Here is a 72,089-nt window from a genome sequence, read left to right on the forward strand (position 1 = left end):
ACTGATTGAATCCCACTACACCAGCTCTGATGCTCGTTGGATGTGGAAGGGCTTGCAAATGATCATGGAATACAAAGGGAAACCCAGTCATGAGCTGCCCAGTGACGCGAGCCTACCAGACGAGGTACATTTATTTTCTGCTCGCTTCGAGGCAAGCAACACTGAACCATGCATGACAGCACCAACTGTTCGGAACAACTATGTGATCACACTCTCTGTAGCTGATGTGATTAAGACATTTAAACAGGTTAACATTCACAAGGTGCAGGGCCAGACAAATTACTATGACGAGTACTCAGAATATGCACGGACTAGCAGGCAGGTGTCTTCACTGACATTTTTAACATCTCCCTGACCCTAGTCTGTAATGCCTACATGTTTCAAGCAGACCACCATAGTCCCTGTGCCCAAGAACACCAAGGTAACCTGTCTAAATGACTATCACCCCGTAGCACTCACAGCCATGAAATGCTTTGAAAGGCTGTCCATGGCTCACATCAACACCATCATCCCAGACACCCTGGACCAACTCCACTCTATTGCACTCCACACTTCCCTTTCCCACCTGGACAAAAAGAACATCTATGTGAAAATGCTGTTCAAAGACTACAATTTAGCATTCAACACCATACTGCTCTCCAAGCTCATCACTAAGCTAAGGACCCTGGGACTGAACACCTCCCTCTGCAACTGGATCCTGGACTTCCTGAGGGACTGCCTCCTGGTGGTGAGAGTAGGCAACAACCCATCTACTACGCTGACCCTCGACACACGGGTCCCTCAGGGGTGCATGTTTAGACCCCTCCTGTACTCCCTTTTCACCCACGACTGAGTGGCCGTGCACTAATCCAACACCATCATTAAGTTTGCAGATGACACGACGGTGGTAGGCTTGATCACCGACGAGGATGACACAGCCTATAGGGAAGAGGTCAGAGAACTGGCAGTGTGGTGCCTGGACAACAACCTCTCCCTCAATGTCAGCAATAAAAAGGAGCTGATCATGGACTACAGGAAATGGAGGACCGAGCATGCCCCCATTCACATCGACGGCGCTGTAGTGGAGCAGATCGAGAGCTTTGAGTTCCTCATGGTCCACACATCAACACAGTTGTGAAGAGGGCACAACAATGTCTCTTCCCCCCCAGGAGGCTGAAAAGATTTGGCATGGGCCCTCAGATCCTCAAAAAGTTCTACAGCTGCACCATTGAGAGCATCTTGACAGGCTACATCATCGCTTGGTATAGCAACTGCTTGGCATCCGACCACAAGTCGCTACAGAGAGTAGTGCGTACTGCCCAATACATACATCAATTGTTTTATTTTTTCCAAGCTCATTTCCTACAATTCTATGTATTTTGACATGGCTTAGGCCCATGACCAGGACGGACTTAAAAAAATAAATAATAATCACAGGTATTCAGGATGCTTTGAACATTGAATGAACACAAAAAAATTGAGGACTTTGTTACTTTGAGATTTTGGGGGATTGAAATGTAAAGAAGCTTATGCAAATATGTTTTTATTCATATTTTAGAGGTTTGCTTTGACACTTTATTTAGACAGTAAGGAAAGAAGATGGGGAGACAGGCAAATGGAGTTGTATGTGACACGGCCGGGGAGTGTTACCGCTACACCACGGTTCTGCACAGTGGGTAACCAAAATATAGATTGCCAACATGCTCTCACAGTTTCATGTCAGAATTAGTCGTTCATCCATGTTTCTCAAACGTCAAACTAATTTCAAAGCAAGGACAATGTGTGTGTCACAAACACATGCACATTTTTAATTTGGGCACAATATCTCTTTAAAATAGAGCCGAAGACAATCCTGTATGCTCTCCTGGAGGGTTGACCACCCCTGATCTATGTTTCCAAAGTGCTGGATGGTTTGAAAATGTTCTTGTTATAACAATTAATTTATCCGAATCACCATAATGAATATCAATATTCAGGTGGTTGCGACCTACGAGTTTAAGATCCTTGTCATCATTTTACTCTACATAGACAAGGTATGCCTAGCATGTGCACAATACTAACATGTAAAAAAACATATTATATTTGAGGCCTGGAGCATTTAATATACAATGCTTATTTGCATGACTTGCAGTCCATGAATGGCTGCAAAAATACATAGCCTCTTATAATTCATTTTCAAAGACACAAGTAGGCATATTCAAATACAATAAGTGTACAAAACATTAGGAACACCTGCTCTTTCCATTACATACACTGACCAGGTGAATCCAGGTGAAAGCTATGATCCCTTATTGATTTCACTTGTTAAATTAACTTCAATAACTGTAAATGAAGGGCAGGAGACAGGTTAAAGAAGTATTTTTAAGTCTTGAGACAATTGAGACATGTATTGTGTATGTATGCTAGGATATGGTCCATAGCAGCACCCACCCGTAGAACGCGCTCCAGCAGGTATATTTCACTGGTCACCCCCAAAGCCAATTCCTCCTTTGGCCGCCTTTCCTTCCAGTTCTCTGCTGCCAATGATTGGAACAAATTGCAAAAATCACTGAAGCTGGAGACTCATATCTTCCTCACTAACTTTAAGCATCACCTGTCATAGCAGCTCACAGATCACTGCACCTGTACATAGCCCATCTGTATATAGCCCATCCAACTACCTCATCCCCATACTGTTATTTTTTTTCTTCTTCTCCTTTGCACCCTAGTATCTCTACTTGCACATTCGTCTTCTGCACATCTATCACTCCAGTGTTAAATTGCTAAATTGTAATTATTTCACCACTATGGCCTATTTATTGCCTTACCTCCCTTATCTTACTTAATTTGCACACACTGTATATGTACTTTTTTTTCTATTGTGTTATTGACTGTATGTTTGTTTATTCCACGTGTAACTCTGTGTTGTTGTTTGTGTCGCACTCCTTTGCTTCATCTTGGCCAGGTCGCAGTTGTATATGAGAACTTGTTCTCAACAAGCCTACCTGGTTAAATAAAGGTGAAATAAATAAAAATAAATAAATGTGGTAGTAGGTGCCAAGCACAACGGTTTGAATGTGTCAAGAACTGCATTCACACTCAACAATTTCTGGTGTGTATCAAGAATTGTCCACCACCACCCAAAGGACATCCCGCCAACTTGACAGAACTCTGGGAAGAATTGGAGTCATCATGAGCCAGCATCCCTTGGAATGCTTTCGACACCTTGTAGAGTCCATGCCCCAACGAATTGAGGGTTGTTCTGGGGGCAAAAGGGGGTGCAACACAATATTAGGAAGGTGTTCCTAATGTTTTGTACCATTCAGTGTATGTAATTACACTGGCAAATTGGGAAGAAGTGGAATAATAAAATAAATATGGGGAATAACACTCATTTTCTTCCTGACAAGCACACAAATTCCCCCATATTTTAGCCCATTGTTAAGAATGAGAATTGTTCTACTCATCAGATCAAATAAACTAAATAGATAATAAAATCTCCTGAAGACAAAATTACATAAATCTGCCCCTACACCCTAACCAAATAATTGTTATATTTATTGTCCCCCTTCTCGAATCAAACTTACATGTTTGGGTTCATATGTTTGAAAAAACTATTTTCATATTTACAAATCAGGTCTCCTTACGAAACTTCCCTGCTGAACATAGGTCTGCTGCATGTTCGTTGTCACAGCCCCCTGGATTAATAACACAAGGGCAGAATACATCGACTTCAGTAGGCTACATGTTGTCAAAAGGCAGAATTCCCGCAATAGGGAAGGGAGTAACAGGAACCTAATTTGTTGATAACATTGAATAAGAAAACAGTTTTTACAGTTTTATAAGTTCAGCAGAAAAATAACTTTCTCTCTTTCCATTCAGCTGCGCCTGCTCCACTCTAATCTTGAGGGCAGCTTTTTTCTTTAACGCGCATCCAGTCCCCTTGATCCCTTACATAACTAGACCAATCATATGCTTCAATGTGCCACGGTTCAAAGTGCTGTGGCAGGACAGACAATAAGTTCAAATTTTCAATTGGAGGTCCAATTTCAAAACTATTTGGAGGCACAATTGAAAAGTTAATAAACTGACTATACAATGGACTAATTAGAAAAATAAAAACAGTACTTTTCAATGTGTAAGATACACAGTGTATTCGGAAATAGCCTTATTCTAAACAGGATTAAATACAAACATTTCCTCATCAATCTACACACAATACCCCATAATGACAAAGTGGGAAACAAGTTTTTAGAATTTTTTGCAAATTTATAAAAGTTAAATAAAAAGGCCCACACATAAGTATTCAGACCCTTTGCTATGAGACTCGAAATTGAGCTCAGGTGCACCCTGTTTAGATTGATCAACCTTGAAATGTTTCTACAACTTAATTGGACTCCACCTGTGGTAAATTTAATTGATTGGACATGATTTAGAAAGGCACACACCTGTCTACATGAGTTCCCACAGTTGACAGTGCATGTCAGAGCAAAGCCCAAGGCAGGAGGTCGAAGAAATTGTCCGTAGAGCACCGATGCAGAATTGTGTCGAGGCACAGACCTGGGGAAGATTATCAAAACATTTCTGCAGCATTGAAAATCCCCAAGAACACAATGGCCTCCATAATTCTTAAATGGGAGAAGTTTGGAACCACCAAGACTCTTCCTAGAGCTAGTTGCTTGGCCAAATTGAGCAATCGGGAGAGAAGGGCCTTGGTCAGGGAGGTGACCAAGAACCTGATGGTCACTCTGACAGAGCTTTAGAGTTCCTCTGTGGATATGGAAGAACCTTCCAGAAGGACAACCATCTCTGCAGCACTCCACCAATTAGGCCTTTATGGTAGAGTGGCCAGATGAAAGCCACTCCTCAGTAAAAGGCACATGACAGCCTGCTTGGAGTTTGCCAAAAGGCACCTAAAGGACACTCAGACCATGAGAAACAAGAGTCTCTAGTCTGATGAAATCAAGATTTATCTCATGTCTGGAGGAAACCTGGCACCATCCTTACGGTGAAGCATGTTAGTGGCAGCATCATGCTGTGGGGATGTTTTTCAGTGGCAGGGACTGGGAGACTAGTCAGGAATGAGGAAAATATGAATTAAGCAAAGTACAGAGAGATCCTTGATGAAAACCTGCTCCAGAGTGCTCAGGACCTCAGACTGTAGTGAAGGTTCACCTTCCAACAGGACAATGACCCTAAGCACACAGTCAAGATAATGCAGGAGTGGCTTCGGGACAACTCTTTGAATGTCCTTGAGTGGCCCAGCCAGAGCCTGGACTTGAATCCGATCTAACATCTCTAGAGAGACCTGAAAATTGCAGCGACGCTCCCCATCCAACCACTTCTTTATTTAATATATACCAACGACCTTCCCTATGCCTTAGCTGAAACTCAAGCTACTATATTTGCAGATGATACTACAATTTATGCAGCAAGACAATCAGTTCAACAGGTACCGCAAGCTTTACAAGGAGATTTGGAGAATATCAGGGAGTGGGTTTTCCAAGACAAACATACCAAGAAAACCAAAGTTATGTTGGTCTGTTCCACTAGGAAAAGGCCAAAAAGGCATGGGATACAATTAAGTATGGGAGGAGTACAAATTGAAGAAGTAGCAGAAACCAAACTATTGGGAGTGCAGCTAGACAACTGCTTATCATGGTCGTCTCAAATAACTAATCTATGTATAAAAAAAAATACCTGAGCTGACCAGAAACCTTTCAATATATACATTTAAACATTATTTTAAAATGATTTAAATATAATACATAGAAATGTTGTGCTAGTAGATGAAGAATCAATATTTTTTAGATTGAGTATTTATTGGGTCATTATGTTAGTATATTATGTATGTTTGTAATAGTGTGTTATATGTGGAAATGTGTTCGTATTATAAATTGTATTTTAATATTTAAGGACTCTTGGAAGATTAGTCCAAATGGGGACTGAAAGAGATCCAAATCAAATCAAATCAATCCAACCAGACAGAGCTTGAGAGGATCTGCAGAGAAGAATGGGAGAAACTCCCCAAATACAGGTGTGCCAAGCTTGTAGCGTCATACCCAAGAAGACTCGAGGGTGTAATCGCTGCCAAAGGTGTTTTAACAAAGTACTGAGTACTTTGAATACTTATATATGTGTAATGTAATATTTCAGTTTTTTATTTCAGTTTTAATTTTGAAAATATGCAAACATTTCTACAAACCTGTTTTGCGTTGTCATTATGGGGAATTGTGTGTAGACTGTTGAGAGAAAAACCTAATTAATACATTTTGGAATGTAACGTAACAAAATGTGTAAAAAGTCAAGGGGTCTAAAGTATTTCCGAATGCTCTGTAGCTATAGATAGTACACTGCATAATGAAACAATCCCTAGTAAGCTAGTGTTTTGAGGGTGGACTGACTGTATTATTGGCATTAATAGACTGGTTTTATGCACAACAACTTTCTATCCAAGCTGGGAGAGAGCGCAAAGACGGCTCATGTCATGCAGGTTCAGGTAGACTATACATGACCGTTGTACATTCAACAAAATCAATGGGTAGCCGATTAGTATGCTGTTGCATTGAAAATTCATAAAGCAAAGCTCAGGTAGCCTAGTGGTTAGAGCAAAAGGTTGCTGGATCAAATCCCCGAGCTGACAAGGTAAAAATCTGTCGTTCTACCCCTGAACAAGGTAGTTGCTTTCATTGTAAGAAAGAATTTGTTCTTAACTGACTTGGCTAGTTAAATAAAGGTAAAGCTATTCATTCCCTGGCACAACAGAAAGCCTATCATCGATTCTGTAGGAACGCAGCCGCATAGACATGTCGCAATTTCAGCACCATGGACAGCGATCGGTAGTCTATACCTTGTGAGTGGCTGTCTGGCTGACACATTTGATTTGTTGTTTTTGAGGGGGGAGCCCAACTCCGACCTTGCGGGGGTCCAGAGAAACTGCATTATGCTAGTGCTCTTCCTCTCTGTGGAGAGCGTATCTGACGCAGCTGCAGGGAACAGCGGGACTTTTTCTCAACACATTGCAGAGTTAAGATTGGCTTTTGTAGATGGCTTTGGCTAGGTAACTGCAGTTTGACGTGACATAAAAATAGAGTTTTAATCCCGATGTTGAGCTACTGCGTAGCAGGCAGCTAATTATTGTATGAAATATTTTTGTAGAATGTTATTTCCCCATTTAATGAGGTGATTGAAGTTATAGCAAGGTGATAATGGCTGGAGCAAATTTTGCTTGTTTATCTGTTCTCCAAATTGCATTTCAGATTTTAAATTGTGTAGAAATGCAGTAAATGAGCTTAATTTTTTTGGTTGTTATTTTCCTAGGTTTAGCTGAAATGATGCCCCTGCTCTGTGGTCTGGGCGTGTTTTAATTACTTCACTTCTTTCATGTAAGTTATATACTCTGTAGCTGAACAGTGAACACATCTACAATAAGAGAGTACTGAATACGTGTGTGTATGTGTCTGTTAGAGTTTCAGATGCTTTCAAACAGACCTTGTGCCGGTGCCTCAGGGTGGCACCAACTGGTCATATGCCTCCACAGTATGTTGTGAGACGGAGAGCAGTAGGACTATAGCAGCCTGTTCTTATACATGCGGGAAACCTCAACCCTTGCTGTCTCTTTATCAACTTTCTTCTGATTTTGATCCGTTGTCGACCAGGTGTCAAAATCAAAAGAGACACTGACAATGAGGAATCACAAACAGAAGATCAGAAACTGTCAGTCTCGTTTGATTTTAAAACTTGGTTAACCAACTGCCGGTGTTGTTTGATTGTGAAGGTTGACCAACTGACAGCCCAGCTCCAGACCCAGGGGCAGGACAGGATAACAATGTTTCCAGGTGTCAGATTAAATTGATTAGTGCTCTTGCATGTCCTCGCCTTACCACGGTAACACGTTCACTCCAATTAGATTGATTTGTGCTCAAGTAACCTGAAATCTCCCATCCTCTACATGGTAGACTCTTTGATTGCACAGAAAGAATGAAACGAGAAACTATATAGTCTACAGTCACACGTTCAGAAACATTTCTTGTGATGATGGCTTTGATCCGCTTGCTACCGCATCCCATCGCTTGTCCTCAATTCAGAAGAAAAAAAAGATTGATTGTAATTTTCCTCAATCATGAAAGCACAGAAGCGAATAAAAACGCAGAGCTGACAGCTCTCAAGCATTGGGCATGAGACACGCATATGACCCTCTTCTCATGCTCACACCACTCCACACCACGTACAGTGCATTTGGAAAGTATTCAGACCCCTTGGCTTTTTCCAGATTTTGTTACGTTACAGCCTTATTTTAAAATGGATTAAAATTGGTTCTCCCATTTCCACAGAGGCTATCTGGAGCTCTGTCAGAGTGACCATCGACCAAGTTCCTTCTCCCCCAATTGCTCAGTTTGGTCGGGCGGCCAGCTCTAGGAAGAGTCTTGGTGGTCCCAAACAATTTAAGAATGATGAAGGCCACTGTGTTCTTGGGGACCTTCAATGCAGCAGAAATGTTTTGATACCCAACCCCAGATTTGTGCCTCGACACAATCCTGTCTCTGAGCTCTACGGACAATTCATTAGACCTCATGGCTTGGTTTTTGCTCTGACATGCACTGTCAACTGTTGGACCTTATATAGACAGGTGTGTGCCTTTCCAAATCATGTCCAATAAATGTAATTTACCACAGGTGGACATGTAGTAACATCTCAAGGATGATCAATGGAAACAGGATGCACCTGAGCTCAATGTCGAGTCTCTTAGCAAAGGGTCTTAAAACTCATGTAAATAAGATATTTCCAGTTTTTTTGCAAACATTTCTGAAAACATGTTTTTGCTTTGTCATTATGGGGTATTGTGTGTAGATTGATGAGGAAAATGTTTTATTTCATCCATTTTAGAATAAGGCTGTAGGCTACCGATTTTTTGGGGGGAAAAAGTCAAGAGGTCTGAATACTTTCCAAATTCAAATCAAATCAAATTAAATGTTATTAGCCACATGCGCAAAATACAACAGGTACAACCTTACAACAATACAACAATACAACCTTACAGTGAAATGCTTACTTATGAGCCCCTAACCAACAATGCAGTTGAGGTAATATGTACATGTAGGCAGAGTTATTAAAGTGACTATGCTTAGATGATAACAACAGAGAGTAGCAGCGGTATAAAAAAGGGAGGGAGTGGGGGCAATGCAAATAGTCTGTGTAGCCATTTGATTAGGTGTCCAGGAGTCTTATGGCTTAGGGGTAGAAGCTGTTTAGAAGCCTCTTGGACCTAGACTTAGCGCTCCGGTACCGCTTGCCATGTGGTAGCAGAGAGAACAGTCTATGACTAGGGTGGCTGGAGTCTGACAATTTTTATGGCCTTCCTCTGACACCGCCTGGTATAGAGGTCCTGTATGGCAGGAAGCTTGGCCCCAGTGATGTACTGGGCCGTTCGCACTACCCTCTGTAGTGCCTTGCAGTCGGAGGCCGAGCAGTTGCCATACCAGGCAGTGATGCAACCAGTCAGAATGCTCTCGATGATGCAGCTGTAGAACCTTTTGAGGATCTGAGGACCCATGCCAAATCTTTTCAGTCTCCTGAGGGGGAATAGGTTTTGTTGTGCCCTCTTCACGACTGTCTTGGTGTGCTTGGACCATGTTAGTTTGTTGGTGATGTGGACCCCAAGGAACTTGAAGCTCTCAACCTGCTCCACTACAGCCTCGTTGATGAGAATGGGGGCGTGCTCGGTCCTCTAAATTGTGGAAGCAAGAGGTTTCACTCTCGCCAAAATCTGTCCAAAATAAGCCCAATACGTTTCTATGGGTTTAATTTGGACCTAAGCTTGTCGCCTGCCTTCCCGCCTTCGGGAACACACCTCTCATTATTAGTGCAGAGACATGAGCATCTCGTCATTATATACAGATCTCTACTCTCCATGAAGCCATCCAGTTGTACAAACAGCCTTCCCTCCCACTCCCAGGCGACCTCATGGTCCTAAAGTCAGCCAGGAATGTCGCTAAACTGCATTTGCCTTTTAATAGCTTATTTTAAATTGTTGGTGTTGAGCTAGGGTATGACGACTACCATACCCAATTGACGACCCCTGCCACAGAGACCAGAATGGTGAAGGAGAATCCCCTCACTGCATCACTGCCTCCAGCTCACACTGTGAAGGGCAACCAACTGTTGAGCTTGGATGACACAGACATAATTGAGATGCCTCATATCACTCAGGGACATCTGTGGCTCTATACACACTAGAATACATAACAGTTAGCCTATACTATGGGTCATGGCTCAACCTCTGAAACCCAATGCATTTTTTACTTTTATCCAGTAGGGCTCATGAGAAAATATGAGAGAAAGAGAATGAATATAAAGACTACAAGATGGTTGTGCTGAAAGGGGGCAACACTGGACAGATCCACTGGTACTACTGTGCTGTTAGTGTCTCCTCCTTGCCCCACATCCAAGCCTTGTCCCAGAGGAAAGAGGAGAGAGCTTGGACTTCTCAGATGATAGGCACTCCATTCACCCTGCGGAGCCTTTACTCTCCTCTCAAACTGTCCATAATGCCTCTATCTATTCCCTCAGTGCCATTAGGATTATGTGGCCTTTCCAACCTGCTTCTCATCAGTATGATTTTCCAGATGGCTTCCCTGCCATTAAAGATTATCCATAATTTAGTTTTAGTTTTTTTCCTCTTTCTTCTCACACCTGGGATATTTTTTTCATAGATTTTGTCTGACAGCAGCTTCGTTACAGGCCAGTTAGACTGATATAAGACAATTTGCCTCTTTCTTTTTCATTTATATTTTTGGGGAACAATGAAAAAGTGTCTGTTATTGTTCATTTTAGCAAGTCAGCAATGGTAGGGTGGTTGTTGCGTAACCTCTGAGTCTTGACCTGGGAAGGAAAGTTGTGAAAGGCTTTCCACATTTGACAGATGGACATGACGCTAGGGTTAGTGTTGTGTTTAGGATTAGGGTTAGGGCTGTGTTTAGGATTAGGGTTAGGGTTGAGAGTACATAAAATCAAATCAAATTTTATTGGTCACATACACGTGATTAGCAGATGTTATTGCGGGTGTAGCGAAATGCTTGTGCTTCTAGTTCCGACAGTGCGGCAATATTTAACAAGTAATATCTAACAAATTACACAACACATACCCAATACACACAAATCTAAGTAAGAATGAATTAAGACTATATACATATGGACGAGTGATGTCAGAGCGGAATGGACTAAGATACAGTAGAATAGTATAGAAAAACAGTGGTTGTGGTCCAAACACTTAAAAGACACACCCTATCCCCTCAGCCCTCAAATTAAGTGGACACTTCTGATGACGTATCATGACGTCTGACGAGTATACACTTGCAGGGCAAGGGGCGAGGGAGGAAGGAATGAGTTTTAAAGGGACCACTCTTGGCTGGAAATTTGTCACTCGTTCATCCCGCGATGGTTGTGTTTTCAGCCACCGGTGGCTTGTGGGTGCTTTATATGTGCTACATTCAATTATGAGTGCATGTCTACTTATATTAAATATATAATTATTAATATATGCCTACTGTATGATAGCTAGCAAATTAATTAGCTAACTAACGTTAGCCTGCATAGCTGGAACTTCTGAAGGGAAATGTTTTATTTCTACAATTTCCAAAGATAACCAAACAAAAACATATTTACTTTTTAAGTAGTAGCAAAATGTATAAGTTATTTGCATTCGTTTTTACTTACACTTGTATGTTGACTTCTCCATTGATGTTGTTTTTAAGTTTTCGTGGACTTTTCTTAGCGGATGTACAATCGTCGCAAATTGAATTATGGGGAGTTTCGGGCCGCAGTGAACATAATTGTACACTCACAAAGCCGACTAAAAACGAGGGCTGAGGGTCTCACATTGCAAACTTCCCTTGCTTGGCTAATCATTTGGAACACCCTCCAAGATGGCGACGGGGATTCCCCCAAGAGCATAAGGCGAGGGTAAGTGAACGAGGGTGTGTCTTTGTGTTTGGAACACAGCCTGTATATACATATGAGATGAGTAATGCAAGATATGTAAGCATTATTAAATGAATGAGATACTGTAGAATAGTATAGAAAACACAAGTATATACAAATGAGATGAGTAGTGCCAAATGTAAACATTAAGTGACTAAGATACTGTAGAATAGTATAGAATACAGTATATACATATTACATATGTAATGCCAGACATGTAAATATTATTAAAGTTACTAGTGTTCCATTCCTTAAAGTGGCCAGGGATTCCTAATCTATGCCTATAGGCAGCAGCCTCTAATGTGCTAGTGACAGCTGATGGCCTTGAGATAGAAGCTGTTTTTCAGTCTCTCGGTCCCAGCTTTGATGCACCTGTACTGACCTCGTATTCTGGATGATAGCGGGGGGGACATCCTGTGATGTCCTTCCTGTGACATCAGGTGCTGTAGGTGTCCTGGAGGGTGGGTAGTGTGCCCCCGGTAATGCATTGGGCAGACCGCACCACCCTCTGGAGAGCCTTGCGGTTGCGAGTGGTGCAGTTGCCGTACCAGCCGGTAATACAGCCGGACAAGATGTTTTCAATTGTGCATCTGGGTTTTAGGAGATAAGCCAAATTTCTTTAGCCTCCTGAGATTGAAGAGGCTCTGTTGCGCCTTCTTCACCACACTGTCTGTGTGGGTGGTCCATTTCAGTTTGTCAGTGATGTGTACGCCAAGGAACTTGAAGCTTTCCACCTTCTCCACTGTGGTCCCGTCGATGTAGATAGGGGGGTGCACCCTATGCTGTTGCTTGAAGTCCACGATCATCTCCTTTGTTTTGTTGATGTTGAGTGAGAGGTTGTTTTCCAGGCATCACACTACCAGAGCCCTCATCTCCTCCCTGTAGGCTGTCTCTTCATTGTTGATAATCAAGCACACTACTGTTGGGTTGTCTGCAGACTTGATGATTGAGTTGGAGGCGTGTTTGGCCACGCAGTCATGAGTGAAGAGGGAGTACAGGAGGGGGCTGAGCAGGCACCCTTGTGGGGGATGTGTTGAGGATCAGCGAAGTGGAGGTGATGTTTCCTACCTTCACCACCTGGGGGCGGCCCGTAAGGAAGTCCAGGACCCAGTTGCACAGGGCGGGGTTCAGACCCAGGGCCTCGAGCTTAATGATGAGCTTGGAGGGTACTATGGTGTTGAATGCTGAGCTATAGTCAATAAACAGCATTCTTACATAGGTATTCCTATGAATCTAGGGTTAGGGTTAAGTGTTCAAATGTTATTTCCTGGTCTGGGACAGAACATTTCACAGTTGTGATGTCGATTAGGGAGTTTAGCCAGTGTGCAAACCCAGTGTCTTCCTCCCTGTTGATTGTGTTTATGATAGCCGTAAGATATTCAGGTACCTGCAGGTACACCCAAGACACAACCCTCATACTGAATCATTGCATCACCATGGAGACTCAAACGTTCTCATATCAATTATTCAAAATCAAAACTTCTTCACCCTGTGTAAGAAAATATAAAAATATACAACTTTCCTTGTTAGGGAAGTTCGTTTCCTGGCTAAATTTTCATCCAAAATGTGTCTTTTGTTATGACTTTCAGTTTGGACACAAACTTGTTGTTGATTTATCCGAACTAAAAGTTACAGCCTGGCTACAGTGTTTCCCCAAATAAAATGTTTAGTTTGGACTTAACGACAACAACCCTAGTAACACAATGTATTGATTTAGCTACGTGTTGAATGTAAACGTACTGTAACAAATAATTAAATACAACATAAAATGTTTCTCTATGTACTGTAATCTCTGGCTCATTCTGCCTCTGCAGCAAGATGCATGTCTCATGCTCCCCCATTCTACCAGGTAGCCTAATGGTTAAGAGTGGTGGGCCAGTAACAAGAATGTTGTTGGTTTGAATCCCAGAGCCAACTAGATAAAAAATCTGTCTATGTACCCTTGAGCAAGACTGCTAAATGACTAAAATATTAACATGTAGAACCATTAGTTCTCAACATTAGAGACCTGCTATATAAACAGGAAGTCAAATGATAAAACCTGAAGCTAAATCCATTCCAATCCACTGAAAATTGATAGCTAAGTACTAATAAACAAGACAAGATAAATAGTCAAAAAAAACTCCATGAACCACACACAGATTGTTCTGAAGTAAATATAGCTTTTCTGTTGTTTAAAATACACTGGAGAGGGCATATTTAATTAACTTCACAGTGAAATAACACAACCTGATTGCCTGAAGGTGTGAGGTGTAGATTCAATCAGATCAAACGGTAACCGGCGATAACTGACACCCGCATAGCTAATGCTTTGGCATGTGGGAGGTGTAAATGCATTGGAGCTGTCAAATGGGTGAGCAGCTGCATCAAGTGACATCTGTCCCACTCTGTAGAACTGTACAAGAACATTAGCCATAATTCTCTCTCCCGAAAGCAGCCTTTATTGTCGCCGGTGATTTTAAAGCACATTTAAAACAAATTTTTCCAAAATATCACCAACATGTATCCTGCCCCAAGAGAGAAAACAATGTGCTGGACCATGTACATCACTCTCATATTCACAAAACCGCTGGCCCAGATGACATACCAGGCTTCGTCTCACAGTGTGTGCTGACCAGCTGGTTGGGCGTCTTCACAGACATCTTCAACCTGTCCCAGGCTGTAATCCCCACTTGCTTCAAGGAGACCACCATTGTCCGAGTGCCCAAGATAAACAAGGTGACATTCCCAAATGACTATCGCCCCATCGCACTCACCCCGGTCATCATGAAGTGCGCTCAGTTGCGCAATATAAGATGAAAGGGAGTTCCACACACTCATGGCTCTGTATAACACAGTAGGTTTCCTTGAATTTGTTCTGGACCTGGGGACTGTGAAAAGACCCCTGGTGGCATGTCTGGTGGGGTATGTGTGTGTGTCAGTGCTGTGTGTAAGTTGACTAACGTTTCTTATGAAAACAATCTTGCCAGTCACACTGGACCCACTCCAATTTGCCTACTGATTACATTTCCAGCTCTATTCACACGGTCGTAACACATCTGGACAAGAGGAACTATGTGATAATTCTGTTCATTGACTATGGTTCAGCATTCAACGTTATTGTTCCCTCCAAGCTAGACACGAAGATCAGAGCCCTGAGTCTGGAAAACCACCCTCTGCAACTGGGACTTCCTTACCACAGGCTGTGAGGATTTGCACTGGGGCCACCCAGGGTGTGTACTCAGCTTGTTCACCTATGACTGTGTGGCTTTGAATGACACTAACTCCATCATCAAGTTTGCCCCCTTTCTGATTTTCTAAATTCTTGCATATTTTTGATTCTGAATGTCTCAATGTATCATTCAACCTCAAATATGCAAAAGTAGAGAACATTTGAAAGGGCGCAAATACTTTTCACAGCATTGTAGGTCTGATAACCAACAACGACGAGTCAGCAAATAGGGAGGAGGTAAGTGAACTGGCATTGTGGTGCCAGGACAACAACCTCTCCCTCAATGTCAGCGAACAAAGGAGTTGATTGTTGACTTCAGAAAGCAGAGAAGGGTACATGCACCGATCCACATCAACGGGACTGCAGTAGAAAGAGTCAGTAGCACCAAGTTCCTCGTGTCCACATCATCGAGGACTTGACATTGACCAACAACACCACCCCTCTTGTCAAGAGGGCACAACAGCATCTCTACTTCCTAAGGCAGCTGAAGAAAGTTGGCATGCCACCCCGGGTCCTCTCCAAATACTACCGCTGCACCATTGAGAGGTTCATGACCGGTTTCATCATGGTATGGGAATTGCAAGGGTGGTAAAGCGGGTGGTAAAGACGGCCCAGTACATCACTGGGACCATGCTCCCACCCATCAAGGACATCCAGGACATTCCATCCAGGATATCTACTTGAAACGGTGGCTGAGGAAAACATGCAGCAAAATCAAGGACCCCACACACCCCAGACACGAGCTGTTGATGTCTGATACCAGCTGGCTCAGAGACAGTTTCTATCTACAAGCAATCAGACTGCTGAACAATTGAACTGGACTGACCACCTGCGCTGACTCTCCGCACCTTAGCACACATGCACTCACTCACACACACAGATATGCACTCATCCACACACATACACACACATATACTTATACTGTATACATTCATGCTACACACACATCAATCACTTTTTATCGCTAATGTTTACAGGACCTCATAGTCATGGCAGATAATATTAACATTTTTGGTAACTTCAGTATTCACAAGTAGAGGTCCACAGACCCACTTCAAAAGGCTTTCGGAACAATGTTTTTTTCCAACATGTCTCAGGACCTACGCATTGCCACAATCATACTCTGGATGTTGTTTTCTCCCGTGGAATAGATATTGTGGATCTAAATGTTTTTCCTCATAATCCTAGACTATCGGACCACCATTTTATTACGTTTGCAATCGCAAAAGCTAATAATTTGCTCAGACCCAAACCAAGGATTATCAACAGCATGGCATATAAAGATTCCTAGATGCCCGTCCAGACTCCCTCCACCTACCCAAGGACGTCAGAGTACAAAAATCAGTTAACCACCTAACCGAAGATCTAAACTTAACTTCACATAATACCCTAGATGCAGTCGCAGAGCTAAAAACTAAAAACATTTTTCACAAGAAAGTAGCTTCCTGGTATACAGAAAATACGAAAATCCAGAGAATTGGAAGTCTTCTGACTAGCTTGGAAAGACAATACCATGCAATAACAAAAAGCCCTTATTTGCTGCTTGATCAGCCTACTTTTCCAACCTGATTGAGGATAATAAGGCACTGCATCTCAGTGCTTAAGGCGTCACTACAGACACCCTGGTTCGATTCCAGCCCAACCTGCCATGATTGGGAGTCCCATAGGGCGGCGCATAATTGGCCCAGCGTCGTCCGGTTTTGGCCGGTGCAGGCTGTCATTGCAAATAAGAATTTGTTCTTAACTGACTTGCCTAGTTAAATACAGGTTAAATTAAATGTATTTTTGATACTGCTGCAAAGCAGCATTCTCTAAGTGAGGATGGCCTTCACTTCAGCAGATTAATTCATGAACTTCTTTGACAAGAAGATCATGATTCTTTGAAAGCAAATTAGAGACTCAGTTGTCCTGAGTCTGCAGAGAACTGCCAGGACTTCAGATCAATGGAGACACTAAAATGTTCTAATCCTGTATCTCTCTCTCAATTTTTTTTATCATTCATGAAAATAGTCATGGCCTCTAAACTTTCTGGAAATCCTGGAACCTGCCTGGGTTTTCTTTCTCAATGCTCCCTTATTTTTGAGCTGCAGCCATCTTCGTTCCCTTCGGACCGGTCGAAGATAGCGTATAGGGCAGTTTAGGGGCAACAATCCGCCATTTGTTGTCATCTGGAGGATTTCATGGCAGAGGTGTGGAAGGTATTCGATTCTCCGGTATCCGGGAGAGAGGCGGCCAGTAAACTTCTTGAATCAAAACTCCCGTAGTGTGGCAGACAACGTGGTTGATTTTCGTACGTTGGCCGCCGAGAGTGCCTGGAATCCGGAGCCTCTTTTTGATACCTTTGTTCAAGGATTATCTGAGGTGGTAAAAGATGAGCTAGCTGCTCGGGAATTACCGGTGGACCTCGACTCCCTCATTGCCCTTACCTTTAGAATTGATGGGAATGCAGGAGTGAGAGGAGGTCTGGTATCGGGCACACTCATTCATCCACTATGGCTTGCTCACCTTCGAAGGAATCTGGAAGTTCCCGAAGGTAGTTTTTCCGAGAGGATCCGAAGCCCCCCGAGCTCCCTCGTGAATCATCAACGACGGGTGAGTTGGATACTCCTGAGCCTATGCAATTGGGAAAAGCTAGGTTATCGGTTAGGGAACACTCACGTAGGCTGAGTTCAAACTGTTGTCTGTACTGTGGAGGGGCAGGACATTATATATCTACCTGCCCTGTTAGGAAACCCTTGTCTCTGGTGGGTACAAGTACTCTGGTACTTTGCTGTCTCTGCCAGGCCGGTTCCCCTCTCTCCACTGGGATTCTCTGCCTCTAACCCTGTTACAGGGGCTGAGTCACTGGCTTGCTGGTGCTCTTTCATGCCGTCCCTAGGAGGGGTGCGTCACTTGAGTGGGTTGAGTTACTGACGTGATCTTCCTGTCTGGGTTGGCGCCCCCCCTTGGTTTGTGCTGTGGTGGAGACCTTTGTGGGCTATACTCGGCCTTGTCTCAGGATTGTAAGTTGGTGGTTGAGGATTTCCCTCTAGTGGGCGGGGCTGTGCTTTGCAAAGTGGGTGGGTATATCCTTCCTGTTTGGCCCTGTCCGGGGGTTTTTCGGATGGGGCCACAGTGTCTCCTGACCGCTCCTGTCTCAGCCTCCAGTATTTATGCTGCAGTAGTTTATTTGTCGGGGGCTAGGGCAGTTGGTTACCTGGAGTATTCTCCTGTCTTATCCAGTGTCCTGTGTGAATTTAAATATGCTCTCTCTAATTCTCTCGTCTCTCTCTTCTCTCTGAGAACTGAGCCCTAGGACCATACTCAGACTACCGGGCATGATGACACCTTGCTGTCCCCAGTCCGCCTGGCCTTGCTGCTATTCCAGTTTCAATGTTCTGCCTGCGGTTACGGAACCCCTACCTGTCCCAGACCTGCTGTTTTCAACTCTTAATGATCGGCTATGAAAAGCAACTGAGATTTATTCCTGATTATTATTTGACCTGCTGTCATTTATGAACATTTTGAAAATCTTGGCTCTCTAATTTCTTCCTTCTCTCTTCTTTCTCTCGGAGGACCTGAGCCCTAGGACCATACGTCGGACTACCGGCCGTGGTGACTCCTTGCTGTCCCAGTCCGCCTGGCCTTGCTGCTATTCCAGTTTCAACTGTTCTGCCTGCGGTTATGGAACCCCACCTTGCCAGACCTGCTGTTTTCAACTCTTTTTTTATTTTTATTTTTTTTATTATTTTTTTTATTTTAGGGTGGATCAGCTTAAATATGCGCGAAAGAATGTTGCTTCCAATGTAATTGTCTGCATCATTTCCAATCCCATATTTTTGGGTAAAATTTATATCCATACACGCATGCATACTATACACATATATACATACACATACCTATATAGACATACTACTTTTTTAAAGAATATACCTTTATTATTATTCCCGCAACCCTACCACCGCTCCCCAATTGGAGTAAACTAATAAACACTTCTGCTTTTACCTTCAATTTATACATCTTATACCTATTTTACAGACACAGTCTACTTTACAATAGTTCTCTCTTGTTTGTTCTTAGTCCTTCCTCTATTTCTGTTGTCCATCCAATTTTTCACACTTGTAACTGTGCTATTTCACAAAAGCTCCGCACCTATACACATTTCACAGATCCCGCATGCCCTACATTGTTTATCCTGTTATTAGTCCCACCTTCAGTTCCACTCAACCCCTCCATACTTTCCAAATCATCATTTCGGGTTTTTATTTGCCATATTTTTCAACTGTGCTGTGATGCTTCACAAAAGATTTGAACCTTCCTATTCTCATAGCTCTACAGATTGTAAATTAAAAATAAACATTTTTGCTAAAATAATAATTATATTATTGATTGATTGACTATGGCTTTTCAAATCCCCCAGTATTGCTATCTGTAGCGTTAGTTCTAGGCAAATGTTGCAATTCTTCAGCCATCCTGGACCTGTGACCAAAAACGAGCTACATATGGACAATACCAAAATAAATGATCTAATGACTCTGCCTCCTCACAACAGAATCTGCAGAGCTGGAAGATTGTATACCCATATATATAACATTCTATTAGTTGCAAGAATTTTGTACAGTAATTTAAATTGAAAAATTCGAAGTTTGAATCCGGCGTTGTTTTCCGTATCAATTCAAACCATGTGCCATGGAATGGGTACATCGAAAATCTCTTCCCAACTATTTTGCAATTTATATGGCACAGCTGTCAGTTTTTTGGTCCTTAAATGAAATTGGTATATGTTTTATTATCACACTTTTCTTTAACCATTTATGTTCTTTAATACAGGCCGACATACAAGTTCCTTATTTTTTTCCCCTTCTACTTGCCTCTTCCATTTTTGTGGTAATGCTGCAATTAATTTGGTTGTAATTTTGGGTAGAGCAGACATTTCCATATGTCTGTGTTAGCTGCATGTGTGACATAACTCCACCAGTCCATTTATGATATCATTCACAAAAATTATACATTTTTTAACATTTCTTCGATAAATACAGTTTTTTTTATCAATTACTATATTTGAATTTAACCACAAACATTTTGTACTATTTGTTCCGTCCTTTCAGGTGATTAAACTGAAATTGCAACCAACTTTCTAGGCTTGTTTAAAAAATAAGGATATTTTGGAGATTATTTCCTTTTCAAACAACCGAAAGTGAGCAGGTGTAATCTGAATAAAGGGAAAAAGGCCCTTCTTGAACATAGGATGAGACATTCGTACCAATTTACTAGAGAACCAGTTTGGATTTAAGTATAACTTTTGTATGACTGATGCCTTAGTGAGAGGTCTAATGCTTTAATATATTAATAATTTCTGCCTCCCGAATTCATATTCGTTATATAAATACGCCTTTTAATTTTATCTGGCTTGCCGTTCCAAATAAAATGGAATATTTTTTGTTCATATAATTTAAAAAGCAGGTCATTAGGTAGGCAAAACCATAAGCAAATAGGTAAACTGTGATATGACTAAAGAGTTAATCAGGGTGATTTTCCACAAATAGACAGGTATTTTCCTTTCCATGGTAGCAAGATCTTATCTATTTTTGCTAACTTTCTATAAAAATTTATTGGAGTGAGATCATTTCTTTTTTTGGATTTTTATACGAGTTATGTCCACATCTCCGTCAGAACATTTAATTGGTAAACTACATGGCAATATAAATATGTGTATTTTTTAGTGATCCAATACGTAATAGTGGTACATTTATCATAATTTGGTTTTAATCCAGAGAGGATAGCAAAGGATCTAGATCCTCTATGAGGCCGTGGAGAGACTCTAGTTGTGGTTTTAAAAGAAAACATGAATCATCAGCGTACAATGACCCCTAGTTTTTAAGCCACGGATTTCTAATCCATTAATATAATGTTTGATCTAATTTTAAACGCTAACATTTCGATGGCAATAATAAATAGATATGCCGATAGTGGACAACCTTGTTTTACTCCTCTAGATAGTTTAAAATTTTCTGAGATGTAGCCATTATTTACTATTTTACACCTAGGTGTTACTAATAATAATTTTAACCCATTTTATAAGAGATTCCCCAAAAGAATATTCTAGCATTATATATAAACTCCAGTCGTACTTTAATCAAAAGCCTTTTCAAAATCAGCTATGAAAACCAGACCTGGTGTCCCGATATTTCATAGTGTCTATGTTTCAGTACTTGCCTTATATTATCTCCAATGTATCGTCCATGAAAACCTGTCTGATTAGGAAATAATATACACAAACTTTTTTATTCTATGCGCCAAGCATTTTGCTAGGATTTTTGCATCACAACACTGAAGGTAAGAGGTCTCCAATTTTTTAATTGGACTGGATCTTTATATATACCACTTGGTCCTGTTCAGTAATAACGATATCAGACTTTTGTCTGCATGTCTGATAATCTACCATTTATATAGGAGTGGTTAAACAAGCTAATAATGGTCCTTTGAGTATATCAAAAAAAGTTTTGTATACTTCCACTGGTAGTCATCCAGCCTGGAGTTTTCCCATCCTTAAAGGCCCCAATTGCATCAAGCAGTTCCTCCTCTGTAATTTGCCTTCACATGAGTCTTTCTGTACAGATGTTAATTTTACATTATTAATAGGAAAAAATCCATACAAATAGTTTCAGTTAGTGGAGATGGAGGAGCCTGAAACGAAAACATATCTTAAAGTACTTTACTTCCTCTTTCAAAATATGCTGTTTTCAACTCTTATTGATCGGCTATGAAAGCCAACTGAGATTTATTCCTGATTATTATTTGACCATGCTTGTCATTTATGAACATTTTGAAACATTGGCTCTCTCTAATTTTCTCCTCTCTCTTTTCTTCTCTCGGAGGACCTGGGCCCTAGGACCATGCGTCGGGACTGCCGCCCGTGGTGACTCCTTGCTGCCCAGTCCGCCTGTGCCTGCTATTCCAGTTTCCAGCTGTTCTGCTGCGGTTATGGAACCGCCACTGTCCCAGACCTGTTGTTTTTCAACTCTTGATGATTGGCTATGAAAAGCCAACTGAAATATTCATGATTATTACTTGACCATGCTTGTCACTTATGAACATTTTTGAACACTTGGCATAGTTCTGTTAAATCTCCACCGCACAGCCAGAAGAGACTGGCACCCTCATAGCCTGGTTCCTCTCTAGTTTTCTTCCTAGGTTTGCCCTTTAGGAGTTTTTCCTAGCCACCGTGCTTCTACACCTGCATTACTAGCTGTTTGGGGTTTTAGGCTGGGTGTCTGTACAGCACTTCGAGATATTAGCTGATGTACGAAGGGCTATATAAAATAAAATTGATTGATTGATTGATTGGTGAGCCAGACTGGGAGTTCCCTAATTCCCATCACCCGCAAACCTTTTTTTGTGCTTTTGCTGTGGGGAGACCAATCTAAGTCTCTCAGAGTGCTCATTGACTCTGGGGCTGATGAACGTTTTATGAATGCTACTATTGCTTCTGAGCTTGGTATTCCCACTTAACCTCTCTCGGTTCCCATGGATGCTAGGGCACTGGACGGCGGATTAATAGGTAGAGTCACCCATAGTACTGTGCCCGTTCATATACGGGTTTCAGGTAACCACAGTGAGACCATACAGTTCCTTCTCATTGCATCTCCCCATGTTCCGGTTGTCTTGGGATTTCCATGGCTCCAAAAACACAACCCTGCTATTGACTGGACTACGAGCTCCATCCTGGGTTGGAGCACGTTTTGCCATTCCCACTGTCTTCAAGCTGCACAGCCTTCCCTGAGACGTCTTCCTCAGAACGTTAGCAAGGCTTTGGATGTTTCTGCCATTCCCACTGAATACCATGACCTCCTTGAAGTTTTCAGTAAGGCACGTGCTACTTCCCTTCCCCCACACGGTCCTTATGATTGTGCCATTGATCTTCTCCCAGGCACCACACCACCTCGGGGTCGGCTATATTCTCTATCGGGGCCTGAGACCAAGGCTATGGAGCAGTACATAGAGGAGTCTCTGGCTACTGGGGCCGTCCGTCCATCTGCATCTCCTGCCGGCGCAGGGTTTTTCTTTGTGGAGAAGAAGGACAAGACCCTGCGTCTGTGCATTGACATCGTCTCAAACCTGCAGAGAGGAACTACAACGGAGGCAACTGAGAACAAATTGGCGGTCAAGATGGCGTTGGAAGAGCGGAGGCACTGGCTGGAAGGAGCAGAACAGCCTTTCTTGGTCTGGACCGACCATAAAAATTTGGAATATCTCCGTACAGCAATGCCCCTTAACTCCAGACACTCTCGGTGGGCTCTCTTGTGTACTAGATTCAACTTCACTATTTCCTACCGCCCAGGGTCAAAAAATGTTAAGGGTTGATGCTCTCTCCCGCCTATACAGTTCCTCTACCACACTCTCGGTCTCCAAAACCATTCTCCCTACCTCATGCCTTGCAGCCACAGTGGGTTGGGGTATCGAGACCCTGGTTCGCTAGGCACAACACTCCCAGACTGGACCTGAAGGGGGCCCAGCTAACCGGCTGTGTGTCCCTAACTTAGTCCGGTCCCGGGTCCTGGAGTGGGCTCATTCCTCCAGGCTAACCAGTCATCTAGGTTCGGTACCCTAGCATTTCTCCGACAACGTTTCTGGTGGCCCCACATGGTTCCTGACGTCTCTGCCTTCGCCGCCGCATGCACGGTGTGCGCCCAGAACAAGACTCCACGGCAAGCTCCTTCTGGCCTTCTTCAGCCACTCCGGTTCCTCATCGTCCCTGGTCCCATATCTCTCTGGACTTCGTCACTGGAATTCCCCGTCTGATGGCAACACTGTCATTCTGACAGTTGTGGATCGGTTCTCTAAGGCCGCTCATTCATCCCTAACTCTTAAAAAAGTGTTAAACAAATCAAAATATATTTTATATTTGAGATTCTTCAAAAAAGCCACCATTTGCCTTGATGACAGCTTTGCACACTCTTGGCATTCTCTCAACCAGCTTGACCTGGAATTATTTTACAACGGTCTTGAAAGAGTTCCCACATATGCTGAGCACTTGTTGGCTGCTTTCCTTCACTCTGCGCTCAGACTCATCCCAAACCTTCTCAATTTGGTTGAGGTTGGTGATTGTGGAGGCCAGGTCATCTGATGCAACACTCCATCACCCTCCTTCTTGGTAAAATAGCTGTTACACAGCCTGGAGGTGTGTTGGGTTTTGTCCTGTTGAAAACAAATGATAGAGTGGGCTCATTCCCCAGGCTAACCAGTCATCTAGGTCGGTACCCTAGCATTCTCCGACAACGTTTCTGGTGGCCCACAATGGTTCCTGACGTCTCTGCCTTCGCCGCCGCATGCACGGTGTGCGCCCAGAACAAGACTCCACAGCAAGCTCCTTCTGGCCTTCTTCAGCCACAGCCACTTCTTCAGCCACTAAGCCCAACCCAGATGGGATCGCTGCAGAATGCTGTGATAGCCATGCTGGTTAAGTGTGCCTTGAATTTTAAATAAATCACAAACAATGTCACCAGCAAAGCACCCCCACACCATAAGACCTCCTCCTCCATGCTTTATGGTGGGAAATACACATGCAGAGATCATCCGTTCACCCCCACCGCGTCTCACAAAGACACGGTGGTTGGAACCAAAGATCTCCAATTTGGACTTCAGACCAAAGGACAAATTTCCACCGGTCTAATGTCTATTGCTCGTGTTTCTTAGCTCAAGCATGTCTCTTCTTCTTATTAATTTCCTTTAGTAGTCGTTTCTTTGCAGCAATTTGACCATGAAATTGTCTCTTCTGAACAGTAAATCAGCTAGAAAGATGTGTCGGCATCGAGTAATTGTCTCTGGCCCCCATCCAGTTAGGGGGAGTGATGAGCTCTACAGCAGTCTCACAACTCAATCGCTGGTTTAAAACTGTTTTCTGCCCCTCCCAAAAGATAGAATTTGTAGATAATTGGCCCTATTTCTGGGACTCACCCACAAACAGGACCAAGCCTGGCCTGCTGAGAAGTGACGGACTCCATCCTAGCTGGAGGGGTGCTCTCATCTTATCTATGAACAAAGACAGGGCTCTAACTCCTCTAGCTCCACAATGAGATAGGGTGCAGGACAGGCAGCATGCTGTTAGCCAGCCTGCCAGCTTAGTGGAGTCTTCCACTACCATAGTTTATGTGCCTCGATCTAGGTTGGGCAAAACTAAACATGGCAGTGTTCGCCTTAGCAATCTCACTGGAATAAAGACCTACTCCATTCCTGTCATTATTGAAAGAGATTGTGATATCTCAAAATAGGGCTACATAATGTTAGATCCCTCATTTCCAAGGCAGTTATAGTCAATGAACTAATCACTGATCATAATCTTGATGTGATTGGCCTGAGTTAAACATGGCTTAAACCTGATGAATTTACTGTGTTAAATGAGGCCTCTCCTCCTGGTTACACTAGTGACCATAAGGCGGTGGTGTTGCTAACGTTTACAATAGCAAATTTCTATTTACAAAAAAAAGACTGCATTTTCATCTTTTGAGCTTCTAGTCATAAAATCTATGCGGCCTACTCAATCACTATTTATAGCTACTGTTTACATGCCTCCTGGGCCGTATACAGCATTCCTCACTGAGTTCGCTGAATTCCTATCGGACCTTGTAGTCATGGCAGATCATTTTCAAATTTTTGGTGACTTTAATATTCACATGGAAAGTCCACAGAACCACTCCAAAAGGCTTTCGGAGCCATCATCGACTCAGTGGGTTTTGTCCAACATGTCTCCAGACCTACTCACTGCCACAGTCATACTCTGAACCTAGTTTTGTCCCGTGGAAAAAATATTGTGAATCTTAATTAATGTTTTTCCTCATAACCCTAGACTATCGGACCACCATTTTATTACGTTTGCCATCGCAACAAATAATCTGCTCAGACCCCAACCAAGGATCATCAAAAGCTGTGCTATAAATTCTTGGACAACCCAAAGATTCCTAGATGCCCTTCCAGACTCCCTCCACCTACCCAAGGACGTCAGAATACAAAAATCAGTTAACTGAGGAACTAAATTTAACCTTGATTAATACCCTAGATGCAGTCGCACCCCTAAAAAAAAAAATTGCTCCCTGGTGACATGACGTTGTCCTCTTTGGGTACAGCAAGCCCCATCCCCCTCTCCCTGCCTCTCCCTGCCTCCTACACAGACTGTTGTGGTCAGAGAGAGGTCGTAAATTCCTGAGGAGAGGATCTCCTCATGGCCACACAGTATAGAGACAGAGTGAGTTTTCATACAGAACAAAGGAATTTCTTCCACCTCACAGAACTTGAGGTCCGACCAACATTTATGTTCCGGAGAAGGTATAAAAGATCGGTGAAGAATCCAGCTACGAACTGGTCCATTTGTTACAACTTGGGGAAGCTCATGGGAGACAGTGAGGCCACATTACCATAACGCTGTTTATATAATAGCCTCAGATATGAGGTTTACATCTAATTGTTGTATAAGATTAATGAGTGAGGATGATACTGTTTGCCCTTTTCTGCAATTCCGAATAAAACCCCAACTTTGAGATATTCTCAACAAACCATGTTTTTCTCCATTACGAGAGGACAAAGGTTGCAGACCATTGCTGAATCTTTTAACCATACCACGTGGTTAAACTCTTAGACTATCGATACCGACAGAATAAGAACAAGTCTTTGATATTAATTACTAGTCTGCAGCTAGGAATTCGGTATCATTGAACGCGAAGAACGACAACCGCCGAAACATCCATTCTACAACAACATGAATGAATGTCACTCTGAACTAACCCCTCTAACAGACAGAGAGAGAGAGACGGACAATTCGACAAAAGAAACAAACTTTTCAACAGCGATCAAGACGACACACTGAACGTAAATATATATATTGATTGCAATTGTTCCCGAATGAGTGAGCGTTCATGTGCAAAGGATTAGCATTTCAATTGTTATAATTATTAACTGTGGGTTGTCTTCTCAGTTGTAACGGCTGTCGTAGTCGTTCTCCTCCTCAGACGAGGAGGAGCATGGATCGGACCAAGATGCAGAGTAGTTAGGGTTCATTATTTAATGAAAAATCAACAAAACACTTCAAAATACAAAACCAACAAACGTGACAAACCCGAAACAGTCCTGTGTGGCCCAAACACAGTCACAGGAACAAACACCCACAAAACACAAGTGAAACCCAGGCTGCCTAAGTATGATTCTCAATCAGGGACAACGATTGACAGCTGTCTCTGATTGAGAATCATACCAGGCCGAACACCAAATCCCAACATAGAAAATCAACCATAGACCAACCCACCCAACTCACGCCCTGACCAACTAAAATAAATACAAAACAAAGGAAAACAGGTCAGGAACGTGACATCAGTCGACCCCCACTCCCCCTTTTGTCTAACAAGCCGCTATGCCGGTTTAGCCGCCTAGGGCACATTCTATCATTTCTTGTAACCATATTTACTTTGTTTGTTTGTTTATGCATTTCTGTGAATTACTTAGTTTGTAAATAAATGATTTAAGACAATTGATGTATGGATGACTCATAGTGAAGACTGGGTTCGTGCAGATAACCAACAATTTACGACGTTTGGAATGAGACTAACGTGAGATAAAGTAAATAATTAATTAATTCGAAGACTAATTGATCAGATATAAAATATCTGAAAAGTTATTAGGAAATTATAACTTTGTAATCTGAATATTTTCCTTGGTGCCCCGACTTCCTAGTTAATTACAGTTACATGATTAATCAGTTTAATCACGTAATACTAATTACAGAGAATCTTTGATAAAAACTATAAGTCTTCAGTTTAATGATGCCAAAGACACGACAATGGTATACAGAAAATTCACGAGCCCTGAAGCAAGCTTCCAGGAAATTGGAACGGAAATGGCGCTACACCAAACTGGAAGTCGTCCGACTAGCTTGGAAAGACAGTACCGTGCAGTATCGAAGAGCCCTCACTGCTGCTCGTTCATCCTACTTTTCCAACTTAATTGAGGAGAATAAGAACAATCCCAAATATATTTTTGATGCTGTCGCAAGGCTAACTAAAAAGCAGCATTCCCCAAGAGAGTATGGCTTTCACTTCAGCGTGATAAATTCATGAACTTCTTTGACGAAAAGATCATGATCATTAGAAAGCAAATTACGGACTCCTCTTTACAACTGCGTAATTCTCCAAAGCTCAGTTGTCCTGAGTCTGCACAACACTGCCAGGACCCTGGATCAAGGGAGACACTCAAGTGTTTTAATACTATATCTCTTGAGACATTGATGAAAATAGTCTTGGCCTCTAAACCTTCAAGCTGCATACTGGACCCTATGCCAAATCAACTACTGAAAGAGCTGCTTCCTGTGCTTGGCCCTCCTATGTTGAACATAATAAACGGCTCCCTATCCACCAGATGTGTACCAAACTCACTAAAAGTGGCAGTAATATAGCCTCTCTTGAAAAAGCCAAACCTTGACCCAGAAAATACAAAAAAATATTGGCCTAATCTCCCATTCCTCTCAATTTTTTGGGAAAAAGCTGTTGTGCAGCAACTCACTACCTTCCTGAAGGCAAACAATGTTTACGAAACGCTTCAGTCTGGTTTTAGACCCCACCATAGCACTGAGACTTCTCTCGTGAAGGTGGTAAAGTACCTTTTAATGGCGTCAGACCAAGGCTCTGCATCTGTCCTCGTGCTCCTAGACCTTAGTGCTGCTTTTGATACCATCGATCACCACATTCTTTTGGAGWGATTGGAAACCCAAATTGGTCTACACGGACAACTTCTGGTCTGGTTTAGATCTTATCTGTCGGAAAGATATCAGTTTGTCTCTGTGGATGATTTGTCCTCTGACAAATCAACTGGAAATGTTGGTGTTCCTCAAGGTTCAGTTTTAGGACCACTATTGTTTTCATAATATATTTTACCTCTTGGTGATGTCATTCGGAAAAATAATGTTAACTTTCCCTGCAATGCGGGTGATACACAGTTGTACATTTCAATGAAACATGGTGAAGCTGCAAAATTGACCTCCCTGGAAGCCTGTGTTTCAGACATAAGGAAGTGGATGGCGGCAAATGTTTACTTTTAAATTCAGACAAAACAGAGATGCTAGTTCTCAGTCCCAAGAAACAAAGAGATCTTCTGTTGGATCTGACAATTAATCTTGATGGTTGTACAGTCGTCTCAAATAAAACTGAAGGAACTCCACGTTACACTGGACCCTGATCTCTCTTTTGACGAACATATCAAGAATATTTCAAGGACAGCTTTTTTCCATCTTCGTAGCATTGCAAAAATCTGAAACTTCCTGAAACTGATGCAGAAAAATGTATCCATGCTTTTGTCACTTCTAGATGCTCTACTTTCCGGCTACCCGGATAAAGCACTAAATAAACTTCAGTTCATGCTAAACACGGCTGCTAAAATCTTGACTAGAACCCCAAAATGTGATCATATTGCTCAAGTGCTAGTCTCTCTACACTGGCTTCCTGTTAAGGCTAGGGCTGATTTCAAGGTTTTACTGCTAACAAAGCATTGCATGGGCTTGCTCCTACTTATCTTTCCAATTTGGTCCTGCCGTACATACGTACGCTACGGTCACAAGACGCAGGCCTCCTTACTGTCCCTAGAATTTCTAAGCAAACAGCTGGAGGCAGGGCTTTATTCTATAGAGCTCAATTTTTATTGAATGGTCTGCCTACCCATGTGAGAGATGTAGACTCTGTCTCGAACTTTAAGTCTTTATTGAGGACTCATCTCTTCAGTAGGTCCTATGATTGAGTGTAGTCTGGCCCAGGAGTGTGAAGGTGAATGGAAAGGCACTGAAGCGACGAACCGCCCTTGCTGTCTCTGCCTGGCCGGTTCCCTTCTCCCCACTGGGATTCTCTGCCTCTAACCCTATTACAGGGGCTGAGTCACTGGCTTACTGGTGCTCTTCCATGCCGCCCAGAGGAGGGGTGCATCATGTCTTGCCAGGCTTTTTTCGCTATACTCGAGTCACTGACGTTATCTTCCTGTCCGGTCTTGCGCCCCCCCCTCTGGCTCGTGTGGTGGGGGAGATCTTTGTGGCCTATATGCCTTGTCTCGGGTTAATAAGTTAGTGGTCTGTTGATAACCCTCTGGTGGTGTGGGGGCTGTACTTTGGAAAAGTGGGTGGGGTTATATCCTGCCTGGTTGGCCCTGTCCGAGGGTATCGTCGGACGATGCCACAGTGTCCTCCAACCCATCCGATCTCAGTCCCCAGTATCTATGCTGCAATACTCTATATGCTGTGGGTTAGGGTCAGTCTGTTCTATCTTGTGTATTTCTCCCTTCTTATCGTGTGTCCTGTGTGATCTTAAGTATGTGACCTCTAATTCTCCCATCTCGCTCTTTCTCTCTCTCCTCCCAGAGGACATGAGCCCTAGGTTCATGCCTCAGGACTACCTGGCCTAACAACTCCTGGCTTCCCCATCCCAGTCCACCTGGTCGGGCTGCTGATCCAGTTTCTGCTGTTCTGCCTGCAGCTATGGAACCCTGACCTGTTCATCTCTCTCTCTCTCTCTCTCTCTCTCTCTCTCTCTCTCTCTCTCTCTCTCTCTCTCTCTCTCTCTCTATCTCTCTCTCTCTACCACACCTGCTGTATTGACCTCTGAATACTCGGCTATGAAAAGTCAACTGACAATCTCCACCGGCACAGCCAGAAGAGGACTGGCCACCCCAGAGCCTGGTTCCTCTCTAGGTTTCTTCCTATGTTCCTGCCTTTCTAGGGAGATTTTCTGTGCCACCATGGTTCTACATCTGCATTGCTTGCTGTTTGGGGTTTTAGGCTGGGTTTCTGTAAGCACTTTGTAACATCTGCTTACGTAAAAAGGGCTTTATAAATATTTTTGGTTGATTGATTGATACCATAATTTCTGCTACCAGACTCTTATTTCTATTTCTAAATACTGCACAATTTAAACACTCGCCCCCTAATCCCCGCTTTTCCAAAACATGTGTAAATATTAGACTATAAATTGTGCCTTCAAAATTATATGTATGCATTTAAAAAAAAAAAAAATCTACTTTATGTTTGTATTCTTATCTTTTATTATTTCTTATTATATTTGCATTGTCGAGAAGGAACCTGCAAGCACTTCGTTGGACTGTATATACCATGTGTATCCTATACATGCGACTATGTACAACTCTACAACTCGTGTTAGAAGTTCACAACGAGAAAGTATTGGCTATATAGAATAATCACACTCAATTTTAAAATCATTAAATGGAATAATGAGGATTTCTATCTGCCTAATCAAGGTGTAGATTACATCTCACATTCCAATGTTGGAACTTGTAAACAAGGCTGCATGGGATTTCTCTTATTAATGGCACTCTGTGCAGCCAACGGTAAAGCCTGCTTGTGGATTGACAGCTCTAACGCAGTTCCACCTCCAACACCGCCAAAACAACCTCTATGTTGATGTCGGCTAAAGCGGATATGATTTAATCAAGCCCTAAGTCGCATTAGCGAGGGTTTTTATTGATGGATTTATTGATAGATTACATAATGCCAATAGACAGTTCAGCCAGGGAGAACCAAACATTTTTCATAATTTCATTGACTTTTTCTGTGACCTTGAACTTGCCAAGAGTAGACTGGGACTGCCTGGTGCTAAATGTGTGTGAGTGCCTTATTGATGTATTAATTATAGTTAAGCAATAAGGCCCGAGGGGGTGTGGTATATGGTCAATATACCACGGCTAAGGGCTGCTCTTACACACGATGCAACGCGGAGTGCCTGGATACAACCTATAGCCGTGGTATATTGGCAATATACCACAAACCCCCAAGGTGCCTTATTGCTATTATTGCTATTATAAACTGGTTAACAACATAATTACAGCAGTAAAAACAAATGTTTTGTCATACCCGTGGTATATGGTCTGATATTCCACGGCTTTCAGCCAATCAGCATTCGAACCACCCAGTTTATAATACCAGAGAACCTCTGCCTCACTACATCCCTGCTGATGTACAGTTCAGACAACTAGAAAATAATATGTTGTAAGATACACAGCTTTATTTTGGCTGGCGATAAGTCAGCGCTAGTGTCAAACGCACGCTCTTTGGCAATTTCAACTTGTAAACGCGACCGCTCTGCTAGCGCCAGGGTTGGTCATTTACCTGTTTATATCAGCTCGCTATACGCTGAGGTGGGAGGGGTGGGAATACTTGTGGCGGGTACTTAAAAACGTGCGCCAATGTGCCCATTTCAAGCAGCGCTACTGGTGATATTTAAGACTCGCCAAAAGCTGGTCTTAGTGGTAAAGCAATTGGTTAGGGCATCTATTTTGACAGCGGAGGCGCACAGTAGCCTAATCAGTAGTCAACAGTCATTCCCGTTTTATTTTTATATTGAACATTATTTTTGTCCATGCAGCTTCTGTGAAAAGTTTGGACTTCAGTGCCATGAAGAAGTATTTGCCCCCTTTCTGATTTTCTCTATTTTTGCATATTTTTGACAATTATTGTTTTTAGATCTTCAACCAAAGCCTCAAATTAGATAAAGGCTACCTGTGTGTACAGATAACACATTTTCAAATAAAATCCCATTTTATTTGTCACATGCTTCATAAAACAACAGATATAGACTAACAGTGAAATACTTACTTCCTGGTCCTTTTCCAACAAAGCAAAGTCAAAGATAAAAAAGGTCAAATAAAAATAGGAATAGTGACACGAGGAATAAATACACAGTGAATAGCAGATAACAATAACGAGTAAAAAATAACATGGCTATATACAGGGAGTACCAGTACTCATCGATGTACAATGTAATTGAGGTAGCTATGTACATCTAGGGGTAAAGTGACTAGGGAACAGGGTAGACAACAGACTGAGCTCTACCAGCAGCATATGTGGGGCAGTAGCAGCAGCGTATGTGGGGCAGTAGCAGCAGCATATGTGGGGCAGTAGCAGCAGCGTATGTGGTGGGTGCGAAAGTGTGTCTATGTGAGTGTGTGTGGAGTCAGTATGCATGTGTGCTCATGTGTTGTGTGTGTGGGAGTGTGTGGGTGTGTGTGGGTGTGTGTGTGTTCAGTGTGTGCATATAGAGTCAGTACAAGACAGTTAGTTCAAAAAAGGGTCAATGCAGACTTGAGGATAGAAGCGGTTCAGGTTCCTGTTGGTTCCAGAATTGTTGCACTGGTAATGCTTTCCGTGAGGTAGCAGATAGAACAGTCTATGGCTTGGATGGCTGAACTCTTTCACAATTATTTGGGCCTTCCTCTGACACTGCCTGGAATAGAGGTCCTGGATGGCAGGAAGCTCAGCCCCAGTATTGTACTGGACTGTACTCAACACCCTCTGTAGCTCCTTGCGATCGGGTGCCTTGTATTATCCTCATGAGGGGGTCATGCCCTTTTCACAACTGTGTCGGTGTGTGTGGACCATGTTAATTCCTTAATGATCTGGACACCGAGGAATTTAAAGCTCTTGACCAGCTCCATTACAGCCCCATTGATGTGGATGGGGGCGTGCTCGCCCTTCCATTTCCTGTAGTCCACGATCGGCTCCTTTGTCTTGTTGACGTTGAGTAAGCAATGCTAGGTCTCTGACCTCCTCCCTATATGCTGCCTCATTGTCGTTGGTGATCAGTCCTACCACCATCTTTTTTGTCAGCAAACTTGATGGTATTGGTGTCATTCGCGGCCACGCAGTCGTGGGTGAACAGGGGGTACAGGAGGGGACTAAGCACACATCCCTGAGGTATCCCTGTGTTGATGGTCAGCGTGGCGGATGTGTTGTTGCCACCTGGGGGCGGCCCGTCAGGAAATCCAGGATCCAGTTGCAGAGGGAGGTGTTCAGTCCCAGGGTCCTGAGCTTGGTGATGAGCTTGGATGGGAGTATGGTGTTGAATGCTGAGCTGAAGTTAATTAACAGCATTCTTATATAGATATTTATTTTGTCCAGGTGTGCGAGGGCAGTGTGAATTGCAACTGAGATTGCACCATCTGTGGCATAATCTTTTGGGTAGGTATGTGAATTGGAGTGGGTCCGGGGTGTCTAGGATGGTGTTGATGTGAGTCATGACCAGCCTTTCAAAGTATTGCAGTATTGAGTTGCAGAGTTTGATGACTGATGACTTGAGACTCGACTTGATAGAAAAAAAATACTTGAGACTTGACTTTGGACTTGGAGCCTTAAGACTTTACTTTTACTTGAGACTGATGTCTTGAAATGATCTGGCCAGGTTTTGTAATGCTTTGTCACTCATTTTGTAGCAGAGTCTATGTGGATTATTCTACATGCAGCCAGAAACAGTAGCCACAGCATCACCTTTGTAAAAAAAACGACTTGCAAGTAGCAACAGATTTGCTAGTGAAACACACACTCAACACTCTGAATGGACCAGCAAACTGTCAATCAACACAGGTCGTGTGAGCTAGCGAACAGATTGCTGATTTTCTGTACAGCTATTGTTTCGGGTGCAGCTCTAACATGAAAATGTAGGGAGAAAATATATATATATTTTTTATATTTTTTTATTTAAAAAAAAATTTTTTTTGCCCCTTTTCTCCCCAATTTTCGTGGTATCCAATCGCTAGTAATTACTATCTTGTCTCATCGCTACAACTCCCGTACGGGCTCGGGAGAGACGAAGGTCGAAAGTCATGCGTCCTCCGAAGCACAACCCATCCAAGCCGCACTGCTTCTTAACACAGCTTGGACTCCAACCCGGAAGCCAGCCGCACCAATGTGTCGGAGGAAACACCGTGCACCCGCCCCCCTCGGTTAGCGCGCACTGCGCCCGGCCCGCCACAGGAGTCGCTGGAGCGCGATGAGACAAGGATATCCCTACCGGTCAAACCCTCCCTAACCCGGACGACGCTAAGCCAATTGTGCGTCGCCCCACGGACCTCCCGGTCGCGGCCGGCTGCGACAGAGCCTGGGCGCGAACCCAGACTCTGGTGGCGCAGCATAGCACTGCGATGCAGTGCTCTAGACCACTGCGCCACCCGGGAGGCCCAGGGAGAAAAGATTGCCAAAATAAATAAATATGCAGATCCAATAATTGTTTGGTGATTAATAATATTAACTGTTTACTTTGAAAGCTCACCAGCAATGGGGAAACAATTACAAACATACAGTGCCTTGCAAAAGTATTCATCCCCCGTGACGTTTTTCCTATTTTGTTGCATTACAACCTGTAATTTAAATGGATTTTATATGGATTTCATGTAATTGACATACACAAAATAGTCCAAATTGGTGCAGTGAAATGAAAAAAATGCAGAGTGCTTTTTTTCTGTTGAAATATTTGCTTTTGCTTTCACACGTTTAAATTCACAGGCCCTATGTGGTAAATCTATATTGCATTTAATACTAAAATAATTGCTAGCATTTCATCATTCCATCCCTGTGCCATTTGTTGCAACACAGAGACATTTCTGTTTCATGTTTGATAGGTCTACGATACATTTTCATTTAGCCAACAGTTTCTTATCCTGCTCTGAAGTGGGCTCGTTGTTTATAGTGCACATCAATGTTTCGAAGACTCATGAGGTAGAAGTTCTGTTTATTTAATTCAATGTATGGTTTCCTTTGTTCATATTTCCTGGGTTATGTTGGAGTTCTGTGTGTCTGTGTCCTATGTCTCTGTCATTTTTGTAGAATGCTTTGGAGTCAGAACACTGAATAAATGAAAATGATTGAAATATCATTCAAAATAATTATGTCTGATTAAGACAAATTTACCAATGTAACAATGAATGTGGAAATTGTCTTTTACATTGTAGAACCAGTTTATTGGTTGTAATTGCCAATTTCATAATTGTATGGTTCTGGCGGCTAAGTGTTTATATTATGTAGGCCTACCTGTTGAGCTCCTGTCAGACAGATTCGATGTGGTTTCTCAAGGGGAGGCTGTAAAGTCTTGCCCTCTACCTGTGTCCGTTCGGATAGGACATGCTAAGCCTAATACAGAGGCTATTTATTTTGGGCTTTTGCCCATGTATATTCAGTAAATCTATTTGTATATTTTGTATGATATGACGCTTCCACTAAGACCTTTAAATAAATCTACACTCTGAGCATGTCAACCTGCCTTCTGCTGATTTCATGCCCTTATGACTGCTACAAGGTCCCTATTTTACAATTAGAGTAGAAGAAATTATCAAAAGGACTGTCTGGTAGCCTTAATAATAATTAGATAAGGATTTGTAGTTGAACAAGTCATTGCATGTATAGACTTTACGTGACTTGAGACTTGACTTGAAAACTTGTGACTCGACTCAACTTGACTTGCTTTTAGAATGCACAACTTAGACTTGACTTGAGTCTTTACCCGTTCTACTTGGGACTCGACTTGAGACTCTGACCTTGTAACTTGAGACTTGCTTGTGACTCTAAATATAGTGACTTGGTCCCACCTCTGCTACGGGACGATAGTCATTTAGGGAGGTTCCCTTGGCATTCTTGGGAATGGGGACTAGGGGGGTCTGCTTGAAACAAGGTGGTATTACAGACCGGGTCAGGGATAGGTTGAAAATGTCAGAGAAGACACTTGCCAGTTGGTCAGTGCATGCTCTGAGTACTCGTCCTGGTATTCTGTCTGGCACCTCAGCCTTGCGAATGTTAACCTGTTTAAAGGTCTTACATCGGGTATGGAAGCAAGATAACACAACAGTCCGGAACAGCAGATGCTCTCATGCAGGGTTCAGTGTTGCTTGCTTCGAAGCGAGCATAGAAAGCATTTAGCTCATCTGGTAGGCTCGCGTCACTGAGCAACTCGCGGCTGGGTTTCCCTTTGTAGTCCGTGATAGTTTGCAAGCCCTTCCACATCCATCAAGTGTCAGAGCCGGCAGAGTAAAAAAAAAAATGTAAAAAAAAAAAAAGTGGGATTCGATTTTAGCCCTGTATTGATGGCTCGTCGGAGGTCAGTATGGATGTTGCCTGTAATCCGGTATGGTCACTTTGGGGACGTCGTCATCAACACACTTATTAATGAAGCCGTTAACTGATGTGGTGAACTATTCAACGTTATCGGATGAATCCCGGAACATATTCCAATCTGTGCTAGCGAAACAGTCTTGTAGCTTAGCATCCCTTTCACCGCACCACTTCGTGTCACTGGTAATTCCTGGTGTCACTGGTGTCACTGGTAATTCCTGTTTGATTTGCTAAATGGAGGGTGAGTGAGGGCCTTTTTATTGCGGTGGACAAGCCTTTATACCCAAATATTGATATAATAATCATCATATCGAAGTAAACTTGGAGTCATATGATGATATGGTGTGTGGTTCCCCCACTACGACTCGGAAAGCATGCAGTTTATTAGGCTACAGATGAAATAAGTTATGATGAACTTCACAGGGTGGTGATGATGCTCTTTTCCAATAAATATCTAGGGTCTTATTCCGGTGAAATGATGATCGATGTTTGACTGCTGTTTGACAAACACAAATATTCTCGCTCTTTATAGATAATAATCTCATCATGTAGACTAGCCTAGCCTACCAGCACAGCCTACCAGCACTGAATCTGTGAGCTGTTGGCTAGAGTACACGTGTTCAAGACCAGAGTAGGCACATTTGCTATTTAACTCAGAGTTCAAAATGCAATATAAAGTCAGCTTGGTGGAAAAAAGCACATCTTTTCATTATGCAGATGTGAGAATATTTGCATGAAAATCTATCGCTCATTGGATGGAAAACTAGCTAATGACAGTCATTCAATTAGCCCATGTCGGCTAACATTTATTTTATTGTTAAGTTAGTCTATCCAGCTATCTAAACTTGTTGTAATCATGGTCAAATCACTGCCCCGGGGTATTGGGAAAATGTAGGCTAGAGGAAAGACTACCTCCTACTGGCTCTCCAACAACACATCCAGCAGCATCTTGTCTCTCATACAGGGACCGACAAGGACCAACCCTGCTTCGCTTCAGAGGCATGCCAGCAGTGGGATGCAGAGTGGTATGATGATGGCTATTGGGCAATGATTCTCTACATTATACATTACTTGTTTTGTCACATACACTGACATTAGGCAACATTTTAGAATTTTTCCAACCCGTAAATGGCAGGGCGATTTCTGTATATTGCACATTTAAACCAGTTGTTAACTGTGTATGTTGCTGGTTATTATTACAGTATAATAACTGTTTTATAAGTTGAAAATATTACATTAAGATTCCAATCATACAGTTTGTAGAGCAGCAGTAGTAACAACCTGACAGGGGAAGTGAGAAAAATACTAGGAAATTAATCATAAAGTAGCAGAGAAGGAGTACAAAAGGGTTGTTAAATGTAATATATCCACATTAACAGTCACCTGGTATTCAGTACAGTATGAATGGCCATGGCCCTAAGGCTGATTGGACGGTACCAGAGTTAGTGCCCCTTAGCCTTGTACATTTTCCCATTTGTAAGTTAATATTTGTCTGCATCCTTTTCTCAAAAGTCACTTGAAATTAGCATTTAAAACCTGTTTTTCAAAAACAAATTATCCCCATAGAAAAATGTGTCCCAACCCAATGTCAGAGTCACTCTTACGCCCCTGGCCTGGTGAACTAAATCTTGGTTATTGACTATGTTTGGTATGTCCATGTCCAGACTACAATTTACAGTGGGCCTAGCCCCTATATCAGTGTGAATGCTATAGCCTACGTTTAATAATGTATTTCCATATTGAAACAATGCAATTAGAACAATGAGGACTGCAAACATGTTCAAAATATTCAGCAAATATGGGGCAGGCTATTTAACGAACTATGTATTGTGTGTGTATTGTGTGTGTGTGTGTGTGTGTGTGTGTGTGTGTGTGTGTTGTTGTGTGTGTGTGTGTGTGTGTGCGTGCGTGCGTGCGTGTTTGTATGTGCATGCTGGAATGCATGTGTGTGTGACCTGCTTGTACCTGCTTGTACAACACTAGTGAAACTAGTGTTACTTGGTCCTCTGTTGAGAGGTGTAACGATGCACCAGAACCAATACATGATATGATGTATAATCATGAAGACAGATAAAAATTATGACAAAACAAAAAACGTCAAATATGATGGTTTATGTCATTTCTAATGAGGCAGAACAAGTATAGAATTCCTTTTGTAGTGCCTGCAATGTTCCCTTGTGACAATTGCCACTTCTGCCATGTCTTTACTAGTTTCCATGCGATAATGAACTACAACTTTATATCAGAGTATATCATTAGTGTTGGAATAAAACGTAATTTCATTTGATCATACTTTGATAGGGCCGTATGTTCACCCCCCCCCCTCCTCCCTCTCTCTGCAGGTGTTTTGGTACCAGCTCCTCTTCTCCAATTAAAATGTTACTCCTCATCTCTCCTCTCCTCATGTTAATCACAGTGGAAACAGCACCACCGTTTATTATGCATGCACACTATGACACCATGTTTCAGACATGCACATGACTATGCCCTTGGAGAGAGAAACGGTTCATTAGTAGTCATGTGTAACGGCTCTCGTTAGTAGAAGGAAGAGTGGACCAAGGCGCAGCGTGGTAGGCATACATCATCTTTTTATTGACTACACCAAAACAAAATAACAAAGACAAAAAAAACAAAAGCGAACAGTTCTGTCAGGCACAGACCTAAACAGAAAACAAGATCCCACAAAACCCAAAAAGGAAAATGACAACTTATATATGATCCCCAATCAGAGACAACGATAGACAGCTTCCTCTGATTGGGAACCACACTCTGGCCAAAACAACAGAAATAGAAAACATAGACTTTCCCACCTGAGTCACACCCTGACCTAACCAAACATAGAGAATAATAAGGATCTCTAAGGTCAGGGCGTGACATCATGAAACTGTTTGCATGTCTCTGATATCTTAAAGCCCCAGAATAGTCTTTATTATTTAATTATTTTATCATCAATTTATGTGTAATAAATCACTGTGTCTGTTTATTTTTTATATATAACTCCAAAATATATTTTTATTATTTATTTTCCATAGCCTCCTTCAGCCACTGAAACGCTCAACCCGACTGTGTGGTTGTGGGCATACAAATTTGAATATATTTACATATACAGCCCTGATTGGCTAATATAATCGCAGAGAGACCGCCCCCTTACCCCTTGTAAGAGCTGGAGCTGGAGTTGGACCCTTAAAGTGACAAACTTCCACAGGTGTGTAGGCTACTTTGTATTGTCATCAAAGCAAAAGGCATACATCACGCATCTTAATTTGCTTTATCATTTGTACTGTTTTTAATAGGTCACCAGAAGATGCAGAACCAGAACAGTCTGTTTGCATGGTGGACCATCCTGGCTTATACCGTCTGACGCAGAGGCCATGTAAGGAACGACACTGAAGTCGAAAAGCAGGTACGGGGAGTCAACATTTAATTAGGAACAGACATGGAACAGGACAGGAACAGCGTCAGAACCGGGTAATACACAGACATAAGACAATAATGCAGCAGCAGGGAACAGAGCTGGAGAACTGACAAATATAGGGGAGGTAATAAACAGGTGATTGAGTCCAGGGTGGTCCAATAAATCGCTGATGCGCGTGACGAGGAAAGACAGGTGTGCATAATGATGGTGGCAGGAGTGTGTAATGCAGGGCAGCCGGGGGAAAAGCGGGAGCAGGCATGACAGGCCCATGGTATAATCTTCAGTATCATCACAAAGTTGATTTAATAATTTTGAGAAATAGACGGTGGAATGTTTTCTGTATAAATGATCTTGTCAGTGATTTACATAACATAATAAATAAATCGTAAACAAGGTTAGAATTAAAGTCAAAATCGTGGCAAGTAAGTATCTTTTCATGGTCTTGTTTTACAACTCAAGCTCTGTAAGGTATAACTCGTTTACAATAATAGGTATTTCCATTCTGAATCCTTACAAAATAAGGAACAGCTGTTTTAGTGACTGATTGTACTTTTCAAAAATTCTATAGTATTCTTCACGATAAGACTTTTTTACCCAGATAGTACATTATACACATAAAAAACTACAGAAAGCATTACGTCTTACATATGATAAGGAAATATATACACAAGTAATATAATATCAATAAAGCAATAACTATATTGAAAGTTAGGGGAATACTTTGTCTCATTCAAACCTGAAAACAAAGTACAAGTTAGGACCTACATCACTATCATAACCATAATATCATACACAACCGCTTGCCCCCAAATTCAGGTGCCCGCACAAAAGATCAATGTAATGTTTTCAATTTTATATTTTCTGTAACACGCCAACAATTTCTAGAGTAATCTTAAAGTATATTGAAGCTTCACTCTTTCTGTTCTGACAGTCAGCCAAATGTTAGCTGGTCTTCGATCTGTTGGGGCTATATTGCCAACTCTTATACACGGTATACAGTATATCTAAATCCTATGGTAACATTGCATGACAACTATCATACATTAGGAGTTAGCACGACAGCATAAACACATTTGGGGCCAGGCTAGAGCATTTCTATGACCTGCACAACTAGTTGGGTATGTACAGCAACCATCTCCACCAGCATCAGCCTAGGAGGCTTAACGTTGAACCAGTTCAGCTGCTTCTCTACCTGTCGATGTTCACCTGTCTGTGTGTGTCTCAGTCTCATACTCTTCATCCTCATCTTCAAGTAGCTCCTCATCAAAAGCATCTTGCTCCAAGAAGTCCATGACATCATGGTTTCAGTTGGCTGTTGAATCTGCAGACGTGTTGCTGTGCGTTTTGTTGCTGTGCGTTTTGCTGCCAACTTTACTTTGCTAGCTGACAACTGTACGTTTTTTTGTTTTGTTTTTGTTTTTAATTACCGTTTATATTTTTAGTTTTTTTCCATCGCAACTTTTTTCCCTCATTCAACTTTTTCACTCCGGACGCTTTATCTGGACATGGTTCGTCAACACCTTCAACAGCCGAAGCTAAGTAGTAACATAAACATGATGTCTTCTAATTGCAGTCGCTGTACTCATAATATACAGGAGAACGATCGCCTTACGGCGAGAATAGCTGTGCTACAAGCCCAGCTTCAGACGCAATCGTTAGGCAAGGGTAATTTCAGTGTAGGAAAGGAAGAAACAGCGTCTGTGCACCAGTAAGTACAGATAGTAGTATAAATCCCCCCGCACAGTCCCCGCAGCCGGACAACTTTCTCATGGCTTCTGGAGGGAAACGCTGTAGGAATGCTCAACCGGTGTCGCTATTCAGCCGACAGAAACGTTCAACCGGTTCTCCCCATTATGTAGCGAGTCGGAGTCTGAGTCTGAGTCTTCTCTTGTCTCTACTCCTCCCGTTACGGGGCTGAGACGCCGAAGGCTCCCACCATTAGCTCTGACAAATTGAAAACCCTAGTCATTGGCGATTCCATTACCCGCAGTATTAGACTTAAAGCGAATCACCCAGCGATCATACACTGTTTACCAGGGGCAGGGCTACCGACGTTAAGGCTAATCTAAAGATGGTGCTGGCTAAAGCTAAATCTGGCGAGTGTAGAGAGTATAGAGATATTGTTATCCACGTCGGCACCAACGATGTTAGGATGAAACAGTCAGAGGTCACCAAGTGCACATAGCTTCAGCGTGTAAATCAGCTAGAAAGATGTGTCGGCATCGAGTAATTGTCTCTGGCCCCCTCCCAGTTAGGGGGAGTGACGAGCTCTACAGCAGAGTCTCAGCACTCAATCGCTGGTTGAAAACTGTTTTCTGCCCCTCCAAAAAGATAGAATTTGTAGATAATTGGCCCTCTTTCTGGACTCACCCACAACAGGACCAAGCCTGACCTGCTGAGGAGTGACGGACTCCATCCTAGCTGGAGGGGTGCTCTCATCTTATCTACAACATAGACAGGGCCTAACTCCTCTAGCCCACAATGAAATAGGGTGCAGGCCAGGACAGGCTGTTAGCCAACCTGCCAGCTTAGTGGAGTCTGCCAATAGCACAGTCAGTGTAGCCAGCTCAGCCATACCCATTGAGACTGTGTCTGTGCCTCGACCTAGGTTGGGAAAACTAACATGGCGGGTTTCGCCTTAGCAATCTTATTAGGATAAAGACCTCCTCCATTCCTGCCATCATTGAAAGAGATTCGTGATACCTCACATCTCAAAAAGGGTTACTTAATGTTAGATCCCTCACTTCAAAGGCAGTCATAGTCAATGAACTAATCATGATCATAATCTGATGTGATTGGCCTGACTGAAACATGGCTTAAGCCTGATGAATTTACTGTGTTAAATGAGGCCTCACCTCCTGGTTACACTAGTGACCATATCCCCGTGCATCCCGCAAAGGCGGAGGTGTTGCTAACATTTACGATAGCAAATTTCAATTTACCAAAAAAAAAATGGCGTTTTCGTCTTTTGAGCTTCTAGTCATGAAATCTATGCAGCCTACTCAATCACTTTTTATAGCTACTGTTTACAGGCCTCCTGGGCCATTAACAGCGTTCCCTCTCTGAGTTTCCTGAATTCCTATCAGACCTTGTAGTCATAGCAGATCATTATCTAATTTTTGGTGATTTAATATTCACATGGAGAAGTCCACAGACCCACTCCAAAAGTCTTTCGGAGCCATTATCGACTCAGTGGGTTTGGTCCAACATGTCTCTGGACCTACTCACTGCCACAGTCATACTCCTGGACCTAGTTTTGTCCCATGGAATAAATGTTGTAGATCTTAATGTTTTTCACATAATCCTGGACTATCGGACCACCATTTTATTACGTTTGCAATCGCAACAAATAATCTGCTCAGACCCCAACCAAGGAGCATCAAAGTCGGCTATAAATTCTCAGACAACACAAAATTCTTGATGCCCTTCCAGACTCCTTCTGCCTACCCAAGGGTCAGAGGACAAAAATCAGTTAACCACCTAACTGAGGAACTCAATTTAACCTTGCGCAATACCCTAATGCAGTTGCACCCCTAAAAACGAAAAACATTGTCATAAAAAATTAGCTCCCTGGTATACAGAAAATACCGAGCTTTGAAGCAAGCTTCCAGGAAATTGGAACGGAAATGGCGTCACACCAAACTGGAAGTCTCCGACTAGCTTGGAAAGACAGTACCGTGCAGTACCGAAGAGCCCTCACTGCTGCTCGCTCATCCTACTTCTCCAACTTAATCGAGGAAAATAAGAACAATCCAAAATTTCTTTTTGATACTGTTGCGAAACTAACTAAAAAGCAGCATTCCCCAAGAGGGATGGCTTTCACTTCAGCAGTAATAATTCATGAACTTCTTTGAGGAAAAGATCATGACATTAGAAAGCAAATTACGGACTCCTCTTTGAATCTGCGTATTCCTCCAGGGCTTAGCTGTCCTGGATCTGCACAGCTCTGCGAGGGCCTGGGATCGGGAGAGACACTTAAGTGTTTTAGTACTATATCTCTTGACACAATGATGAAAATAATCATGGCTCTAAACCTTCAAGCTGCATACTGGATCCTATTCCTACTAAACTGCTGAAGGAGCTGCTTCCTGTGCTTGGCCCTCCTATGTTGAACATAATAAACAGCTCTCTATCCACCGGATGTGTACAAACTCACTAAAAGTGGCAGTGATAAAGCCTCTCTTGAAAACGCAAACCTTGACCGCGGAAAATATAAAAACTATCGGCCTATATCGAATCTTCCATTCCTCTCAAAGATTTTAGAAAAAGCTGTTGCGCAGCAACTCACTGCCTTTCTGAAGCAAAATAATGTATACGAAATGCTTCAGTCTGGTTTTAGACCCCATCATAGCACTGAGACTGCACTTGTGAAGGTGGTAAATGACCTTTTAATGGCGTCAGACCGAGGCTCTGATCTGTCCCTGCTACAGACTTAGTGCTGCCTTTGACACCATCGATCACCACATCTTTTTGGAGAGACTGGAAACCCAAATTGGTCTACACGGACAAGTTCTGGCCTGGTTTAGATCTTACCTGTCGGAAAGATATCAGTTTGTCTCTGTGAATGGTCTGTCCTCTGACAAATCAACTGTACATTTCGGTGTTCCTCAAGGTTCCGTTTTAGGACCACTATTGTTTTCACTATATATTTTACCTCTTGGGATGTTATTCGAAAACATAATGTTAACTTTCACTGCTATGCGGATGACACACAGCTGTACATTTCAATGAAACATGGTGAAGCCCCAAAATTGCCCTCGCTAGAAGCCTGTGTTTCAGACATAAGGAAGTGGATGGTCGAAAATTTCTACTTTTAAACTCGGACAAAACAGAGATGCTTGTTCTAGGTCCCAAGAAACAAAGAGATCTTCTGTTAAATCTGACAATCATCTTGATGTTGTAAAGTCGTCTCAAATAAAACTGTGAAGGACCTCGGCGTACTCTTGACCCTGATCTCTCTTTTGACGAACATATCAAGACTGTTTCAAGGACAGCTTTTTTCCATCTACGTAACATTGCTAAAATCAGAAATTTCTGTCCAAAAATGATGCAGAAAAATTAATCCATGCATTTGTTACTTCTAGGTTAGACTACTGCAATGCTCTACTTTCCGGCTACCCGGATAAAGCCTTAAATAAACTTCAGTTAGTGCTAAATACGGCTGCTGAGATCCTGACTAGAACCAAGAAATTTGATCATATTACTCCAGTGCTAGCTTCCCTACACTGGCTTCCTGTTAAGGCAGGGCTGATTCAAGGTTTTACTGTTAACCTATAAAGCGTTACATGGGCTTGCCTACCTATCTTTCCGAGTTGGTCCTGCCGTACATACATACGTACGCTACGGTCACAAGACGCAGGCCTCCTAATTGTCCTAGAATTTCTAAGCAAACAGCGGGAGGCAGGGCTTTCTCCTATAGATCTCCATTTTATGGAACAGTCTGCCTACCCATGTGGAGACGCAGACTCGGTCTCAACCTTTAAGTCTTTACTGAGCTTATCTCTTCAGTAGGTCTATGATTGAGTGTAGCCTGGCCCAGGAGTGTGAAGGTGAACGGAAGGCTCTGGAGCAACGAACGCCTTGCTGTCTCTGCCAGGCCGGTTCCCCTCTCTCCCCTGGGATTCTCTGCCTCTAACCCTGTTACAGGGGCTGAGTCCTCGCTTGCTGGTGTCTTTCATGCCGTCCCTAGGAGGGGTGCGTCACTTGAGTGGGTTGAGTTACTACGTGACTTCCTGTCTGGGTTGGCGCCCCCCTTGGTTTGTGCTGTGGTGGAGACTTTGTGGGCTATACTCGGCCTTGTCTCAGGATTGTAAGTTGTGGTTGAGGATTACCCTCTAGTGGTGCGGGGCTGTGCTTGCAAAGTGGGTGGGGTTATATCCTTCCTATTTGGCCCTGTCCGGGGTTTCTTCGGATGGGGCCACAGTGTCTCCGCCCGCTCCTGTCTCACCTCAGTATTTATGCTGCAGTAGTTGTGTCGGGGGCTAGGTCAGTTGGTTACCTGGAGTACTTCTCCGTCTTATCCAGTGTCCTGTGTGAATTTTAAGTATGCTCTCTCTATTCTCTCGTTCTCTCTTTCTCTCTGAGAACCTGAGCCCTAGGACCATACGTCAGGACTACGGGCAGGATGACACCTTGCTGTCCCCAGTCCGCCTGGCCTTGCTGTATTCCAGTTTCAACTGTTCTGCCTGTGTTACGGAACCCCTACCTGTCCAGACCTGCTGTTTTCAACTTCTAATGATCGGCTATGAAAAGCACTGAGATTTATTCCTGATTATTATTTGACCATGCTTGTCATTTATGAACATTTTGAAAATCTTGGCTTTCTCTAATTTTCTCCTTCTCTCTTTCTTCTCTCGGAGGACCTGAGCCCTAGGCCCATACGTCGGACTACCGGCCGTGGTGACTCCTTGCTGTCCCAGTCCGCCTGGCCTTGCTGCTATTCCAGTTTCAACTGTTCGCGCTGCGGTTATGGAACCCTACCTGTCCCAGACCTGCTGTTTCAACTCTTAATGATCGGCTATGAAAAGCCAACTGAGATTTATTCCTGATTATTATTTGACCATGCTTGTCATTTATGGAAATTTTGAAAATCTTGGCTCTCTCTAATTTTCTCCTTCTCTCTTTCTTCTCTCGGAGGACCTGGGCCCTAGGACCATGCGTCGGACTGCCGCCCGTGGTGACTCCTTGCTGTCCCCAGTCCGCCTGGCCTTGCTGCTATTCCAGTTTCAGCTGTTCTGCCTGCGGTTATGGAACCGCTACCTGTCCCAGACCTGTTGTTTTTCAACTCTTGATGATCGGCTATGAAAAAGCCAACTGAAATTATTCATGATTATATTTGACCATGCTTGTCACTATAACATTTTTGAACATCTTGGCATAGTTCTGTTATATATCTCCACCCGGCACAGCCAGAAGAGGACTGGCCACCCCTCATAGCCTGGTTCCTCTCTAGGTTTCTTCCTAGGTTTTGGCCTTTCTAGGGAGTTTTTCCTAGCCACCGTGCTTCTACACCTGCATTACTAGCTGTTTGGGGTTTTAGGCTGGGTGTCTGTACAGCACTTCGAGATATTAGCTGATGTACGAAGGGCTATATAAAATAAAATTGATTGATTGATTGATGGTCCTCCTCATCCTTCAGGCCTTCCTCAGCAATGGACCTTTAGCACAGAAGAAAGGTGATCATGAATGGAAGAGAATTGTGTAGCTAAAAGTTATCAACTTGTTTGCAAGTTGACTAAGTAACATTTTACAATCCTAAGGTTTCATTGAGAAAACATGGAACATAGTTTTATATCTGATAGTCCATACCTGAAAAATGTATGATAATGTATGCCTGTAAATAACAAAGTCAGAAACCTGCTAGACCAGGCAGTATTATTTAGTTACCAATCTGAGCACAAAGCCTGAGCTTTCATAGTCATATGATCGATTGTCATAAGGGTCAGGCAATACAAAGACAAAATACATGAAGTGCTGCTTGTTCACCCTCATTGATTCACTGGTGGAGGAGAGGCAGGTTTGTTTGATGCTGAAAGACAAATTCCAGAAAAATAGGTTCGAGTTAAGACTGTATTAATTCATCTCCTGTAATTTATTGCCCGTTGACTGCTACAACTGTACTAAAATATACCAGCTAAAAAACAAGTCACAGAGGTTCCTAGCCTGATTAATTAGACTGTAATAAACAATTCATTGGTATATACAACATGAAACTAATTCCTGCAAAATTGTGTAAATGTTGAATAAAATAAAATTTATGCTCTCGTTGTTACAATTGTCATGGCATGCTTGTTCAATTATTATTCATATTTAGTTCAACTTTAAGAAAAACTGTTGCATTCCTAAGCTACTACTATAGGTCCTCAATCAACACCCTAAACTGCCAGAGCGGCACCAGAACATCCAAATCAAATCAAACCAAATGTTATTGGTCACATACACATATAACAGTGCAGTAATATCTAACAATACACACAAGTCTAAAAGTAAAATAATGGAATTAAGAAATATACAAATATTAGGACAAGCGATGTCAGAGTGGCATTGACTAAAATACAGTAGAATAGAATACAGTATGTACATATGAAATGAGTAAAGCAAAATGTAAACATTATTAAAGTGACTAGTATTCCATTATTAAAGTGACCAGTGATTCCAAGTCTATGTATAGGATAGCAGCCTCTAAGGTGCAGGGTTGAGTAACTGCATGGTAGCCGGAAAGTGATGGCTATTTAACAGTCTGATGGCCTTGAGATAGAAGCTGTATTTCAGTCTCTCGGTCCCAGCTTTGATGCACGTGTACAGACCTCGCCTCTTCTGGATGATAGAGGGGTGAACAGGCTGTGGCTCGGGTGGTTGATGTCCTTGAGGATCTTTTTGGCCTTCCTGTGACATCGGATGCTGTAGGTGTCCTGGATGGCAGGCAGTGTGCCCCCGGTGATGCATTGGGCAGACCGCACCACCCTCTGGAGAGCCCCGCGGTTGCGGGCGGTGCAGATGCTGTACAAGGCAGGGATACAGCCCAACAGGATGCTCTCAATTGTACATCTGTAAAAGTTTGTGAGAGTTTTAGGTGCCAAGCCAAATTTCTTCAGCCTCCTGAGGTTGAAGAGGCACTGTTGTGTCTTCTTCACCACGCTGTCTGTGTGGGTGGACAATTTCAGTTTGTCAATGATGTGTACGCTGAGGAACTTAAAGCTTTCCACCTTCTCCACTGCAGTCCCGTCGATGTGGATATGGGGTTGCTTTCTCTGCTGTTTCCTGAAGTCCATGATCATCTCCTTTGTTTTGTTGATGTTGAGTGAGAGGTTTTTTTCCTGGCATCACTAGAGCCCTCACCTCCTCCCTGTAGGCTGTCTCGTCATTGTTGGTAATCAAGCCTACTACTGTTGCGTCGTCTGCAAACTTGATGATTGAGTTGGAGGCATGCTTGGCCACGCAGTCATGAGTGAACAGGGAGTACAGAAGGGGGCTGAGCATGCACCCTTGTGGGGCCCCGGTGTTAAGGATCAGTGAAGTGGAGGTGTTGTTTCCTACCTTCACCACCTGGGGTCATCCCATCAGGAAGTCCAGGACCCATTTGCACAGGGCGGGCTTCAGAGCCAGGGCCCTGAGTTTAATGATAAGCTTGGAGGGTACTATGGTGTTGAAGGCTGAGCTATAGTCAATGAACAGCATTCTTACATAGGTATCCCTTTTCGTCCAGATGGGATAGGGCAGTTTGCAGTGCAATGGTGATTGCTTCGTCTGTGGATCTATCGGGGTGGTAAGCAAAATGAAGTGGGTCTAGGGTGTCAAGTAAGGTAGAGGTGATATGATCCTTAACTAGCCTCTCAAAGCACTTCATGATGACAGAATGCTACGGGGTGATAGTCATTTAGTTCAGTTACCTTTGCTTTCTTGGGTACAGGAACAATAGTGGACATCTTGAAGCAAGTGGGGACAGCAGACGGGGATAGGGAGAGATTGAATATGTAATATGTAATATGTAAACACTCCAGCCAGCTGGTCTGCGCATGCTCTGAGGACGTGGCTAGGGATGCTGTCTGGGCCGGCAGCCTTGCCCGGGTTAACACGCCTAAATGTTTTATGTCGGCCATGGAGAACGAGAGCCCACAGTCCTCAGGAGCGGGCTGCGTTGATGGCACTGTGTTATCCTCAAAGCAGGCGAAGGAGGTGTTTAGCGTGTCCGGCAGGAAGACATCGGTGTCAGCGATGTGGCTGGTTTTACCTTTGTAATCCGTGATTGTCTGTAGACCCTGCCACATACATCTTCGGCCTATTGGAAGGGAGGAGCAAAATTGAGTCGTGATCTGATTTGCCCGAGGGAGGGCGGGGGAGGCATCCCAGAAGAGAGAATAGCAGTGGTTGATTGTTTTCCCAGCGCGAGTACTACAGTTAATGTGTTGATAGAACTTCGGTAGCATTTTCCTCAAATTTGCTTTGTTGAAATCCCCAGCTACAATAAATGCGGCCTTAGGGTATGTGGTATGGGGGTATGGGGTATGTTTCAGTTTGCATAAAGTCCAGTGTAGTTCCTTGAGGAACGTCGTCATATTGGCTTGAGGGTGAATATATGCAGCTGTGACTACAGTTGAAGTCGGAAGTCTACATACACTTAGTTGGAGTCATTAAAACTAACACTCCACAAATTTCTTGTTAACAAACTATAGTTTTAGCAAGTCAGTTAGGACATCTACTTTGTGCATGACACAAGTAATTTTTCCAACAATTGTTTACAGACATATTATTTCACTTATAACTCACTGTATCACCATTCCGGTGGGTCAGAAGTGTACATACTGTCACGATCGCTGTCGTCGTGGAAATGACCGTACTAAGGTGCAGCATGGTGAGCGTACATTTCTTTTATTGATAAATGTCGCCAACAAAACAAAGAACAAGGAAACAACCGTGAAGCTTACTTAGGCTATAATGCCACTAACAAAGACAACTACCCACAAATACAAAAGGAAAAAAGGCTGCCTAAGTATGATTCCCAATCAGAGACAACGATAGACAGCTGTCCCTGATTGAGAACCATACCTGGCCAAAACATAGAAACAAAGAACATAGAGTTCCCCACCCGAGTCACACCCTGACCAACCAAACATAGAGAATAAAAAGATCTCTATGGTCAGGGCGTGACAGCCCCCCCCCCCCAAAGGTGCGGACTCCGGCCACAAACCTGACACTATAGGGGAGGGTCTGGGTGGGCATCTACTTCGGTGGCGGCTCCGGTGCGGGACGCAGACCCTGCTCCACCTCTGGCTCCCCCCACTTTGGTGGCGCCTCTGGTGCGGGGACCCTCGTCGCCGACCCCGGACTGGGGACACTCTCTGCAGGCCCGGACTGGGGACACTCGCTGGAGGCTCCGGACTGGAGACAGTCGCTGGAGGCTCCGGACCGGAGACCGTCGCGGCAGGCTTCGGACCGCGGACCGTCGCTGCAGGCCCCGGACCGGGGACCGTCTCTGCAGGCCCCGGACCGGGGACTGTCGCTGCAGGCCCCGGACCGGGGACCGTCGCTGGAGGCCCCGGACCGGGGACCGTCGCTGGAGGCCCCGGACCGGGGACCGTCGCTGCAGGCCCCGGACCGGGAACCCTTGCTGCAGGCCCCGGACTTGGGACCGTCGCTGGAGGCTCCGGACTGGGGACCGTCGTTGGAGGTTCCGGACTGTGGCCCGTCGTTGGAGGTTCCGGACTGGGGACCGTCGCTGGAGGCTCCGGACTGGAGACAGTCGCTGGAGGCTCCGGACTCACCAGGCTGGGGAGACCTACTGGAGGCCTGGTTCTGGAAGCAGGCACAGGACTCACCAGGCTGGGGAGACCTACTGGAGGCCTGGTTCTAGAAGCAGGCACAGGACTCACCAGGCTGGGGAGACATACTGGAGGCCTGGTCCATGGAGCAGGCACAGGTCGAACCGGGCTGTGGGGGAGCACTGGAGATCTGGTGCTTAAAGCTGGCACCACTCGTCCTGGCTGAATGCCCACTTTGGCCCGGCACGTGCGGAGCGCAGGCACAGGACGCACGTGCGGAGCGCAGGCACAGGACGCACTGGGCTGTGATAGCGCACCGGAGACACAGTGCGCAGAGCCGGCGCAGGATACCCTGGACCGAAGAGGCGCACCGGAGACCATGAGCGCTGTGCTGGCACAATCCGTCCTGGCTGGATGCCCCCTCTAGCACGACACATGCGGAGAGCTGGCTCAGAGCGCACCGGGCTGTGAACGCGCACTGGAGACACCGTTCGCTTCACCGCATAACACAGTGCCTGACCAGTACCACGCTCCCTACTGTGAGCACGGGGATTTAGCTCCGCCAACCTCCCCGTGTGCCTCCCGGTCTTCCTTGGCAGCCGTGACCCTGTGTATCGCTGGTCCCCTTTTCTCTCTGCTTCCGCCTTCCTCGCTGCCTCTGCCTGCTTCCACGGCAGGCTCTCGTGTCCTGACATCACCTCCTCCCAGGTCCATGATATCCTCCACTCTGTCTGCCCCTCCTGGCCACGCTTCTTGGTCCGCTTGTGGTGGGTAGTTCTGTCACGATCGATGTAGTCTTGGAAATGACCGGACCAAGGTCCAGCATGGTGAGCGTACATTTCTTTTATTGATAAACGTCCCCAACAAAAAAAAGAACAAGGAAACGACCGTGAAGCTTACTTAGGCTATAATGCCACTAACAAAGACAACTACCCACAAATACAAAAGGAAAAAAGGCTGCCTAAGTATGATTCCCAATCAGAGACAACGATAGACAGCTGTCCCTGATTGAGAACCATACCCGGCCAAAACATAGAAATAAAGAAGATAGAGTTTCCCACCCGAGTCACACCCTGACCAACCAAACATAGAGAATAATAAGATCTCTACGGTCAGGGCGTGACACATACACTAAATTGACAGTGCCTTTAAAACCTCTTATGGCTGAGATCGGCTAAGATCCCGTTAACGGGATCGATATGACAACAGCCAGTGAAAGTGCAGGGCGCCAAATTTAAAACAACAGAAATCTCATAATTAAAATTCCTCAAACATAGAAGTATTTTACACAATTTTAAAGATAAACTTCTTGTTAATCCCACCACAGTGTCCGATTTCAAAAAGGCTTTACGACGAAAGCACACCAAACGATTATGTTAGGTCTGCACCTACTCACAGAAAAACACAGCCATTTTTCTGCCAAAGAGAAGAGTCACAAAAAGCAGAAATATAGATAAAATTAATCACTAACCTTTGATGATCTTCATCAGATGACACTTATAGGACTTCATGTTACACAATACATGTATGTTTTGTTCGATAAAGTGCATATTTATATCCAAAAATCTCAGTTTACATTGGTGCGTTACGTTCAGTAATGTTTTGCTTCCAAAACATCCGGTGATTTTGCAGAGAGCCACATCAATTTACAGAAATAGTCATCATAAACTTTAATATAAGATACAAGTGTTATGCACAGAATTAGAGATATACTTCTCCTTAACGGGATTTGAGCCCTAAGAAGTTTTAAACAATTTAAAGGCAATGCTACCAAATACTAATTGAGTGTATATAAACTTCTGACCTACTGGGAATGTGATGAAAAAAATAAAAGCTGAAATGTATCATCCTCTGTACTATTATTCTGACATTTCACATTCTTAAAATAAAGTGGTAATACTAACTGACCTAAGACAGGGAATTTTTACTTGGATTAAAAGTCAGGAATTATGAAAAACTGAGTTTAAATGTATTTGGCTAAGGTGTAACCCTAACCCTAAACTTCCGACTTCAACTGTATAACCAAAGAGAATTCTCTTGGGAGGTAATACGGCCGGCATTTGATTGTGAGGTATTCTAGGTTGGGTTAATATAAGGACTTGCGTTTCTGTACATTATCACAATCACACCTGGAGTGTGCCTGATGTATCTCTGGAAGGAGATCCTCGCCGGGAGCTCGTCTACTTTGAGTTATACAAATTGTTCCTGCAGTGAGGCTCATTAAAACTAAATGCGGATTTACCTGTTTCAGTGGAGACCCGAGGAACATCAAGAGTTAACCAACCCTGTGAACGGGTTTGGTAACTTGTGTGTTTATACTTTAACAACAAAGTTAGGTAAGTTAGAAACTTGTGTAGTAGAGTTTTTAAACAAAACGAGATTAGTGAAGTGACCTATGGGACTTTAATGAGGACCAGCCAACCTTTTGATACAGGATGCAGTGGTGAGTAATAAAAGTGTGATAAAGCGAAGGGCGCTACGGTAGACGACATCCAAAGGTTTAAGAGTAGTGGCTGCTACATTCTGGTAAATTGTGTCATCATAGTCAAGAACTGGCAGAAAAGTTGACTGTACAAACTGCTTCCTGCTGTTTAGGGAGAACTAAGATATATTTCAAAAAAATAATCCCTCTTTAAATCTTACTTTCCTGTGGATATTTTGTCTCAAATTCCTAGCAGCTGAAGGACGAACCTCACAGACAACCGGTAGTCTAAATTTAAATGTAATTTTAATCAACATTCTGGCTAGCTACCTAGCTAACAATATAGCTACCAAAGCAAACAACTTGATACATTTGAACAAAACATTTTGCTAGGCACTGTATATAACTTTAGTCTCGTACCTGTGTATGGTTGAGTGATTCACGGCAGAAGACTGAAAGTGATACATCATTCTGACTCTGCAACTTTTTTTCTGACTTTCTTGACTAAGCTCTGTGTTGTCGATGGCATTAGGTAAATTCAGGGCAAACATTATTGAATGCACAATATAAAAAAATCCACACGGTAACGTCAGCTCGCTAGCTAGTAGCTTAGGGCAGGACGTGTTTTTGACAGAAGAAGCCTTTCTTTCATTCTTGTACATAGGCAAATACAAGACAATTATTTTAATACAAGATGAACGATCATTGGTCCATTATAATCAGATTACGTTATGCGGCGTCCAAAAACTCCATCCCACCTCAACAGGCTGAAATTCCAGCCATTTAAAAAAAAAAATCTTAAGGCTAGGCTTCCCACTAGCGGGACAACTTCTGGTGAAACTGAAGGGCGCGCAATTCAAATAAATAATCATAATAATTATGGATATTAAACATTTAGGAACATACAAGTGTCTAATATTGGTTAAAAGCTTAAATTCTTGCTAATCTAACTGCACTGTCTGATTTACAATAGGCTTTACATTGAAAATATTTTTCTCCAGCACAGGTTTCATAAATTCACAATAGTGATTAAATATTCACTTACTTTTTGAAAATCTTCCTCTGATTTGTCATCCAAAGGGTCCCAGCTACAACATGTAGTGTAGTTTTGTTAGATACAATCCTTCTTTATATCCCAAAAAGTCTGTTTAGTTGGCGCCATCGATTTGAATTATCCACTCGTTCAACATGGAGAAAAGGAATCCAAAAAGATACCGCTAAACTTCGTTAAAACAAGTCAAAATACGTTTCTATCTAATCTTTAGATACCCTAAAATGTAATTAAACTATAATATTTTATACAGAAAGAAGTATGTTCAATAGGAAAACGATATTAGCAGGTGCGTGCCCTCTTCGTTGTGGGCACATACACTTATTTCCAAGTCTGAGTCCCTGTATCAAAACTCATAATTCTTCCTCGTTTGGGAAGAAACAAGCCTGAAATCTTGAACAAGGACTACTGACACCCAGTGGAAGCCATAGGAATTGCATACTGGGAGCTAGATTGAATTATTTCACTATACGTTCCATTGGAAGAGCATGGGCTCTCAAAAAAAGAAATTCTGGTTGGTTTTTCTTTGGATTTTCTCCTAACATATCTATTGTGTTAGTCTCCTACATTATTTTACACATTTTACAAACTTCAGTGTTTTCTTTCCAATGGTACCCATTATATGCATATCCTGGCCTCAGGGCCTGAGCAACAGTTTTTAAGAGGTTTTAAGAACATTAAGGGCCATACTGCGTACAGTGGTTGTGAGCGCTGCACTCAGGAAGGGGTCTATGTCAAGAATCACATGACATTCCCAGATAAAACAGCTACACTCCGCGCAGATGATCAGTTTTTGAGACAGGAAGATGAAAATCACCATAAAGGAGAATCTCCTGTTACCCTGTTGAACATAGACATGGTCACAACATTCATTCTTGACGACATGCAACTCGGAAGTTGATGTATTTTTGGCTGAAATGGGATTTTTCTTGTAGATTGGGATCTCGGACAGTGAGAGCCACCTCTGAGAGGTTGGTGTCAATCAGACAGCACATTCCAATGGAGTTTCAGAGAAATCCAAGAGGATTGGAAGAAATAGACAGATGGAAAGCAACTGAATTCCGCCAATTCTTATTATACACAGGCCCTGTCGTGTTGCAAGACATCCTTTCCTCCTCCCACTACAGCAACTTCTTGACTCTTTCCTTTGCTATGTACTTGATGCTTTGCCCTGCCTTATGCTGTTACTACTGTGACTATGCAGATGACCTCATGAAACACTTCCTCAGTGAGTTTGAGAATTTGCATGGCATTGAAGAGTTGACCTACAATGTCCATAATATAACTCATTTGGCAGAGGATGTGAGGAGGTTCGGGTCCTTAGATAGAGTGTCAGCTTTTCCTTTTGAAAACTATATGAGAAAGTTGAAGAAATTCTGCCGGAAACCGCAATTTGTTCTCAAACAAATGAATCACCAAATTACTCATGAGAGGACGTTCCCATCCAAAAAGACAAAGAGAACTGAGGACGAACTGAAGAAACATTCTCTGAAAAGAACACACTCTAGAGGCCCAACCATTCCCTCACTCCCTCACTGCACCCAGTTTCTGAAAGCTACATTTGAACAGTTCAGCATGGCCACCACTACCGGGAACAACTGTGTTATGGTTAACGGAGACATGGGACTGGTACAGAACATCCTACCACATGATCGCACAGGGGAGGAGTACATCATTTTCAGGAAGTTCTTGACATTAGAGTTGCTCTTCTCCAGTCCCCTGGATTCAAAATACATTGGCATCTATAAAGCAGGCCATCTTCAACTAAGAGACCAAGTTCACCACCTATTGGACATTACCAGAAAATATGTTTGGATCCCAATGGGCACAGATTGGGTAGCCACGCCCTTGCTGCATAGTCATTAGAGGTTTAACGTTTTTTTGTTTTGTTTTACCTATTAACTGAATTTGCCAAATTCTTATTTTTCTATTGTCGTACAAAGATCTATACTGTTTCCAAATGGCACAGTATCACATTTTTGGATCATTCAGTTGGGATTGTTAGTAGTACATGGATACAGGAGGACTCATCCATAACGTTATGGCCCCCTTATACCGATCCGAACGAACACAAGAGAGCTTAAATGACTCATGAAGTACCGGGTGAAACATGGATTTCATATGAGATGACAACTTTAGACACAGCAGGTAGGGATGTTTTCTGAATTCTTTCTGCACCCACAAAAATACAATAGGAACATGCAAATAGCACTAGATTTTTTACCCATATGGTGTGCTGAAAGAATATCATCTTGAACAGCATAATGTTATATTAAGGGTTGAATATATTTTTTGTACGTCCCACAAAGTGCAAACAGCTGCCAAATTAAATGATTTTGTCTTTCTTACAGTTGATTATGAAAAGGCAAGATTCAAAACTAAAGAAGCAGAGACCAAAATGGTTTTACTAAGCGACAAAGAAGAACTTGAACGCAGTCAACAGTCGAGACAGTAAGATCTATTTATTGTTTCCATACCCTCTGATTTATTAGGACAATACAATATATCTTGAATAATTATATACAGCTCATGAAAATGGTGTGATGTGATACACGTCAACCCCGTGTGTCCTGCATGTGGTATGACATTTACACAAGTTGTGGGCAATTTTTTTTGTTTTTGGAGCAGTTATAATTACAGCAAAGTTATGTGAAGCATCTTTACATTCATATTTTTGTGGTCTTGGAGTATGTATGTGCAATCATTTTCTATTTTCACCAGACCAAACAAGCGATACATTGATTTGGAGCCAGCACCTCCGAAAAGGCAACAGACTTTTTCAAGTGCAAGTGACCTGTGTCTAGTTGTTTCTGTGCTTCCAGTCCCACCACCACCAATAAGTTTGGCAATACCTTCACCTCCCAGTAACTCTCTGTCTACCAGCAACCCTATGAACCCTGTGAGCCACTCACTTCCTTTGAGTCACCCCCAATCCGCGAGACACTCTCTGACTCCAAGCCACCCTTTGTCTGCTAGCCACTCTTCTGCAGCTATGTCTTACAAAATTCTTTGCTAAGCCGAAATTATAAAAAGAACGCAATTGGGCTTTCAGCCTCGCTGAGTACATGTGGCCAAAGTTTGTGATTAGATGCTTTCTTGTCAGGTATTGATAGGTACTTGGTCAATGCGCTTGAAGAAATTAAGGAAAGACTAACAAAGCTTGAGAGAATGGTGTCAGGTCTCTCTCGGTCAAGTACAGCAGAGGTCACATTATCTGACAACATCAGCCTACCCTTACAAAACTATTGTCAGCGATTGTGTGCAGATATGTAGCGGAGTCAGGCGCAGGACACAGGTTTTGAGCAACACAACGGAGTTTACTCAAAAATCAAGCAAAATTCCAAATAGGAATAATTACAAACACACTAGCACATACAACAATCACTAACGACACCAACAATCACGGACAGAACAGAAATGTATGCCAGAGGGTTAAATAGGGAACATGATAGGGGTATTGAAACCAGGTGTGTGTAATACAGACAAAACAAAACAAAACTGAAACATGGATCGGTGGTGACTAGAAAGCCGGTGACGTCGACCGCCGAACACCACCCGAACAAGGAGAAGGGCCGACTTCGGCGGAAGTCGTGACAACTATGATGAACTTGATCACCTTGAACAAAAAATTGAGGACCAGCAAGGTCGAAAAGACTTTGTAAACTCACTCAATACAGTAATTACTTTTTTACTAATAGTGTCTCTCCTTCCATTACTAGTTTGAGTTTTTATTTATTTCCCTTAATTTTAGATTACATATCTAGGGATCATTGGAGTTTGTGATGTCCAAGTCACAACAAGAAGGATAATGGCAGCACTGATAAGTCATGCTCTGGCAAGACAGCTCAACTGGAAAGGCACAAATAACAAAAGACCCTTTTACAACCTGGGGCTAAGGAAGGTTGTTGCAGGTACATCCAGGGGAATCTCACAAACATTTTCACATTCTTTCGAGCACCTAGACATCTGTGATTTAAATGTTTGAAACTGCAACTGTTTCAACTCCATCTCCGACTATGGCCTGAAATCGTCATTATGTAGAATATCAAAATGTGTCGCCATGGGAACCTTGTCGGCTATAGTAAGCATGTCACATAATGCTTATATGTTGGGGGTGAGTTTATCGTAGAAGAAACCACATTTTACACTCTAACTTCCTACTAGACACCCGTCGCTTTCTCGTGATATATGCCAATCCTAGGATCCTATGATCTGACCCCTGCAATATGTCTGTATACTCTAGGGCAGGGATCCCCAAACGGGTGTATATATATATATTTTTTAATGTTTTCTTCACATTTTCAAAGAGTCCATTGAAATTTTCCAACGGGTCAATACATTTGGGTGAGTTTTTTTTCTCAACCTGTTTAGCCTCGCTTCACGGCCAAAAATCTAACTCAACCATCTAGTGTTCAGCAAAATAACAACACAATGTCAAATACAGGTATCCTAGTCAAATAATTAACATCCAATCACATTAACTGTTACTCTCTCACTGGCATTTCACTAACGGGCCGTATGCAGCCAAACGTAGGTGTTGCTCATTCCGTTTGCTCGAAAATTGATAAATGATTAAAGAAAGTAAGGCCCGCGTCCATAGAGACACATACCAGCTCTACTGGTAGTACTGCTACTAACAGCTGTACTACACCTGCACCTGTCGAGGACACAAGTTGTTCTGCTTCCACGAGCATATCCAATGCTAGCATCAATGCTACCTATTGTTCACCTAATACCTTTTTTGCACTGTTGGTTAGAGCCTGTAAGTAAGGTCTACACCTGTTGTATTCGGGGCATGTGACAAATAAACTTTGATTTGATTTGATCGGTAATTCTACATTTGTTGTTAGCCCAGCTAGCATGGACACTGACAGTTGTGAATCTGATGCAGCCGAAGAGCTACCGCCGCCTTACCCGGGAAAGCACTGAACAACAGACAGGGACGTTGGAACATCGAAGAGGCGCAAATATGATGAGAACTACATTGATTTGGGGTTCACTTATATTGGGAGTAGTGCCTTTCCTCAGCCACAGTGTGTTATATGTGCAAAAGTACTATCTCACAACTCGATGAAACCTTCACTCTTGCGCAGACATTTAGAAACAAAACATGCCAATTTGAAAAATAAACCACAGGAGGTTTTTGAGCGAGAATTAAGATGACTTTTGAGTAGTAAGTCATGTATTAAGCAACAGACACCATTAATAAGAAGGGGCTAGAAGCGTCTTATATGGTGAGCTAACGAGTGGCTAGGACATTCAAGCCCCATACTATTGTGGAGGACCTCATTCTTCCTGCTGCCACGGATATTGCTGGGACAATGCTGGGGGAAAAGGCAAAAAAATATATACAGATAATGCCTTCATCAAACAACACTGTTTCACAACGCATCAGTGACATGGCAGGAGATGTTTTGAAACAATTACTGCTTTGCATACAAGCCAGTGAATTCTATGTGTTACAGCTAGATGAGTCAACAGACGTGTTGGGCCTGGCACAGCTCATGGTATATGTACGTTACGTTTATGGGGGGTCAATTAAGGAAGACATCCTCTTCTGCAAACCACTGGAAACCAGGACAACAGGAGAGGATATTTTTAAAGTACTGGACATCATTGTGACATCAAATGGACTTTAGTGGTCTAGATGTGTCGGTATCTTTCCTGATGGCGCAAAAGCCATGACAGGGAGACATAGTGGAGTGGTAACGCGAGTGCAAGCAGTTGCTCCCGATGCAACTTGGGTACACTGCAGCATCCACCGAGAAGCTCTTGCTGCCAAAGGACCTGACAGCTTGAAAGACATTTTGGACACTACAAAGAAAATGGTTAACCTTGTTAAAGCAAGGCCCATGAACTCTCGTGTATTTTCTGCACTATGCAATGACATGGGCAGCGACCATGTAACGCTTTTACAACATACAGAAGTGCGCTGGTTATCAAGGGGCAAAGTATTGACACATTTTTTTAAATTGAGAGACGAGCTTAAAGCTTTCTTTACTGACCATTGTTTTCACTTGTCTGACCACTTGCATGATGATGAGTTTCTCACACAACTGGCCTATCTGGGTGATGTTTTTTCTCGCCTGAATGATCTGAATCTAGGATTACAGGGACTCTCCGCAACTATATTCAATGTGTGGGACAAAATTGAGGCTATGATTAAGAAGTTGCAGCTCTTCTCTGTCTGCAAGGACAACACGCAGGTCTTTCCATCATTGTATGATATTTGTGTGCAAATGAACTCAAGCATATGGACAATGTCAAATGTGATATAGCGAAGCACCTGAGTGAGTTGGGTGCGCAATTATGCAGGTACTTTCCCAAAATGGACGACACAAACAACTGGATTTGTTATCCCTTTCATGCCCTGCCTCCAGTCCACTTACTGATATCTGAACAAGAGAGCCTCATCAAAATTGCAACAAGCGGTTCTGTGAAAATTGAATTTAATCAGATGCCACTGCCAGATTTCTGGATTGAGCTGCGCTCAGAGTATCCTGCCTTGGCAAATTGCGCTGTTAAGATACTTTGCAACCAAGTACCTATGTGAGAGTTGATTCTCGGCCCTCACTAGGATGACAACTAAATACAGGCACAGAATGTGTGTGTAAAATGATTTAAGACTCCACATGATTTAAGACTTAAACTGTACCCAAACCGTGTGCAAATTGATTTTGTTCCCCCACACCAAACGCGATCATGACACGCAGGTTAAAATAACAAAACAAACTCTGACAAACCAATTATATTAATTTGGGGACAGGTGGAAAAGCATTAAACATTTATGTGTGTGGAAAATGATTTAAGACTCCACATGATTTAAGACTTAAACTGTACCCAAACCGTGTGCAAATTGATTTTGTTCCCCCACACCAAACGCGATCATGACACGCAGGTTAAAATAACAAAACAAACTCTGACAAACCAATTATATTAATTTGGGGACAGGTGGAAAAGCATTAAACATTTATGGAAATTTAGCTAGCTAGCTTGCAGTTGCTAGCTAATTTGTCCTGTTTAGCTAGCTTGCTGTTGCTAGCTAATTTGTCCTTGGATATAAACTTTGAGTTGTTAATTTACCTGAAATGCACAAGGTCCTCTACTCCGACAATTAATCCACACATAAAACGGTCAACCGAATTGTTTCTAGTCATCTCTCCTCCTTCCAGGCCTTTTCTTCTTTGGACTTTATATGGCGATTGGCATCTAACTTTCATAGTTACCACGACGACCGTGCTTGTCTCCACCCCCCTCCACGTGTCGCCCATCTTCCCCATCATCCCCTGTGTATATATACCTGTGTTCTCTGTTTGTCTGTTGCCAGTTCGTTTTGTTTCGTGAAACCTACCAGCGTTTGTTCCCCTGCTCCTGTCTGTTCTTGCTCCTGTTTCCTAGTCCTTCCCGTTTTTGACCATTCTGCCTGCCCTAACCCTGAGACTGCCTGCCGTTCTGGACCTTTTACACCCTCTCTGGATTACTGACCTCTGCCTGCCTTTGACCTGTTGTTTGCCTTCCCCTGTACTAGAAATAAATGTTTGTTTCTTCGACTCTGTCTGCATCTGTGTCATACCTGAAACCTGATAGTATGAACTGGCCATGACTGATCCAGCAGACTCAGACCAGCTCAACAATGATGTCTCCCTGCAAGGAGCCACCCTTGGAAGACACAAGGAGTTACTTCAAGGTCTTATGGAGGGACTCCGTGCCCTGACAGAACGCCATGACCAGGCATTCGATACCTTGCTGGAGCAATTCCGCGGATTCCCCACTTGGCAGCGGGACACACCCGTAATCTCCCAGCCTACCCCAGTGTCCCGAGAACCCCGCTTACCTCCTCCGGAGCGCTACGCTGGAGATTTCGGAACCTGCAGGGCTTTCCTCTAAAATTGCTCCCTCATTTCAAAGATGCAGCCTTCTTCGTTCCCCTCGGACCACTCGAGGATAGCGTACATCATAACGCTGATGTCCAGGAGGGCATTCGCCTGGGCCACGGAGGTGTGGGAGCAACAATCTGCCGTCTGCCTCAGTCTGCAGGAGTTTGTGGAGGAGCTTTGAAAGGTGTTTGATTCTTCATTGTCCGGGAGAGAGGCTGCTCGCAAGCTTCTCCAGCTACGTCAAGACTCCCGTAGTGTGGCAGACTACGCTGTAGATTTCCACACGTTAGCAGTTGAGAGTGCGTTGTTCGACATGTTCCTACACATAGTATCGGAGGAAGTAAAGGACGAGCTTGCAGCCCGGGAACTACCGACGGATCTCGACTCGCTCAACGAAGGAAGGCGAGGAGATTCGATTTCACTCGCCTGTCCAAGGATTCCACCTCGCCTCCGAGGTATCCCGCCGCAAACTCTCCTCCCGGTTTATCGGCCCTTTTCCCATCTCCAAGGTCATTAGCCCCTCTGCTGTTCGTCTTCTGTTGCCCCGTACCCTCCGTATACACCCCAAATTTCGTGTGTCTAGAGTTCAACCCATGTCTCTTCTCTTTTCCAGGAGACAAAGGGCTTTGTGACATGTTTTGTTTCGTGAAACCTACCAGCTTTTGTTCCCCTGCTCCTGTATGTTCTTACTCCTGAATCCTAGTCCTTCCCGGTTTTGACCATTATGCCTGCCCTGAGACTGCCTGCCATTCTGGACCTTTTGCACCCTCTCTGGATTACTGACCTCTACCTGCCTTCGACCTGTCGTTTTCCTGCCCCCTTTTGTTTCTTCGACACTGTCTGCATTTGGGTCATACCTGAAACCTGATACCCACAGTCAACCTCAGCTTTTACTGATGCGAACACAGCCTGAGAAACGCTATGTCAGCTCTCACAGTTGCTGGACAGACTATACATGAGAATCATACGTTCTGTCCAGCGGCTGATGTGTTTGTAATTGTATGTGGTGTGTCTGTATATTTAAACCATGAAATGTTCATGTTATGTTAATGTGATGTCAATGTTGTGCATGTTGTAAACTTAATTTGAAAGCACACTTTCTTAATTAATATTTGATTGTACTTTTAAGCTAGACGCCATTCAAGTCTTATATACTTAAATACTCAGAATGTTATTGTCACACCCTGACCTGTTTCACCTGTCATTATGCTTGTCTCCACCCCCTCCAGGTGTCACCCATCTTAACCATTATCCCCTGGGTATTTATACCTGTGTTTTCTGTCTGTCTGTGCCAATTCGTCTTGTTTTGTCAAGTCAACCAGCATGCTACTCCGTGTGCCTGCTTTTTCCTCTTCTCTGTTTTTTTCTAGTCCTCCTGGTTTTGACTCTTGCCTGCCTTGACTCTGAACCCCCCTGCCTGACCATACTGCCTGCCTTGACTCTGAACCCGCTAGCCTGACCATACTGCCTGCCCTGACCTCCAGCCTGCCTGACCATACTGCCTGCCCTGACCTCAAGCCTACCTGCCACTCTTTACCTCCTGGACTCTGACCTTGCCTGTCCACGACCATTCTCTTGCCTGCCCCTTGGATACTAATAAATATCAGAGATTCAAACCATCTGCCTCCCGTGTTTGCATCTGGGTCTCGCCCTGTGCCCTTATAGTTATGCTTGTTATTTCTCTGAAAAACGATTGTATATTAATTTTATTATATTAGCCAATTGTTAGAAAATCTTGCCCTTTAAATTGTATAATTTTTACTGGATTTTAACCTAAGACTCCATTCAGACCCTGAGGTACTTAACTGTTATTTAAATTGACAAAATATATTGAATTTGAACATGTTGTGGTATTTAATTGTTGTTTTACATTTTAAAATAGATATGTTATACTTCCAGAATTAACAGGTTTACTGCATCTGTTTGGGTAGAATGCGGGTAATATTTAGGAATTCATCACCAGGCCATCAAACTTTCATTTGGACCGTAATGGGCTCAACGAGGGCAGGCCAAATAACGTAAGGTCTTCTTGTGGGCTGGTACTGAGCTGCTCACACTTACTTGGGACTGAATAAGGGCTGCCAGCACAGGGCAAGCAATTAGGGGCCAATTATTTTCCCATGGGCAAAAACCCATGGGCTCAGTGCATGTAGCCCAAGGCGGGCCTTTATTACAGCCCAAAGTGGACCTGTAACCAGTGCGCTGAGTCGGGAGTGTTTTAATATATAAAACAATAAACACGAAACACAACCAACGCACCAACATGAAAACAGAGTCAATAACACCTGAGGAAAGAACCAAGGGAGTGACAGATATAGGGAAGTTAATCAGGGAGGTGATGGAGTCCAGGTGAGTCTGAGAATGCGCAGGTGTACGTAACGATGGTGACAGGTGTGCACCATAACAAGCAGCCTGGTGACCTAGAGGCCAGAGAGGGAGCACACTGACAGTACCCCCTCCCTGACGCGCGGCTCCAGCCGCAGGACGCCGACCAAAAAGACGATCTCGGGGATCAGGAGCGGACCAGTCACCCCCGCTGATACGCGGGAACCTGTAGCCGGCTGGGAAGCGGGAACCTGACAGACCGTCTGAGGCAGAGGAACCTGGCGATCCGGCTGAGGCATGAGAGCCTGACGAGCCGGCGGAGGCAAGGGAACCTGACAATCTGGCTGAGGCATGAGAGCCTGTAGCGGCTCCCGGACCCGACATCATTCCACCTGACACACACAAAAAAACACTCCCTGATGCTTCCTTAGGTGAGGTGTTATTCTGTAATGATGTGCGCTGACAGTTGGGAAGCAGGTTCAGGGAGTGAGTGATTTAATAAAACAATAAGCACGAAACACAAATAACGCACCAACATGAAAACAGAGTCAATAACACCTGAGGAAAGAACCAAGGGGAGTGACAGATATAGGGAAGATAATCAAGGAGGTGATGGAGTCGGGAGTTGGGATTATGGTTAATTGTTTAGCTAGCTAGCTACATGTCTTAACAAAGAGACTACACTATAGAAATATCAACTTCAATAGGGCGAGTAAAATGGTCAGAGTAAGCTGTTCTCTCATTTGTGTCTGGAAGTAGCTAGCAAGCTAGCCAACGTTAGCCAGTTAGCTTGGGTGCTTGACTACTGTTGTTAGGTCAGCTAGCTAACGTTACATGTATGATCTAAGTAGTAATATTATTCGTATCTCAGAGCCATTTGCTGTGCTAGTTATATCCTAGCTATATCTAGCTAGCTAACATTGAACCTGGTTGGTTAGCTGCCTGCAGATTCATGGATTAAGGTTATTTTTTTAGCTAGCTAGCTACAAGTCTTAACAAAAGACTCCACTATGCAAGTAACCATTTCAATAGAATGTTAATGATCTCACTGCGACAACTGTTGATAGACGTACGTGGTAATTTCGCTCTGGCTAACCCCTTTTTTGTGGGTAGGCAGACAATTACCTCCATACTTCCATTCATTTAACTGGTACCGATTACCTTCAGAGGAGTCCCGTGACACTCGTGTTCATGAGAATCTCCCTTTTCCATACAGTGGTCATAGTAGTTTGTAGGCCAAACTGTTTGGTCGCTACAGACGTTTTTGTGAGAAGACCCATTTCTGGGATGTCTCATGGTCTGACAAACACCGCTGTAGCTTGACCACCTTCCATCGCAGATGCGGAAGGCCGGCATAGGCCTCCATAGACGGATTGAGAAGCTGCCCATGCAAAAAAACAGATATCTCTAGCCTACTCTGATGGATTTTGATGTGGATTTTTTTATTATGTTACTTGGAAAGACCATTGGTGTTTCAATAGACTCTAGGAGGTTTGAGTGCTTGTTTCCATTGAAATGGGGCCTGTTTGAAAATACTAAAATGAACAGCTTTGAATACGTAGAAAAACATGGCATGTTAACTCCATACTGGTGGCACAGTGGACTAATTCCATGGATAGAGAACAGACTATTGTAGGTTGGAATATCACTGATGCTGTGTTGTCATTAAAATAATATATGTTTGCGTAATTAATGCCTAAGGAAATTAATTAAGCTGCATAAATCACCCATCTACACAATTTGGTGTGGGACATCATAATGACGTTGTTTTATGTTTGAGGCAATATCAGATAACAGAATTACAACCAAGCAAATACATATGTTTTAGCACTACAAAAAACATGTAAAAAGAAAAGTCCCCTTTAAATCAGTATACACCCTGACCTTGACACATAACAAACATATACTTACATATAGTGACTCATAGGATCTCTGTGGTCACAAAAAGTCAGCCGGACATCTTTTCAAACAATTTTGCAAAGTTGTCAGTAATCAGTCAACCTCCTCTTCCCACCATCTGTTAACCAGTGTGTGGTGTGTGCAGTGGCGGAATTAGGAATAGGCGACATGGGCAGCCACCCAGGGCGGCATCTTGCCGGGGGACGCACAATAATAAATAAATAAAATAAAATAAAAACAATTCGGAATGGTGACATTTGAGTGATCGTTTTTCTATCGCTCATTTGCACATCACGTCGATGATATCATGTCACCGTATTGGACTGTGGTTTAATTAACCTTGTCGGAGTGGGCTCCCTGATTCTAGTTTGTGAGCTAGGCAGGCTACTGCCTGGGAAGGTCTCCACTCAGAAGTACGAGATGGGGAGGGGGGCGGGGGTAGGTTGACCTCAGGTCCCCACTGGAAGCCCGAGGTGGGGGGAGCGGGGGAATCTATCAAATAGCGCAACTCTAACTTTGTACAGTACTAATGCAATTAGTTGTGCAATTTAGTTTGTGTGTTTCTTTTGAAGTGCAATAGTATAATAATCAGGTTCTCTTCTTTATAGGTGTGTTATTCTATTGTGTATTTGTGTGATATAGAATTTGTGTGATATAGTTTTATTAGTTTTTTTGTTACCAATAGGGTAATAGTCTAATAATTCTATTCTCTTGTTATTTGTATTTATATACTACAATTTGTTTCTATTTGACTTTGTTACTTCTTTTTGATATTTATGAGTCTTATTTTTGTATATATTTTTATATGTATATATTTCTAAATGTTATGATTATTTATTTGTGTTGTTCCAAATGCCTGAATAAAAATGACAGTTAGTGCAGAATGGTTTTTGTTGTTGTTGTTGGCTGAAGGGGGGGGGGGGTTCGCCCAGGGATCAATACAAGCTAGAACCGCCACTGGGTTTGTGATTGATAGTCTGTACTCCTTGACACCCTGCGTCCTGCAAACGGCCTCAGGCGTTGATTCAGAAACACTTAAACAGCATTCTGACATTTTCTTTCTTCCCAAGACCCTGTATCCATGGCAATTCATTGATCCTATATCAGCAAGGGTTGATTTTATGGCAGGGCGAATGTCCATACTCATACATTATGAATGACTCATATTGGTTAATGCATTTCACACATCTAAAATAATATTTATTCCTCTGCAATTATACTAGGAGGTTCAGGAGGGCAGCTTACTTCCTTTCAATGACAATTCTTCTTTTACTACTGCAGTTTTCCATTCTTAGGACTGAGCATCCTTCAGTGGTCCAGACAATCTTGGTTAGAGCGCTAGCACACCACAACAATCATGTTTTATTACTTTTACTTTTGGTTGCTTACTGTAGTATGTCACACTACAGATCCCCTCGAGTGGCAGTACTTGTGGACAGTCTTGCGCCATATGGGTCTCGGAAAAGGCTTTATAGATACAGTATGATTGAACTTCTATATGCCAATTCTTCTGCGATGGTCCTGACAGGCAACAATTGCTCCTCCCATTTTGCTCTATCCCATTGGACACGGTAGGACTGTCTGCTCTCCTCTGTTATTTGCCTTATCCTTGGAATCTTTAACCCAGATGGTCCGCCAATCCACTATTCACATACCACTCATTGTACATGACATCTCCTTGCAGTATATACAGTGCCTAGCAAAAGTATTCATCCCCCCCTTGGCGTTTCTCCTATTTTCTTGCATGACAACCTGTAATTTAAATCGATTTCATGTAATTCACATACACAAAATAGTCCAAATTGGTGAAGTAAAATGAAAAAAATTACATGTTTTTTTTTTTTTTACGGAAAAGTGGTGTGTGTGTATGTATTCACCCCCTTTGCTATGAAGCCCCTAAATAAGATCTGGTGCAACCAATTACCTTCATATAATTAGTTAAATAAAGTCCACCTGTGTGCCACTTGCTTGGTGGTGCTCCTTGCTTAGTGATGTTGCAGACTCTGGGGCCTTTCAGAACAGGTGCATATATATTGAGATCATGTGACAGATCATGCTCTCTCCTGTCAACTCATCTACCCGCTCTCTCTTCTCAACTCATCTACCCGCTCTCTCTTCTCAACTCATCTACCCGCTCTCTCTTCTCAACTCATCTACCCGCGTAGGAGAAACCCCCTAGAAATGGTCCAATAAACCTAGGAAGAAACCTAGAGAGGAACCAGGCTAAGAGGGCCAGTCCTCTTCTGCGCTGCCGGTGGTGAGAATTATACACAGAACATGGCCAAGTTGTCAAATGGTTCATATAAGGTGCAGCAGCATGTCAAAATAATAATAATCACAGTAGTTGTCGAGGGTGCAGCAGTCAGTCAACCTCAGGAGTAAATGTCAGTTGGCTTTTCATAGCCGACATTAAGTAGTATCCTACTCCACAACTGCCAATTAAAGGACATCACCGCGGCTTTTAACAAATGCCACTGTTCTCATGATCAAACTCATACCGAGGAACGAACCCGAGGACCTCTTGCCTCGCAAACACATGTACCGCCTCCTGAAGCGTCTTAACCCAGTCGCACACCAAAAAAGCTATTCAGCAGCATGCAAGCTGGAAAGACACACACAGGCTAAGGAATTGAGTTTCACAGATCCCCATCGAGCTTAAACTAGCAAGAGGTTTATTTAAACATTGCGTCTACATAGAGAGCAAGAGAGACGAGAGAAGAGATAGACAAAAGTCAATTAGTTAATGTTTTCAACGAAGCTCTCAACAAATGAGAGACTAAACCCACGTAGAGGCCGAAAGATTCACTCTCGACCGCAGAGTGATATTGTGTAGTTCCCTCAAATTGTAGCTAGGTTCCTGCGATCGAAGTTGCCTGTGAACTGATTTCAATTGTGATATTTCTGAGGGCTAATGTACGTTTGAACATTGCTATTATCTCTTTTGAATGCGAGCATTGGTTTAATTTAAAGGGCTATAGTGCACGGTAGGCTCACAAAAGGCCTGGGTGGGAACGCTAGATAACGAAGGGAACACTTAAAAACCAGACGGATTCCTCATTTGAGCATTGGCCTTCATATGAGCTGGTCTGTAAATTATGACTGCTGCTTGATGTGTCCTGAAAAATCAAACTCGTGTTTTAGGCAAACGAGGCAGAGAGTATGAGAGAAGAGAGAGGAGCGAAGCGAGAGAGACGGGAGAGAGAGAGAGGAGAGAGAGGGAGAGAGAAGAGAGAGAAGAGAGAGAGAGGAGAGAGAGGAGAGTAGAGAGAGGAGGAGAGAGAGGCGGGAGAGAAGAGAGGCAAGGAGAAGAGAGAGAGGAGAAGAGGAGGAGAGAGAGACGAGACGAGAGAGAGAAGAGGAGAGAGAGAAGAGAGAAGAGAGAGAGAGAGAGAGAGAGAGAGAGAGAGAGAGAGGAGAGAGAGGAGAGACAGAGAGAGAAGGAGAGAGAGAACGAGAGAGAGAGGAGAGAGAGATAGAGGAGAGAGAGAGAGAGAGAGAAGTAGACGAGAGAGAGAGAGAGAGAAGATGAGGAGGAGAGTGAGAGAAAGAGAGTAGAGAGAGAGATGAGAGACTGTTGGTTGTCTTTTTCTTATTGGCAACATTCGTTCATCTTTCAATTTTACGCACCTCGCCCGGTCCCTGAGGAGAGAATAAGTAGAGAGAGAGGGGAATCAAAAATAATACCTGTATGGGGCCTGCAGTACCTGGCTGCTACTCTATGCATGCTTGGCCCCTTCGCCATCGGATTGATCCCCGGAATTGGGCAGGGAGCTGTCCTTCTGTCAATGATGGAAATAGAGAAAACTGTGATTAAAAAATCCACATCAGATGTTTTTCCACCGTGAGAGTGTGCCCCAAGTTTAATAGCCTCTAATTAAAATGCTCAATTATCGTTGGAGATGGTCCTCGTGTGACCCGTGTTCGGAGCGAGAGGTGAGGTATTATGGGTCTTTTGGCTTATAAAACATATTCGCCTCCTAGCGAATACAGACAGCCCCCCCACACACCTATATGTTTTATCCTCCTCAAAGCGCTGCTTCCACATAACATATTGATCAGTGTTTATTATATGAACTCAAACTCAACAGTAAAAGCCCTAAGGAAGAGAACGGAAAGCATGTGTTTTCGTTGAATTGTCTATGTATATGAGCGCATAGTTGCAATTGCATACAATTAAACAGTAGTAAAGGGGATCTGTTCTACCCGTCTCATTTAGGGCGGGGCCTAACAAAAGGAGCCACCTTTGACACATGGTTCATCATCCTGTATGAGTGGCGCAAGAAGAGCTAAGTTGTATTGACACATATGAGGCAACACAGAAAATTCAACAAACACATTACCTTATCTCTACTCGAATAAACGCTTGTTTATAACCGCTTGATTTTATAGAATCGATCTCATCAGCACCCACCTTGCAGAAGAACACTATCCCCTGGAAGCCTGTTGCGAGACGAGACTATTCAATCATAAGAACACTGTATGCATTCAAACCGGTAGCAGTCGACATGAAATAACACGATGAAATTGCCAAACAGTGTCAGTATTATCTATTTGACTAGAAGTATGGGAGCGAGGGCGCGCGCGCATTTGCCCTGATGCGAGCGCCTGCACAGCAAACCGTAGCTGTTTAGTGATGCCAGGGCCTACCATGGAAGTATATCGGCTCTCCATCTAGGAGAGGTGGCGCACTCTGGACCTTCTTGTGTTACTGGGTGAAGGTGTGTGGTTAGATGCGCTAACCACCAGTGTGCTAATAGAGGCAAAGGCCTACGCAGTAACGTCTCCGCACACACATGAACCTCCGT

This window comes from Salvelinus sp. IW2-2015, linkage group LG4q.1:29 (assembly GCF_002910315.2).
Source record: "Salvelinus sp. IW2-2015 linkage group LG4q.1:29, ASM291031v2, whole genome shotgun sequence".
In the NCBI taxonomy this organism is placed as follows: Eukaryota; Metazoa; Chordata; class Actinopteri; order Salmoniformes; family Salmonidae; genus Salvelinus; species Salvelinus sp. IW2-2015.